We start from the raw sequence: 57,706 nt of genomic DNA, 5'->3' as shown, positions 1-57,706 counted from the left end.
AAACCTGAAAACCACTGCATGTAAAAGTATACAAACTTTTTCCCATGGTGATTGATCTAACCTTTCCAAAAAAATACACCTGAACCAAATATCCAGCTCGTTTACATCTTTTTGTATCACATGTATCAAGGCCCAGGAGAAGAAAATGGCCCAAGACATGACATGTGTGACTGTAGGTCTGATATTCTTTTTTCCAAGAGTACCATATTGCAGTAGCAGGGGGCCACTATTTTTATAAAAACTGTAAAAACAGCACCTATGACTCGGTTTGAGTTTCTCATCCACCAGTGTTAGACCGGTTGGGCCGGTATGACTTAAGGAGGGCTGGCCCTCGCACGCTGAAATAAGGATATAATCCCACCGGGCAAAAGGTATGGTTTATGGTATGGTTGGTTTAAGAATTAAGTCCACAGACTTTCCTCCAAAATTTCTGGAGTAGCCATTTATTTATTTATTTTGCATTTGATGGAACTTTATTAGCAGAAAGGCAGACGATCAAGTCAATTACTGTCAAAAAGATTGAAATAATGGTAGATATTAACTTCTCAAAAGGTCCAGTCAGCAAAACATCAAGGCGTGTTTTGGTAAATGTGAGATAGATAATTTGTGGTCTGTTTGATAAGAACCCAGTGCCTCTTTCCTGACACAATTTAGGCCTGTTGTATTAACAGTTGATTCATCATAAAGTGAAGAGGACCCCCTTGGTCTTGTAATGATCTCGGCACTGATGCTCACTCACTCCATAAACCTGCTCGGCTCCAACCTTTCCGCAATCAGTGCTCACTAGCTTCACCTGTTCCCCCAACTATATAACCACCATCAGACCAGTCATCAAGGACATATTATCTCATACCAACCCAGTAACACTAATCCTACCTCATCTTGTGTGCCCACCTGTCTGTTACCTGGTTCTGCCTTCTATTACCGAGCCTGCCTGGTTCCGTTCTGACTCTGTCCACCTCTGGACCTCCGAATCTGTCTGGCCAGACTGCCTACATTCCTCCCTCTGGATCACGAACTGGCAAAGCTCCACACAACCTGTCTGCCTATTTTCCAGCAGCCTGCCTGCTCCTCTCAAACCCTACCGATCCCTGGACCTCTGAGCTCCAGCCTGCCCACCAAACAGGTTTTTAATTAAACTGCATTTAAATGTCACTTATCTGTCTCAGTTGTATTATTACTCTTTGTTAGTTCTGTTGGGGCTGAACGCCTCCACAGCAACATCTCCGTTTTATGTTTATATAACAAGGGATCGGGAAAATCCTTGAACTGCTGCGTTGATAAGATATTATCACCAAAGACTGTTTGTCTACTGACAAAGTCATGGTAATGTGTTTCGCCTTCAGTAAACACGACCCGGACAATAAAAAGAGTTTTTAAATGTTGTTTAACTCGTTCGGTTGTAAAAGTTTGATCTAAAGTATAAGCTGAAATGGAGTCTGGGTTCCTTCACACCTTGGAATTGAGCCAAATTGGCTTTAATCTTTTTAACATGTGACTTTCTGCCTGTTTTTGTCCTTATTTTTTTCTATATGCTTTACAGAAGCATTTATTTAAATGAGACCTAGAGCTGACTGGTCACAGTTCAAAGTGACTCAAAATCAATTTCTCTAGAATAACTGCAACACTAGACAGATTTTTAAGTCTTAGAACCACGGTATGGCTGAAAGTAGTAGATCATGCAAGTATCTTTATGTTCATGTTTTTTAAGGTTCTCAGCAACTTTTTTTAAATACTTCTTTGTTATTTTCCTCCAAACTATCAACTAACATCTGATCTCTAGTCTCGCTTCAACAAATTTCAGTCTTTGCTTTGAGGTTAGTTGAGACTTTTTTGTTGTAATTCTTTCTCTCAGGAAGAAAAAGCGACAGCGAATCAGCTTTGCGTTGTTCCACTAAATAAGGATTTCAGGTACACAGAGACAGATGGGTGTACGGGTATTGTTGTAGCTGTCACTCATCCCTCCAGATTCATTAACTTCCTGTTTCTAAACTGTGCTCCTCATCTTCTTGACCGTGTCTGATTAAATAAGCTGTCAGTCACGCGGATCTGCCCCAAGAGCTGCAATTACTCCAACATTATTACCTTAGTGCACGACACGGAGGCTTACAGACAGCTACAGTGCTGTCGGTGTTCTTTAATTGGAGCACAAATTAAAAAAAGGAAAAACTTTAATATCTGCGACGGATGATACTCCAGAATATTAATTTTTTTCTTTAACTTTGCAACTCAAAGTAAAGTGAAAGGTTGTGGCTTGACAAACGTAGCTCAGGTCCGCTTCTTATTTATGGAATGGAATTCAACTTTATTGTCATTCCACTGTGACAAGTACAGAGCAACGAAATTAATTCTCTGCATTTAACCCATCACCTTTACTGTTCATTTACTGTTCTTTGTTAACCAAGAAATTAATTATTAATTTCTGTCACCTGATTTGTATGAGATGTACCCACCTGGACACATTTAGGAGATCTTGCTGAAAGCAAATCCGCCCTTACTGCCATCTTATTAAAGGGGTCATAGAATGATTCTATAGGGTACTTGGTGCTGGTTCTTAAGGTCTCTGAATAGGGTGTGTAACATTGGCTGGGCTGAAAATGGCATATTAGCTGTTCTATGAGCCCTAATGCAAGCCTGGTTAAAAACCCCACAAATGAAATGACAGGTTTTCTTCCTTTTATGGAATGCTCATGAATATTTAGATGAGCTGTGCTCTGATTGGTTGGTTTACAACAAGCGAAGCTGCTGAGCAAAGACGCATCATAGTAACAAGCACTCAATCACTGAAACATTGAAATTGTTGATATGGTAGGGTGACCAGACGTCCTCTTTTTCCCAGACATGTCCTACTTTCATACCTAAAAAAATGTCCGGAGGGAATTTCAAAATGGTCTGGGATTTTGGTCGACTACAGCGCAGCACGTAGTCGAAACACATCGGGCAATTGAACTGAGCCGTCAGTTCTGGTCTGGGAACCCTGGCGGAGGGGGGCAGGGAGCCAGCGGGGAATGAAGCGACCAAACCCGAACCTGACGGTAGCCTGGACACAGGCGACCCAGAGCTTTCACCCCACCTGCCGCCCTCCCTCCGGCTGAGGACGGACGGCTCAAGGCTCTCTGCTGAAGCATTCCCCTCCCCCACACAGACACTTAGGCCAGTGAACCAGTGGGCTGGTAAAGTACAGGCCAGAACCAAATAAGGTAACATCCCCAAGTTTACGTCATTTTGAGGCTTTCAGGGCATTTGGATTTGCCTGTGTTATGTTGGAAGTTTAGATTTGTGAGATTTGAGGGGAAAGGAGGCGTTGATGGGGTTTGAACTTCTCTTCCATTTCACCAACGGAACTGTCGTTATTCATTTATGACAATGTAAACTCTTTTTTGCGTTCTATGACCCCTTTAAGATCAGTTAAAGCTCTTTAAGAACCTTCTGATAATGATTCTCCCTGAGGTTCTCTAGTGTCACAAAGGCATGGGTATGTTTCTTGTCCTATCTGTGTACCTCCTTTCTTTATAATGAGACATTATTGGTTTAGGCTTTATTGGTTTTACCAAACTTTGTGTTCCCAAACAGGTCCTATTCATCTGCAGTTCTATCTTGGTGTTATTGAGATGCTTTGTCGAAAATTTCAATTACACCCCCCTACCCCACCCCCACTTGTTTCCTGATCTACTGGTGGGTGTTGATAAACTGTCCCCTTAATCCAAAGAATTATCATCCAGAAATATCCCGTTTTTACTCGGGTTAAAAAAAATATTGATCTCAAACATTCTAGTGAGATAAAATTCAAAATGTGTGAAAAATACTTTTGCATAGCCCTAAAGCTTTTCAGCCAATGCACTATTTTGTTTTTCCAGGACATTTAGAACCTCAATAACTGTCATAAAGCATCGTCACTGGTTGTTTCTCCAACATGATGAGCATCAATCAATCTCCTACTGTAAGTGACCAATAAAATATCCACTGTATTCTACCACTACATTTACACCATCTTGTGTAAGAACTTGCTGGGACTTGGCTCCCTTTTTGAATCTTCAAATAATAAAGATTTCCACATACTTTTTTAAAATCTCCTTTAATCTCCTTAGCAACATCAAATTTGGGGTTTAGATCAAATTAAACTTTGTTATTAAAAATTATCAGCTGTATGAAAACAAACTGTTTTGTTATTAAATACTAAACTACCGGTAGTCATTTAAATCTAGAGCTCGGTGTCTTTGCAACATATAAACTATAACCTGCTCTTTTTCTGCAGTGTGGTAATTCAGCCAGCAGATGTCGCCACAGCCTTTTAAACTGAAGGCTATTTCAGGTTTCTGCTGTCATTTTTATCTACATAAACTTAGCTAGATATAGTGTCAAAGTACTGCAGTCAAAAATAAAACTAGCTTAAATTAATTTTACTCACAAAACAACAAAAGGTATCCATCCCAAGAAATTACTAAACTAAGAGTGAAGAAGGATTCTTTAAAAGACTCAAGTACTTGAAACCATAACATCTGATTTGTCATTTCAAAGGTTATAAATTTATGATCGGATTCTGATGTTTTAAAGATTGAAATAAAGCAATTATACCAATGAAAGTAATGTGGACAACTACAATTGAGGAGGAAAAAATCTTTCTAAATAAAAAAAAAAGTCTACGTAAAACTAATAGTAAAATAATTAAATAACATTAACTACCCCAGGTGACAATATATTCTTTTTATGTAATAAGTTGAACTTTATTGTTCTCACATTGGAGAAATTTAGCTCTGCATTTAACCCATCCCCTTGTGGAGCAGTGGACTGCCATCCTGGGGCGCCCAGGGAGCAATGCGGGTTTAAGGTTCTTGGTCAGAGACCCAGAGTGGCAGTCTGTGGGAGTGGGGCCTCAGGATTCCAAGCTCTATGCCCTAACCACTGGGCCACCATCTCCACTGTTTATTTGCTACCACATTTCATAGAAGGCTATGCAGAGAGAAGTCACATTAAAGGTGCCTTCTCACATACTGTGACTGTTAAATAAACATATCATCAACATATAAAATAATATACACCTACGGAAGAGGAAGTCAGAATTCTTGGATCAAACTCAGATTTCTGAGATTAAGGTCGGAATTCTGAGATTAAAGTCAGAATACTGACTTTTTTCCCCCCATATTAAAGTGAAATGAAATTTAAAACTTTAAAATGACCTTTTTTTTATTTTCAGTGGCCTTAATCCTCTTTCGTATACAGCAAACTTCACTGCATGAAAAGTGGGATTTTCGTCAATATGCGGCACTGTAGATTGTCGTGGAACTTCAGGTTAGCGGCAGTTTACGGCAATTTGCAGGCTTCGTCGAAAACTCCCGTAAATTGTCAGAAATTGACGTGGAATTTCTTAGGCAGTGTTCCCCCCATGCCTCCCCCCATGGAATTCTAGGGGAGGCTTTAACATGTAAATGAACATGCTGTGAGCTATACAAATGCAAACCAGGGTTGCAGGGGGGGTTTTACCCCAAGTGACATCTTTCTGAGGAAGAAAATCTCTGATACAAAGAGATCAGGCTTAGTATAGCCTCTCACATTTTAGCTTGAATTGATTTATTTAATTAAAGTATAGAGACCAAAACAGATCTTTAGCTGACAGAGCAATACATTTAGAGCAGTAATTATTTTTTAAAAAATTTGCATTTAAGATAAAAAATAAAATATTGTCTGTCAATATGCTCAATTCACAATTACTTAAGTGGAAAAGTTTCAAGAAATGAGTCTGAGATGATTCACTTTATAACATGGCGCATTATCCTGTTGGAAGTAGCCATCAGAAGATTGGTACACTGTGGTCATACGGTCCGGCCAGGTCAAGATCCGCAATTGCAATCGCACCAAACAGGAAAAAGAACATCGACAAATTCCGGTTCGTCAAATTAAAATATAGCAGCAACAGATTGGTGACTAGAAATTATAGCACAATTCTTATAAATATCTAAAAAAAAAAAAAAAAAAAAAACTAACACCGTTTATTTAAATGATTGGATCCAAACTATTGGTTATTCACCAACCAGGAAGCAGATTTCTCATCTCCATTAAAATATTAATTTTATACCGAGGGACTTAAAGTTTAATCAAATCCAGTTAAAAGAAACTTCTTATTACAGGAATGAAAAGAGATGCTAAGTTGTAGAGAACAAGTTCATAAAAAAAAAAAAGCAGTTTTGAATTATCCTTATCTCTGTTACAAAAATCTACAAAAATATATATATATATATTTGGGCAGAAACTGAACATATGCTGGATGATGGTGGGATTTTTTTAATATGTCATATTAAATTAAGCGCTCACAGGGTTCATACAGGAATGAGTGACTCTAATTTAATGCTATTTTAATGCTATTAGAAATGATTTTAATGCCATCAACAAGAACCATGTACACAAGTTATTAGTGTACATGAAATATGAAGGAGCTGTAAGCAGAGTTCCATGACTCCTGTATGTATGTAAACACACACACACACACACACACACACACACACATATATACGTATATATATTCTCTAGCTTTTTCTCCGCCTCGAGCTTCCTTTCCAAACATACGGCTTTATAAACAGTTCCACGCAAATTAATAGCGATATAATATCTGACGAAATTGTTTTTAGAAGCATTTTTATTAAAGAATCATAAATGCAACGATAAACATATTTAATTAATTTTAGTGCCAATTGAGGCCTTGATTAAAAAAAGAATTATGAATTGTAATTATTTTTAATGATCCGCGGAAACCCTGGTTCATCTGGCGCATGCCCTCTACGATCTCCAAGGAACTCAGAGAGGAGGGGACGGAGCCACAGCGGCGGCTGTAGGCTTTGCTTTGTGCAGCCGGTCTGGAGCGCAGCGGGGCGGAGCGGAGCGGAGCGCAGACGGAGTATGTGGGATTTCGGGGTAAAACTCTTCTTGGACGCGATGGCGAATCTGCATCGAACAAGACGAACTCAAAGAAGAGATGCTAGCGGTAAATATATGTTCGATTACTGCCTGCTAAGCTAAAAGCGGCCTAGCCTGAGCTATGGCTAATAGCAGCCTAGCTACTAGCCTATCTAGCCTAGCCTTGCAAGAACAAGCTTTATTAAAGTGCATTTTTTGTGATCTACAGGAAGCAGTACGCCGTCTTAACAACTCGGAGACTAATTGCAGGCGCTATGAACCGGAGCAAGGGTAAGATTTAAAGAATATGCTTTCATTCTGCGGTAAAAGGTAATGGATACCGATCATAGCTTTACATTTTGTTTTCACAGACCTGCTATTTGCTCGGAGCCATAATCAGCAAGTCCAGATTTGCACGATGATGATAAAGACGACATTGTGTGTAAGTGACTTGTTTTCATGTTTTCTCCTTCCTTGTTACTGGGACTTGCGTTTGATTTTTTATTTATACCACTCTCATTTAATTGTTTTCCAGCTGCCTGTAAGACGTATTTTCAGACGGTACGCAGGAGCTTCAGATATACGCTGCCAGCCAACACGCTGCGTGCGGAGGCTATCTGCTCGGAGTCGGGCCAGAAGAAAGAGGGTAAGACTTTATTTGGTGACTATTTTTCAGGTGCATTAATAGATGTGTTGTGTCCATACGCAGTGCGCTGATTCATTGTTTTTTTTTTTCAGCTGCTGAAAGCGAGGCAGAGTGTCTTAGCAGATGAGGAAGTGGAACTCTGGAAGTCCGCCGTCGTCAGCGGTGTCTCTGGATGGATTGTACGGTCGCCACCATTTCGTAGGCCGGATCCCTCTGAACTCTGGTTTAAGCTGCAGTCCCGGTTAGAAGCGATGCCGAAGTACAGAGCCACGCACAGTAGGCGTCTGCACATCGGACCTGCCTCGGAGAGAATGCTGCCCGTTACCTCCAACCCCGAGGAAGCAAACGGACCGTTCACGGATTTTTTATTTTTAGAAACGCATGTGTTTGGATACGCGTTGTATATAGTTGTGTGTGTTTTAATAAAGCTCTTTCTTTGCATAAACAGCTTCCTGGCAAATGTTCATTTCCTGTATAAATTCATTCATGTCCTTGATGGTAGCATAATAATTGTGTAGTAGTGTAGGATAACATAAATACACACCATATGAATGAATAAATATATGAATGAATAAATAAATATATATATATATATATATATGAATAAATATATATATGTAAATATATATATATGCCAACCAATCACGAGCGACTTTACTTGTTTAAAAAGAAGCGGTTCCGTCCAATACTCAGTAAGAAAATTAAAGCCTGGCGTGGCCACGTGTGGTTTTGCTGCCAATCACGAGCGATTTCACTTGTTTGAGAATAGTGGTTTCAGCCAATACTGAGAAGGTTATTCAAGCCAGACCTGGCCAGCCGCGCGGGTTTGCTGCATTCATATGCTAATTAGGGCCATTAGTACAGCTGATCGCTCTCCACATACGTCACGGTACGTTTCCGACAGTTTGTGGCACGACAAACGCGGACAAGCACGGGTTGCAAATTGTCGGAAACTGACGAAAATCAGGCAGATCTGCGGGAGTTTACGGGGGTTTACGGGGACGAAAATCTCACTTTTCATGCAGTGCTTTGTTCTGATGCTGTTTTTTAAATCTGAAAAAAAATTTCCACCAGGTGCTATCAACAGATATAAACATTGTTGTATGCTGTTTCCATCTGTAGACAGATTAATACCAAATAAAAACTTGATGGTAAATATGTTATGATCTGCCATTTTTGGTTTTTTGGTTCTGTTTAGGTTTTACTTTGGGTTTTTAGTTAGGCTTGAATTGATGTTATGTTTTTACTGTTAAGAGTTATATCTTTTATGAAATATTTCTCAGTCTTACTCTTTCTATTTATTTATTTTTTTATCCTATTCAGCAGTCCTTAGTCTCCTTTTTGTCATTCATCGTTTACAGTTATCTTTAGGTTATATTTTCCAGTTACTCTCCACTGCCCCCTAGTGTTGCCTTCCTTCTTCCGTAGTTTTTTCTCTGCTCACTTGTTCCCATTCAGATCATCATTCCACTCTTTGTCCTGTTAGTCTCCTCCTCAGTGTATATATATGTTTCCTCTGCTGTTTGTCTTTGCTGAATAATCTCTCTTCTGGTTCCCATGTTCCTTGGATGTTTAATTTTGGACTTATACTTTGGCTGCAATAAATCTGCATGAAATCATTTCAGCCTCTACATTTTGGGTCCAGCAACAAACTTCTCTATTTACTGACAAAATATCTGAGTCATTATACACAATATAAACTATTCTAACTTTATAAATAAGACCTCAAATGGTAAGTGTAATTAAGCCCCAACTCTGTACATTGTTAATCTTGAAGTCTTTAAACTGCACCAAGAGGTTTACTAAAATATTCCTTTTAAATGATTTTAACTTGATTTATTGGGATCTATTTTCATTTAGCAAGCAGTAACTAATTTAGCCCTACATACATGAGGAGATATAAAAACATTGTCTGAGAATTCTGCTCAAGTAAAAAAAAAGATATTCAGTCATAAATAAGCAGCTGATTAGAGCTGCAATATTTCTCTGCTGAAGTAGATAGTTTCTCATAGATTTTACAGCCTTTGCTACTGAAGGTCAAAGGAAAAATAGGACAGTTTGTGTAGCCTAAAAGGCCTTTTAGATAGTAACATTTTAGGCCTAGAAAGAAATATTATTTTAATTAAGATTATACCACCTTCAGATCAATTAATCAAAATAACAAACTGTCCTCGCAGCTACATCATTTGTTTATAAATTCAAAGGTTTATAGAGGCTGCTCAAACATACATTAAGTTTTACTCCTTATGCTTGTGATGAAGATGCTGATTTTATTAAGATGATAACGGACTGGAAACGCAGTGATCAATAATTCAGCTCTGACCCAACTCCACCTTCAACACGATTATGACTCAAAGGTCTAACCGTCACCTTTAGCCAGAGGTGCAGCATCAGCCTCTCGTCCTGCAGCTGCACCAAGTGGTGAGCTGAGGAGGATAAACATCAGCAGGGCTGCAGGCCCAGACTTAAGGTCCAGTGGGTGTTTCTGGACATCTTCATTCTGTTCCTCCAGCTTTTCTTCCTTTTTACCTTTTTTCCATGTCCCACCGAGCAGAGTAGATCTCAGAATTACTTCAAGGCATTATTTTGGGATTACTTCAATGAGATGAAAAAAAAAGACAGCAAAGTGAGCAAAAATGTTTAAAGGGAGAGGAGGAGATAATATGTTAAAGAAAAAAGACTTGCTGCAACATTTACTGGGAGAGAAAGGTAGCAAAACAAGCACAAAAAAAAGTGCAAACAATCAGCACATCACTCAGAAACACACAATATTTCATACTTCCTTTTTCTGAGGGATATTAAACAGACTGGACTCTTCTTGTTTACTCACAAATGTCCACAGGGTTTATGATTGATAGGGTGCTGTGTCTCAGCATGATGGTGTGATACTGGGGCTGCATGGCACAGGATAGCAATAAATTAGATTAGCAGACTCTTCCTCAAGAATCTCAGATTGCTCTATAAATGGGTTAAAATACACAGTCTTACCTATTAATTGTAGTTTCCAAAAGGCCTCCAAAATAGCATTCAGTTAGGGAATATAAAATGTTTGGGTATTAACATATTTTTGAAACTTGTGGATTTTATAAAATCAAATCCACATCCCTCTATTTAAGAAGTGGAAGATGATCTTGTTGGATGGAAATCCCTATCATTGATTACCTAGGGTTGCTTCAATAAAAATGATGGTCTTGCCAAAAATAAATGACCTATTTTTTTATGATTCCTGGGAAAACATCTCCAGACCTGTTCAAATCTTTGGAGTCTTCCCTTACCGAGTTTTTCTTAAAAGGATTAGATCTGCTCAACTTCCATCATTACTTCCTATAGCCAACAGGCTACAACATCTGTAAATGGCTGAAAACGATTTCTGTTCAGTTTATTTATATAGCGCCAATGCCCAACACATAAAGGCACTTTATAATCAGATTATACAGTCAAATTGATTCAAAGTTTATTCAAATTTTCTCTGTTTTTAGTTCCTCTCATCTCATACAAATATGGAAGCAGGCTGTATATAGTATCTATCTATTCCCAGAGCTTTATTGGAAAAACAGGACCAAAAAAACAAAACAAAAGCAGAAGAATCAGCGCTAGTTTCATTCATAAACCTGTTGAACGGCTAAGCTCCGCCCCTCTGGACGGAGTCAGGGAGGCGCCGGTGAGGAAGCAGCGTGTCAGTGTGTGAGCGCAGCGGGGTGACGGCTGGAGGCAGACAGGTAAGATCTGCACAGGTTCATCTCTCAGCAGCTCTAACTAGAACTATTTGAAGCGGTTCTATACAAACACAGTCTAATATCCGGAGTCTATAGAAAACATGGAAGCTCCGCTCACCAGCCGCTCAGTGTTTCTCTAATAACCTTTAATATTTCCGTGGTCTCTTTATTAATTCCAGTTTTTATTCTACAAAGGTTTTCTTTATTTGACAATTTAAAGTCGACATTATATGGAAACCCGAATATTTAAGCTTTAAGTTTGCGACAGGACATAGTTGTATTTATTTATTTATACACTATTTTGTTCCATATTTGGGGGAGACGCAAAACATATAAATGTGTATTATTTTTAGCAAATGGAAATAATAATAGATTTTTTTTATTACTGTAAAAAAACGCGGTATTTATTAATTTATTATTTATATTTTTTATTTTTATTTTGGTTAATTTGTTGCTAATTTAACAGCTACAGGAACTCAATCAGGATGTTTTTGGTTTTATTATTTTTAATTAAATAAACTTTTTGATACACCTGAATCATTCCTAAATGCAACACATGTTTATTGTTTTTCCTTTTATTAATAACGTGTATGTTTGCAGTGAAATCTTTTGCATTCATCTTAATTTCCCTCTGGGTTCTAATCCTAATCCTAATTTAACGGCCTAACACATGATTTCAAAATGGAATATTCCTGTTTTTAGTCATATTACATGATATTAGGATTTTACGCCTATTAAAATCTGTTTCATTTCATATGTATCTATATATTCCAGCTCTTCTGTGAAGGTTGTGTTGTTTTCTCAGATATATAAGCCCACTAAATTATTCTCTATCAAGTAAAAGCAGCAAAACTGAAGTATCTTTAATGAACATTTCCTTCATATTCAGATAATTATTTAGCTATATAAAATGGGTGGTTTGGTTTTTACAGCATTGATGGTCTGTTGGCAGTTTCCTCCTCTGCAGGATATTCAGGAATAATAAAAAATGAAGTCAGTCACAAATGAGTGTCTGTTAGATTTGAAGGCTGAGACAGTAACCTCTTTGTAAAGCATGTCAGCATTCCTGAGGGGTTCCTCAGACAGGTGTGATTATAGTTTGACTCCTTAGTGAAAATTTTTCAACAGCAGAAGAGATATTTACAGAAACGGAGCCTTTGAGCCAATCAGGAGACAGAGACTGAGAACAGATTGAGATGTGATGAGCAGAGTCCAGTTAAAGCAAAACCAACAGGTTGAACTTTGACCTGATGTTTCTGTGTAGAATGTTCAGGTTCTAACAGATTTCCAGATTTTTGCATGTTTTAGACGACCCAGTTGACAAAGTTCCTGTCACTAAAACTGTACCACAGATCTTTTCCTGTCATGTAAAGGAGAAATAATTATAATTAAATGTAGGAATCAACCGATTTGCTGCCAAACAGCTTAAAAAGTCCCCCTGAGGCATAAAAAAGAGCAAAAACTGAGGAACACTGGCCATCTTCTAAGAAATGACTCAAAATTACTGATTGTTTTATTCCAGACAAAAGTTAATTAAGAGCACAATTATTTGACCCCTGGAGGAGCAATCAAGGTAAATCTTTAATCACAGTTGATAAACTTGTCTTCATTACAGTTTTTTTTGTTTCAGTTCACAATAAAGAGTTTTATCCTTAAAAATACTCACAGATTTAATCTAAAATCCTGTTAAATACTGACCAATTTAATATGATAAAGAGCCAGATTCACACCGTCCAATTTAATTTATGCATTTATTTATTACATCAACTTTTATTCATTGTAACTTATTAAAGAATTGGATATTTTAACCCCTTCAGCTCAGTTTGATGCAATTGAATTAGTCTTTTGCTAATAAATCAAATTTGAATCAATTAATCAATCAATCAATTGAATCAATTAGAATTTTAATAGCATAAACTACACTTGACAAACTGTGATTAGGCAGATTGTCTGAATTTGTTCAAACTGATTTAAAGCCTGGTAATTGAAACTGCAATTTCATCATATTTGAAGCTTTTAACATACAACAGACTATTTATCTCACCGCAGGACAGCTAGAGTCAATTTATGCAAATTCATGCAATCAGATCAAAATCAGTTTGTTCAAAAACTCAATTACCTCCAGAATCAAGTGAATTTAACTATATATTGTGCGACCATAATGCAGTGTTATATATTCCCATTTTGTGTACCTAGTACCACTAACCACATCATAACATACACCTACAAACACAATACCGCATCTTCTTATACTAACACTTTCATTCCACTAACTAACTCTTTTACTCCACATGAATACAGGTTATTCCATGTTTAAAGCTATTTTAAAAAAGCACTTCACAGATTGAAGCCTCGAAGAAGCAACAAGAGTAAATTCTTGATTGAAATCAAGTTTAAGGGGAAAACATTTTGTCCACCAAAGGTGGTGTTTAGCTGATGGTTGGTTTTATGGTTCTGCTTCTTACAGTTCAGGGGTCCATCGATTGTCACCATAAGTAAATAAGTGTGAAATCAACTCAGCCCTGTTTTTATCCTTCCAGGTGACTCTGCAGGGATGTCCTTATCCCCCTCCTCCTGCTCCTCCTCCTCCTGGCTCGTCCCTTCTTTGATGCTTTGAGTTGCGTTACCACACAACAGCGAAGATCGAGCAGTACCTCCTCCAGGCAGCGCCGCCAACCCGACTCACTCCACCTGTACAAGCATCGGCAAGTCGGTCAAAGGTACGACAGGCAGATGTGTTTATGATGGATTTTTGCATGGCGTTTAGAATCCCCTAAAGCTGCGGTTGTCCAAGTTCAGCCTGCAGCTGCCAGGACTGCAGAAAAGAACGAAACAAAACTTAAAGTAAAAAACAGAAATATTTGGAGTCCAAAAAATCATAATTCATTATGGTCAATAAAAAGGCCATCATTTGTAAAATCGCGGAAACGGTGCCTTGGAGAGTATCTGTGAACACCTATTTTCAAGCCTGCCAGGAATTCTCCATTGCTGAAGTTTGACTAGCAGCTCTTACAATAAACTATTGCAGCGTCTACCTTATTTAAAAATAAATCCATAAATAATTAAATGGTCATTAAATAAGTAAGCATAAAATTAATAAAAAAAATAGAATTAAAAAAATAAAAGTTGAGATTATAACAGCTAAAATAAATAAATTAAGGTAATTAATACAAAGGCGAAAGTAAATACATAAAGCTAATTAAAAGAGCAATATATCCATTTTATGCTCTGTTAGGGGTGGGTTGAGGTCTTTGGCAAAGAGCTTACGATTCGCTTCGAATACGATTCACATGCCGATGCAATTCTATCACGATGATTCTTGAAATATCGCGATGATCACGATGCCATTGCGATATTTTCACTGAACCACTGTAAGAAAAAGGACACAGCCCTTACCAGTTCCTGACTGGCTGTGTATGATTGATCGTCGTCTTCAAATGTTACATACACTGAAAGCACACCTGAATTCATTACATTAGTGTATTTATGAAAATGTTGGAGGTGTTGCCCATGAAAACAAATACTGGACAGAAATATTACTATTACTGCGTGGACACACTGACAAAAAGATCTTAGGATTATAAAAGACTTAAAATAAGAAAATAAGGTTAACCTCAGATGCCGTTACATGGCCTCAGTGGTCTTTAAACCAATTGAAACGAAAAACATTTAAATGTATATTTCACCTTTTGCAAATTACGTGCGTCATATCAATTTCATTTTTACCTTCTTTGTTTTTAAAGCCAAAATGCATCCAAGCATCTGACTTGAAATGTGGTGGAACCACGGGGCGAATTTTAATAGTGTCCTCCAGGTTTATTTTCATATGACTCGTCGCAGTTTATCCCACGGCCGGACATCCTTGTGGACACAAGGCAGCGGGGGGTCAACACATCCACAGCGACATCTGCTGGACTGGAGTTGTATTCACTTGTTTGGCGATGTGCGCCAACCATTAATGTATTTTATTTGTTCATCTTTTTTTGGTTTTGTTTAATAAATCAATTCTTGCTTTCAAGAATCGATGCAGTAGATCACATAAATTAGAATCGCGATGCATCGTCATGACGATTATTTTGCACACCCTTAGTCTCTGTATAATTTAATTTATATCTACATTTATTTGTTTATTGTATTTTTGGGGGCAATTAATTGTATGCTTATTTATTTATTAAGCATTTATTTATTTTTGTATTTATTTTTAAATATGGTAGAGCTGGTCTTCCATAATAAAGTTGGATCCAAACTATTCACCTTTATTTATAGCCAAAGTTTTGAGTTTTAGCCATTTAGCTCCTTCCCATCAACCCCTACCAGCTTAGCTTCCCCTTCCGAAGAACTGCATCCCCACAGCATGACCCTGCCACCAACACGGTACAGCCTATAGGGATTTCTTTACCCCACTTTTATTCTTCTTGTGAGGGAATTTGTGCCACAGCCAATACATCATTAGGAATGTTGGTTCCTGGGTAAGACCCTTAACCCCACAATGCTCCCCACGTGCTGCAAGCGGGTCACCCCCCTATCTGCATGAACAAAAACATAAATAGTTTGGGTTTATTATTTTTTAAAGATTTCTAAAATTGGACATTGTACAATTAAACTGGGTTTTAAAGAGCTTTGTAAAAGCAGTCATAGTCCTAGAACCTGAGTTTAGGTTATTAAATGTCCTTTATTTTGAACCAAATTTTGAACTGCAATATTTTCACTGGGAAGGAAAATGTTTCATTTTTCTTTCTTCTTCTAAATCCAGCCATAAGTTGTAAGAATCAGATTTTGGCTGCAGGTCTTTCTAGTCCATTCCTGCCAGCATGGAAAGGATAGTTCAGTTTTTACTGCTGTAAGTTAGGTTCTAAAGTGCTTTGAACCTGCATCTAAAGTCAGTTATGTCCACAAGTACAACCTGAGAAAGGTTTCTTTCCATAAACTGACATGGGATGACATTTTAACGGTTAGGTATCAGGTGTCTGTCACCGTAGCAACTTAAACTCCGGCCGGGTGTCAGTCGCTGCGATCAGATGACAGAGGTGAGGACGGCTGCTTATTTAATCTGGGGCACTTTAATCGGGCTAATCACACTCAGACATACAGACTGACACACACAGCTAATCTGAGCTAATCCAGGACACCAACTGGCCTCTTTCCAGATCAGTTTGTGTTTTGTTCTGTTCTCGCCTCATCGGTCCTGGTTGAACCGCCCTATCTGCCAGGCTGCCGCAGTGACTCCTACACACTTTGCTATGAATCACGTTTCGATGTGAGTGTGAGGCGTGTTGAGGCTTGCATGGCTTCATTCACCCAGTTCAGAGCAGCTTTCAACATGGTAGCAGCTGATGTGTTTGTGTGGAAAATTCTAGATCACCAAGAGTTTACTCACATTTTAACTTAAAGAATTCTGGAAGATTCTGTAAGATAAAAATGGCTGGAAAAACGTGGAAGAACATGGAATATAATTAAACTTTAACAGGGCTACATAAGTACATTTCATCCATCCATCCATCCATCCATCCATCCATCCATACCATCCATCCATCCATCCATCCATCCATCCATCCATCCATCCATCCATCCATCCATCCATCCATCCATCCATCCATCCATCCATCCATCCATCCATCCATCCATCCATCCATCCATCCATTATTAGCCTTTCACCATCTAAAAGGAAACAAAGTATCAGATCAAACCTTGACAAATATCTTCTCACTCTGTGTCCTCAGGGCAGCAGTTATGGGTGTTGGCTCTGGGTGTCAGCCCTCGTCGCCACACCATTGGAATCCCAGAGTTCAAATATGTTGCGAATATGCATGGAAATGAGGTGAGAGGACACACCCACACACACAACTGCAACATAACCATCCCTGTTGCGCAGGAAGTGGGTCTGAACGGTTACTAAAGAGATCCACAAAAGCCTTTCAGAATCCGACACAGTCCACCAACTCTTTTGTGTTTAGACAACAGACTGCAGGGTGGCCTGTATTATTGTCAGATGAAAACGGACAGCAGGCTGAGTCAATATTAAAACAGTATGACAGAGATGTTGGTAAATTCAAAGGAAGCAACAAAACTGGAACACAGACAGGGAGGATTCAACAGAAGAAAAGACATTTATTTGCACAGTTCCTTATTTATTCAGATCTAATCAACAATGAAAAAGGATGACGCATAAACTGACAGGGCAGGGAGAGCAGCCAGGAAGGCTGGATTAGCTGCAGGGATCTGATCTCTGCAAAGAAGTCAGTCACAGATGATCTCTGCAAACCAGATATAGCATCACCTCAGGTGTGGTGGTAAAACCTGATAGTGACAGATATTAGCCCAGCCATTAACCATGGAGATGGCTGGAGGCTAGGCATGATGTTGGAATGCTTCTCTATAGCAGGTAAAGGGAAGGCGATTCAAGCTGATTGAGGACAAATGGAGGTTATACTCCTGGAGGAAAAAGGAGCAGATTAATCTACTACAGTGGTCTAGTCAAAGTCTAGATCCAAATCCAGCAGAGGAAAATTTTAAAAGTTTTCCATCCAATGGCAAATAGTTGGACTTATTTAGCAAAGAAGAAAAAGGGAAATATTTCACGTATAAATCACACTTTAACAACAATGACACATTTACGAATAATGGCTGCTTGATATCAGCATGAGATTAGTCGTTGCCATGACAGCAGTGAAAGAAAACTTCAGTTTAATTGGATCAGTGTGCTACGCAACAGTGTTTCTGAATCATTTCCTGTGAAACAGTAAAGAAATGACCCTTTAATGGAAACTTCTAGAGACTGCTGATTAGCATCTGGTAACCATGGATACAGAGGACTGGGTATCGGTGCTGCTCATGTGTGCGGGTCAGTAGGAAGGTCCTTAAAGAGACGAGTCACGCCTGGACACACTGCGGCCTCTCACACACAGAGTCAGTAAACAGAACCAGTGGAGTGTGTCAGTTCAGAGGAAAACGTCCGGAAAAAGACCTTTCTTCCCACTCTGTCTGCACACACAGAGACACATCCCAGGATGAGCGTCTCATGTTGCCTTTTGCTGCCTGCTGAGCAGTTCCCAGCATATGACTTCAAGTATAGCTGAAGTTTGATTCCTCGAAGGTTGACCTGCTGACTTAACCGCATTTATTTTGAGAAGGTGAATATTTGGTTTCAGTTCAAACAGATGATGTATTTCATCCCACTGAGTACACAGCTTCCACCTTCCTTCTGCCTTTGCTGCAGGTTTATTCATTAAAGCTGTTAAAGAAAAACAAAGGCTTCCATTCCGCCTGGAGTTGACAGATAAAGTATCCGATTCTGCTGACTAGATTTATTACTTTATGATTGCTGGTAAGGAAGCAAAAGATTAACAAATATGTAGTCCAACCATTCATCTTTCTTTGTTAAACATTCCACCTAAAAACTTTTCAACTCTGTCCAACTCTGAATCTTCTGCTTTTTAGTTCAACATTGTCTGAAACCGTTGCTTGAATATTTAGGTTTTTCTACAGCTTTGATTTAATTTTCCTATTTTGACTTGTTGCAGCCACAAACTCTAGTGTATTTTGTTGGCTTTGTTGGATATATTGTCTTTCTTGTGTTTTGACTCCAGAACCTTTGAAATACCATATATTCCCCCCAATGTTTGCAAAATAGCTTGGCTTTTACTAGGCCCTTCTAAGACGGGGATCTGGACTATTTGTTTGTAGCTCTGGCTGTAAGTCTTGTCAACCTTGCTGTACTGCAAAGTGCTGCGCTGGAAAACCCAGTTCCTGATTAGCCTCTTCAGTTACTGATTTTTTTGGAAACATGAAACCACAAACAAACTTCTGTCACGTAATTTATTGGAAAAGCAAGTATAAACAACTGGACTACAGTAAAGGAGGCGGGATGGCGACAAGATAAAATTCTTTTAATGATTCAAAGGATAAACATAGCCATTTTGGAAAATTCTAATTTAGCCACATAAGAGCAGCTGGATCCTTTCTAACCCATCAATAGTGCATTAGCTGAGCATCTGTGAGCTGCAACCAAATGACAAAGCAAAAGAAGAATGTGCCAAAAAGAAACAAATCCAACTTTGTAAGGCAACAACTAATCTGTATGTGATATTTGTTATTTCTATAAAGCTGCTTTAAAATGTTTCCTTTAGGGCGGGGGCGGGACCAGAGAATGAGGTAGCTCTCATGTGGTTTTCCACTAAATCTAGCAATCTTCCCACAGCCCCGGTCTGTCTCTACCATCCATATTTTTAAACAAGTCACTGCATGAAAAGTGGGATTTTCGTCAATATGCGGCACTGTAGATTGTCGTGGAACTTCAGGTTAGCGGCAGTTTACGGCAATTTGCAGGCTTCGCCGAAAACTCCCGTAAATTGTCAGAAATTGACGTGGAATTTCTTAGGCAGTGTTCCCCCCATGCCTCCCCCCCATGGAATTCTAGGGGAGGCTTTAACATGTAAATGAACATGCTGTGAGCTATACAAATGCAAACCAGGGTTGCAGGGGGGGTTTTACCCCAAGTGACATCTTTCTGGGTAAGAAAATCTCTGATACAAAGAGATCAGGTATAGCCTCTTACATTTTAGCTTGAATTGATTTATTTAATTAAAGTATAGAGACCAAAACAGATCTTTAGCTGACAGAGCAATACATTTAGAGCAGTAATTATTTTTTTTTTAATTTGCATTTAAGATAAAAAATAAAATGTTGTCTGCCAATATGCTCAATTCACAATTACTTAAGTGGAAAAGTTTCAAGAAATGATTCTGAGATGATTCACTTTATAACATGGCGCATTATCCTGTTGGAAGTAGCCATCAGAAGATTGGTACACTGTGGTCATAAGGACATAGGTCAGCATGCTAAATTGGTATTAAGTGGCCCAAAGTATGGCAATAAATATCCCCCAAATAGATGGTAGAAATAGATCAGGCTCAGTATAGCCTAATTATAGACTCTTACATTTTAGCTTGAATTGATTTATTTAATTAAAGTACGCTAGATTACTGTGTATGCAAATGTTATGTAAAAAAAATACACAAAATAATTTACTTCAAAAATTAGTTTTACTCAGAATCAGTTGGCTGTAATGGTTAATTTTTTTTTTTTAGATTTCCACTTATTTTTTTATTTTTTTTTGTTATTGAATATATAAGAAAACAATAACAATCTCAAATAACAAGTCAATAACAAATATTTCAATACAAGAAGAAATATCACAACTCCTGCTTTTGAAAAATAAAATTAAATGCACAGGCTGGAACAAAGTATAAAATAAAATAAAATAAATAAAAATAAATAAAATAATAATAGTAGTTAAAGTAAATTAATCAGTGGGGACTACCAACTGAAATTCTTCAATTAACTCAAACAATTTAATTGCATTTAAATTCTGCATCTTTCTCAGACATCTTTTGAAAAGGGAAAGTTCATTTTTGAGAGCAGAGATTGAGAGGGAGCATTTTGCATAGCGACATTTATGGATATAATACTTTGTTACAATTATTAGAATATTGATTAAAAATTCAAGTTTTTTTTCTTTAATGGATAAACCGAATTGAATGTTTTGCCAGGAAATAAAATCTAAATTTATTGTTTTAGAAGACAGAAAGGTTCGAAGTTGATCCCATAAGTTTAATACTTCTTTACATTCATAAAAAAGATGTTTAGTTGTTTCCAATTGAGTTGTACAAAAGCCACAATTCTCAACATTAAACTTAAATCTCTCTCTTAAAAACTCATTTGAAGGATATATGTTATTTATTATTTTAAATTGTAATTCTTTATATTTAGGAGGAATTGGGAATTTCAAATAATTTGTCCTAATTTTGACTATCATAGATTTCTTAAAATTTTGTAAGAGAGCTGTGCTTTTTGTTCTTCCTGGGTACATATTATTTATAGAATATTGATTCTAAAACTTGTTGTTGCATTTATTATCTCTAATGTCCACCTGCTCAAATTCAATCTTATGGAGACAAACAATTGCAATTGCAAACAATTTATAGGTGCATTACCGCCACCTTCCAGAATGGAGCGACGCGAGCTCTTCTCGCGAGTCCTTCCGTATAACAATGACGTCGTATGTGATTGGAGGAGCCTGATGAGCCTCCGGCCCCCATCGTCCAATCACGTGTGAGCTTTTGTGCACTTCGACTACTCGCGAGACCAGCATATTAGAAGACATGTTTGTGTTACTATACTCAGAAGAACTTCATCTCCAGTTACCGTGTTTGTATTTTGTTGTTACGTGAACAATGGCTGCACGACGTCTCGCGTTCAACTCGCCTCCAACTGCTCTTAGTCCACAACTTTCGGCCAGCCCGCAGACTGACGAGAAGAAACTGCTGATTGCTATCAGCGGACTGTCTCGTCAGCTTGCCCAACATACTGCCGACATGAATGAGCGCCTCACTCTGCTGGAGAATTCGATGCACTCCAGGTTGTAGTCCATAGAGGACAAGATGGTGGCTCTGCAGTCGAGCAACTTTGCGGGATATACGAACTCGAGGAAGAGAAGACGGGTGCACAACGCCATGCTAGCGGTAAATATATGTTCGATTACTGGTAGCTATGCTAAAAGCAGCCTAGCTTAGCTAGGCAAGCTAAAGACAACCTAGCCTAGCTAGGTAAGCTAAAAGCAGCCTAGCCTAAAGCTTTATTAAAGTGTATTTTTTGTGATTCACAGGAAGCAGTATGCCGTCTTCACAACTCGGAGACTAATTGCAGGCGCTATGAACCGGAGCAGGGGTAAGGTTTAAAGAATATGCTTTCATTCTGCGGTAAAAGGACATGGATACGGATAAATACCGACCATAGCTGTACTTTTTTTTTTTTCACAGACTACAGTCGCCTCACAATGAGGCGGTGACCTCCTATTTGCCGTCTCGGCAAGTCCAGATTTGCACGATGTTGATAAAGACGACATTGTGTGTAAGTGACTTGTTTTAATGTTTTCTCCTTCCTTGTTACTGTGACTTGCGTTTGATTTTTTTTTTTATTCATACCACTCTCATTTAATTGTTTTCCAGCTGCCTGTAAGACGTATTATGAGACGGTATGCAGGAGCTTCAGATATACGCTGCTAGCCAACACGCTGCGTGCGGAGGCTGCCAGGCTATCTGCTCGGAGTCGGGCCGGAGTCGGGCCAGAGTCGGTGCATTGATAGATGTGTTGTGTCCATATGCAGTGCGCTGATTCATTGTTTTTTTTTTCAGCTGCTGAAGGCGAGGCAGAGTGTGCTGGCAGATGAGGAAGTGGAACTCTGTAAGTCCGCCACCGTCGACCTCATGTCCGACGAAGAAGATGGCGTCGGCGGCGGTGTCTCTGGATGGATTGTACGGTCGCTGCCATTTCGTAGGCCGGATCTCACTGAACTCTGTGTTAAGCTGCAGTCCCGGTTAGAAGCGATGCCGAAGTACAGGGCCGCGCACAGTAGGCGTCTGCACATCGGACCTGCCTCGGAGGGAATGCTGCCAGTTACCTCCAACCCCGAGGAAGCAAACGGACCGTTCACGGACTTTTAATTTTTAGAAACGCATGTGTTTGGATACGCGTTGTATATAGTTGTGTGTGTGTGTTTTAATAAAGCTCTTTCTATGCATAAACAGCTTCCTGGCAAATCTTCATTTCCCTGTATAAATTCATTCATGTCCTTGATGGTAGCATAATAATTGTGTAGTAGTGTAGGATAACATAAATACACAGCATATGAATGAATAAATATATGAATGAATAAATATATGAATATATATATGAATGAATAAATATATGAATATATATATGAATGAATAAATATATATATATGAATAAATATATATATGTAAATATATATATGCCAACCAATCACGAGCGACTTTACTTGTTTAAAAAGAAGTGGTTCCGTCCAATACTCAGTAAGAAAATTAAAGCCTGGCGTGGCCACGTGTGGTTTTGCTGCCAATCACGAGCGATTTCATTTGTTTGAGAATAGTGGTTTCAGCCAATACTGAGAAAGTTATTCAAGCCAGACCTGGCCAGCCGCGCGGGTTTGCTGCATTCATATGCTAATTAGGGCCATTAGTACAGCTGATCGCTCTCCACATACGTCATGGTACGTTTCCGACAATTTGTGGCACGACAAACGCGGACAAGCACGGGTTGCAAATTGTCGGAAACTGACGAAAATCAGGCAGATCTGCGGGGGTTTACGGGGACGAAAATCTCACTTTTCATGCAGTGAGTCCCACTTTCACCTTTCTACAAAGCCAAGCCTTAGCCCTCATCTGCTAATGCACAGCAAGATAAACAAAACTATTCTTATCTAAACAGAACAAAGCTATCTGATGTTTGAGGCGGAGAGGTGCCCCAAACTCTTAACAATGCTGCCATTAAAGCTCTACAGTAAGATACCTACAGCTCAGATGATCTCTGAGGCTCATCTGTAATGCTTTCTAGGCTTCTCTGGAATCTGGGTTTTAATCCCTCCATTAAAGTGTTTTCAACTCCTTTGCTGAATGACTAGACTGAAGTTGGGTCTTTCTCTAAATGGTTCTTATTGTAGATCAGACTTTTCTATAGCGATGTGTGTGGTAACCAGTTCCATGTAAAGTCTACAGAAAAGTGAAATTGTAGTTTAGCAAACGTTCTGGATAAAAGCTTTTGTCTTTAATTGAGGACTCTTTTTCTCTCAAGAAAAAGCTACTTTGTAAATTAAACCATTTAAACACTGCACTTGTCAAAAAAGGGACTGTTTGTAGGAGAGCCAAACTTAACTACCTCCTTTTTCTGCTTGTCAACAGCTTGGTCAAATACTATTTTTGGAAATAATACTGTTTATTTTGAAGAACTGACACAAAAGACAAACCCAAACTGATCTCTTAAGGACTAGAGACAGGCCTTTCCTTCCTCTCCACTTCAAGGGTTAGGGTTAAATTCTGGAGGAAGTCTCCAATAAACCCTGCACTGTGGAGGCAAGCATAAACATCTTGGATAGATGTTTAGTGACCACTGGTCAGTGAATCTCATCCTAGCAAGTCTTTGCATTTGCATTTTGTCAATCGATTGATGGCTTTTTTTCAGTTGCGGGAGATGCCACCCCCCACATTCATTCCAGGGTCAACAAAAGCTGTTTGGCATTGGAAGTGGTGTATGTGGCTGTTTTTTTTTATGGAAGTAGGTAACATATTTATGAAGGTACAGTTTCCTGCTTGTGCACTCACATTCAGAGTATATGGCCACGAGGGCCATTGTTACTAAAATAACACTGACCGATATACTGATGTGTATTGTGTGTATGTTTACAGCAGAGCAACATCCTGTTCTAAATTAGTTAGGTGTGTTACCCTTACTTTCGGACTGATGGCTTTGACCTTCTGGGGCATTCCAGTTACAATTTCCTACTCAGATGTTGGAAATGGAACTTACCAACAGCTCTGTTGTTCAACCCAAAACTGCATTGTCATTAGAAATGTGACTGTAGTTATTAATATTTTCAATTGGTTAAAGGTTTATTCCCAAGATACATCAATTTGAGAAGAAAAAAAATATATAAAGGTGTGAAATAACAATTATTCTTGTATAGCTATTTCACTATACCAGCTATGCCGTTCCTCCAGTCTGGTTATTTGGGCACTCCACCTTGAAATATCTTACTTGAAACATGCTGGTGAAAATTGTCAGTCATTCAGTTCATAGTAATTCCATCTTACTTGAAACCTTCTTCTGGAGCTTTCTGAGTCATCAAATGAGGCACCTCTGGACATGTTGTATCTGTTGTTGTCCAAGTAAGACCTTAGCCATAGTATTTTTGACCCACCCATGGATTTCTAAGCAACCATCCACACCTTCATGCCTGAGCATGTTGTCCCTGTGGCCTGTTCAGAGGGTTTGATGGTGGTTCAGGGGTTGAATGTGGTTTCCCAGCTTATTGGAGGCAGCTGCACCAATCAGATGGTAGGACCAGAATTAGCTGGAGTGTAGATTGCGTCTCATGATTTACCAAGAATGGTGGGTCACACACGCCTCTCGCCCGTTGACAGCTAGAGATAGGCACCAGCACCCCTTGCGACCCTGCTTGGGATTAAGCGTGAAAGAAAATGGATGGATGGATGGTGGGTCACACAGGTGGCAGATGTGGAGGCATCAGGTCATCTCTATACCAAGTATTTGATTTGTCCAGCCACTGAACAAGGTGAGTCCAATCTGCACACTTTAATTCACCATTTAATTAATCTGGTTCAGTGGCTGGATGGAACAAATTCATGCCATGGAAATGACTTGACTCCACATCTCATACCTGGAACCAGCAAGACGTTCCTAATAAAGTGGTAAATTTCTTCAACTTTAGCTGGAGGAAATGTTCCACTAAGCAGTTTTTTGAAAGTAAATATTGTTTGAGGATATTGCATGTTTTCTTATTCAAGCTTTGGTTTTGCATTTGCCCATTTGGATAGTTAAATAATTGTATTTTTTAGTGGAAGATAATGAGAAATTCCCACGTTTCTTTACTAGATTGTTCTACAATTTTTTTAACTCCTTACCCACCACAGCCACACTGGTTCTAATATAAACTTAAAAAGTAAACATGTTCTTGGATGGACAATCGATGTAACAAATTGGAGTTGGATTAATCCTGTTTGTGTGTTTAAGTCTTACAGTGAGACAACATTTACATTAGATAAAGGAACCTGGCAGGAAAGATGTGTGTTTTGAAAACAATGGACCTTTGGGACAATAAAGATCAAGATCTCAGACACACAACACCAAACAGAAATGTTTCTTTGCTGGCTACTTTATGATCCATCCGACTGTATATTTAACCTAGGCGTTTGTGTTAGAGTGTGACAGCAGCAGAAAGGAAGTTTGGGTGGGTGTTAAAGGAGAGAAGAACGATGGCTGGAGGCAAAGCTTGTCCTGACTTGTGTTTTGAAATGTTCCTTCATTATACACCTTCTCACCTCTCCCACCCTTCTCTGTTTCTTATTCCCAGAGCTCACATTTATTCACAAAGTTTCTCTTGTCTCCCGATCCCCACCATCCAATGAGCCCCTTTGTTCAAATATAAACCGCCTCCTTGGATTGGATTTCCATTCCTGCCTCACATCAATTCAACATAAAGATTATGTTTATTTTTCCTGGTTTATTTAAGTCTTTTTGTAACTAAGGGTTAACTGAACATTGAAGCACGTGTGTCACTATTCTACTTTTTTTTCATCATTTTCTCCAGGATTCAAAAAGATAAAGTAGAAATATTTAAATAAGTAACTCAGTCAGAGAAAAGAAGGTCCTGTTGGTGACTACTACCAGTTTTTTTACACTTAACAGTTTTAAAATTATTTACATTTGCTTTTCCTTTGTATAACAAGGACTGGCACCATCCCCATTAAATTATATTTATTTAAATGAAATTTACTGGCAGAACTACTTGGTCTTTGTGGAAGAGAAAATTGTAAAGGCAGTGAACAATTAGTCCGAATAATTGTGATCATTCGATTAATGAAATATTCAACTAATTCAATAATCAATCATTAATTGGAATATAGAGACTGTAAAACATGCCTTTAGCTGACAAAGTGCACCGCTTACAACAGCAGTTATACCTAGATTTAAAAAATATGTACACATTTTGCATTTTAGATACCAACCCATGCTAACCCCAAAAAATGTTTTCATCTGTCAATATACTCTATCCCGATTTCCACAAGTTTCACCTGGTTTCTTTTCGTAAAAAGTTCTCTGTAAGGAATAAACGTCCATCCGATAATTAATCGATTCATAGAAGTAATCATTAACTCATGACTTAGTTCTCTTAGTAAATGGCTGTAACATTTGAATTGATTTTCCACTTACAGTAAGACAATGTGCAACTTTTAATACTTTTTAGGTTTCAACTAAAAATGTCTCAAATTAAGCCACCAAGGTCTGCATTTACATATTTTAACACTAACTTTATAGTCCACTGCGTTTTCTGCTGCTCTAGGACTTGTGTTTATATGTCAATTGGGCCCAGAGTCCAGAGCTCACCACCCCAAACTCTACTTCACTCCCATTACATTTCAGCTCTAAATGTTTTTTTTTTCAAAACTGGAAATAACTGTGTTGAACCTGCATAAAACATGTAAGTGCATTTGTGTTTCTTAACACTGATGAGTCAAAAAGTGGTTTCAATCCAGTTTGATGCCTTCTCTGTACCTTATGTGGATCTCCCATATGCTCCCCTAAAAGGGGAGGAATCGCCATAGAAACAAGAGTCATTTCCAGATTTGTTGTAAATGTTGCAGTGTTAAAGAAAAGGGCTGGTTATACCTTCAGCAGTGTGTCGCAGTGAGCTTGTCACAGGTATGACACAGAGAGCAGACTGCAGCGTGTCATCCGGTCTGCAGAGAAGGTGATTGGCTGCAACCTCCCATCTCTCCAGGAGCTGCACGCCTCCAGGACTCTGAGGCGTGCAGGGAAGATTGTGGCTGATCCCTCGCACCCCAGTCACAGACTATTTTAGCCACTACCCTCTGGCAGGAGGCTGCGGTCCATCAGGACCAGAACCTCCCGTCACAAAAACAGTTTTTTCCCATCTGCTATCGGCCTTATCAACAAGGCCAAGACCCGCCCGTGACACTGAACAATGTTTCTCTCCCCCATTCAGGATTTCTGCGTTACATTAACGCACAGTCTACTGTTTGTATATAGCTTCTGTGTGTATATATATTTTATATATATTCTATCTTATTTTGCTATTTTGTTTTGTTTTTTGTCTGCACCAACAACACCAAGTCAAATTCCTTGTAAGTGCAAACCTACTTGGCAATAAACTTGATTCTGATTCTGATATTTTTGATATATGCCAAATTTTGAAGCGTAGTCTTAGTCCACGCCCCAATGCAAGAGGGACAATCAGGAACTAGCTGTGGGTCTAGAAACGGCCGAGGAGGCGAGGATGTTGGGGCAAGTTTGTGTGATAACGGAGGGACATGAGGGCGAAAAAAAGCGGGGATCCAGGTGGAAAAACGGTCCGAGCGTTCTCGCGCACATCGCTCCTCTAGCTGGTCCATCTTCACGAGTCGTTTTCCACAATGGCGGTCATACAAACAAAACAAGCAGGTAAGGTACCAAACAGGAAATACGCATAGTCTAGAGCAGATGTAGATTTGACCAATCAGAGGCCTCCTGTCTGCGGTCACCTACAATTTGGGAGAGGTGCAGCAGAATGTCTGTGGAAGGGGTAGGAGAACATCTGTGTTAACTGCAACACACACGCAGACAGGCTGAGTTTTCTGAGTATTTTTTTCTTAAAATAAGTATTTTTTTCTTAAGTGCTTTTTGTCTTGAATTGAAGAGGTAAGTGACACACTTTGCCAATGGAACAAGAAAATTTACACTGAAAATAAGAAAAAACAATCATATTGTATTATTTCAAGTGCATAATATTTAAGAGTAATTGATACTCATTCCATTGGGAAATCATCTTATTTACCTGCATAAATTAAGGGTTAATACACTTAATTTAAGAATGTTTTACTTATTTCTAGATCCTTTTCGCAGTGAGCGTAAACTCTTAAAGTGTTACTCCAACACTAGGAAATTTACTTAGTATAAATATTTGTCTTCTAGTCTCCTTTTTAACACACATGAAACTCATGCTTGTGATGTAGGTCCTGGGCCGAGTGCTTCTGCTCCAGTTGATTGAAGAGCTGGTGCGAGGTTACCGTGACAAGGAAACATTGGTGCTGCAGCTGCTGAACAGCACTCGGATCCACATCCTGCCGACGATGAACCCAGATGGTTTCGATGAAGCTGATACACACTGCCTGTTCAGCCAGGGAAGGTAAACAAATGAATGGATTTAAAGTAACTTCGGAAAATATTCACACCCTGTTCTACATTTTCTCGAAAAAAGCCGAATATGATTGTATTATAACTTAGTGCGCTGTTGTGCTTATTAAAGTAGGAGAGAAAGAAAATGTGCCTTTTGGTTTTTTATTAGTAGAAATCTTAAAATGGTACGAATACTTTTAGCCTTTTTTAATTCACTGTAAAAGGATTTTTTGCACACACAAAAAAGTAACTAAAAGGAAAAGTAAAATTCTTCTTTTAATCAGATATTTAATTATTTGGGATGTACCCACCAACCACCCCCCACCCCCTGCTTAGTTTACTGTTTTGCACTCTAATGAGCTTCCTGTGGGAGCCTCCCTAATGTTCTCTCAAACATCTTTAAGGATAATAAGAGAAGAAGAAAAAAAAACACTGAATGTTCAAATTAGGCCCAAAAAAGCTAAATTAGTAGAACGAAACTCGGCCACATGTGTAAAGCTTACAAAACATTTTATGGCAACATACTGTATTAATAACTAAAAGGTTCCTACGTTTGAAATCTTTTCTGCTATTGTGTACCATTTAATACAAGGTGTGCAAAATCATTTTTTAAATAATTCTTTTTATTTTATTTCCTATTTCTTAAAGCCCAATAAAATAAAATAAATGATAGAAGCATCTTTTTTTCAAACTGCACTGGATACATCAGCTCCATCTGTTTTCCCTCTCTCTTTTTTAAAGAAAATTGGATTTCTTTTTTCTCAAAGGACAGCTGATCTGTAACAAAGAGTCTAAATAGCTAGTTTTACTTTGGTATGAGATCATGTTTGTTGTACAAAAATTAAACAGAGAACGCTCCAACGCCCAAACTATCCAGATATGCAGGAAGCCAAACACTGATCTCATTCAGGCTGCAGACACGGTTAAAGCCTTAAAACCCCTAATTATTTATGTTTTGACTTCGTCTTCTGTCATGTTTTTAGGACTTGTCCCTGTTTGTGTGTCTTTTTGTCTAACACAAAGAGACGGTGAAAATCCATTTGTGCGGCCTCATTAATGGGACTCACCTCAGGAAGTGGGGTTTAGATTTGTTTGGGGGGTAAACCGAGTGTGTGGTCTGCACTCATTTCGTGTTTTTAATGCCGTATGCAAACAAACAAAAGTCCTGTTATACAAACAGAAGCTTTTTCCCTGGATTTGGTTCAGATTTTTATTCCACCTGACTTAAGCTGATTCATCTAACAGCAAAAAAATGTTTATTTTCAGCAGCTCAGACATTATGTTTGGTCTTTAAAATGACAAACCTTAGTGCATTTTCCTGGGTCTTTATGTGGTAGGCCAACAGAAGTGCATTAGTGGTGGAGTGGAAGGAAATTGTTGGATGGTTTTTAAAGTTAGGAAAATCGTAGCATCTATTTGTAATCTGACCCTCCTGAGGTGGTACTTTGTTGGAACCTCTTTCTCTGCAGTTAAATGAATTAAGAGCAGCTGTGAGGACCAGTTCTAAAATCTTACACATTAATCAGGTTCAGGTCCGAACTTTGACCATCCTAACTCCTTTATATTTAGGATCGTCCCATCCTGTCATGTCCTTTTTTAAGTACCGGTACCTATTTTCTGTCAACTCTGACCAGTTTCCCTGTTCCCATGATACTGCCAGCACCAGTATTCACCATATTCTTAGGTAAGAAGAAAAAATCCCATTTAGGGATCATTTAAATGTTTGCCCTTGTTTCTCAATCTAATAAATCAAATCCACTATATTTATACAGCACATTTCACAACAAAACATGTTTCCAATGTGCTGTACATAAAAACAAACAAAAGAACCCAAAACACACACACACACAAAAAAAGCATTCAGAATTTAAAATAAATACACAATTATGCGGTGTTAAAAGCCAAAGAGTAAAAGTGGGTCTTAAGAAGAGACTTAAAACACTACAATGTAGAGGCTGATTGTATAAGAAGGGACAAAGCATTCCAAAGTCTGGGACCAAGAACAGATAAGGCTCTTTCCCTTCTGGTTTTAAGTCTCATCTAAGGCACTATTAACTGAAGATGGCCCTCAGACCTTAAAGAACATACCGGTCGGTAATGTATTGACTAGACAGCCCATTCAAAGCTCTAAACACAAACAATAAAATCTTACAATCGATTCTAAAACAAACAAATACCAGTGCAGAGAACAAGAACTGCATTTAGGACTAACTGCAGACAGGAGAGGGCTCATTGGCTAATGCCTGAATAAAGTGCATTGCAGTTGTCCAGACGGCTAGAAATAAAAGAGTGTAAAACCTGCTTAAAAGATAAAAACAGTTCTACTTTCGATAAAATACAGAGATTAATAAAAACACGATTTTAAAACATTTTTCATTTGTTTGTCCAATCTGAAATACACTATATTGCCAAAAGTATTTGCTCACCCATCCAAATTATTGGAATCAGGTGTTCCAATCACTTCCATGGCCACAGGTGTATAAATTCAAGCACCTAGGCATGCAGACTGTTTTTACAAACATTTGTGAAAGAATGGGTCGCTCTCAGGAGCTCAGTGAATTCCAGCGTGGAACTGTGATAGGATGCCACCTGTGCAACAAATCCAGTCGTGAAATTTCCTCGCTCCTAAATATTCCACAGTCAACTGTCAGCTGTATTATAAGAAAATGGAAGTGTTTGGGAACGACAGCAACTCAGCCACGAAGTGGTAGGCCACGTAAACTGACGGAGCGGGGTCAGCGGATGCTGACGCGCATAGTGCGAAGAGGTCGCCAACTTTCTGCAGAGTCAATCACTACAGACCTCCAAACTTCATGTAGCTCAAGAACAGTGCGCAGAGAGCTTCATGGAATGGGTTTCCATGGGCGAGCAGCTGCATCCAAGCCATACATCACCAAGTGCAATGCAAAGCGTCGGATGCGGTGGTGTAAAGCACGCCGCCACTGGACTCTAGAGCAGTGGAGACGCGTTCTCTGGAGTGACGAATCGCGCTTCTCCATCTGGCAATCTGATGGACGGGTCTGGGTTTGGCGGTTGCCAGGAGAACGGTACTTGTCTGACTGCATTGTGCCAAGTGTAAAGTTTGGTGGAGGGGGGATTATGGTGTGGGGTTGTTTTTCAGGAGCTGGGCTTGGCCCCTTAGTTCCAGTGAAAGGAACTCTGAATGCTTCAGCATACCAAGACATTTTGGACAATTCCATGCTCCCAACTTTGTGGGAACAGTTTGGAGCTGGCCCCTTCCTCTTCCAACATGACTGTGCACCAGTGCACAAAGCAAGGTCCATAAAGACATGGATGACAGAGTCTGGTGTGGATGAACTTGACTGGCCTGCACAGAGTCCTGACCTCAACCCGATAGAACACCTTTGGGATGAATTAGAGCGGAGACTGAGAGCCAGGCCTTCTCGTCCAACATCAGTGTGCGACCTCACAAATGCGCTTCTGGAAGAATGGTCAAAAATTCCCATAAACACACTCCTAAACCTTGTGGACAGCCTTCCCAGAAGAGTTGAAGCTGTTCTAGCTGCAAAGGGTGGACCGACGTCATATTGAACCCTATGGATTAGGAACGGGATGTCACTTAAGCTCATATGTGAGTCAAGGCAGGTGAGCAAATACTTTTGGCAATATAGTGTAGCTTTCTATGGTGACATGTACACACACGTACACAATCCTTAAAAGGTGACAAATCAGAGATGGCACTGCCAACACCATCACCTCTGTCTTGCTCTTATTAAGCTTCAGAAATTCTTTTGATTACCAAGCCTTGATGTCACCCAGACAGTCAAGTAGAGGCGTCATAAGGCAGTGGCTGTTTTTAGCATTTGGCAAATAAATTTGACAATCATCTGCATAGAAATGGTACACTATACCATATTTAGTAAAAATCTCTTTGAGAGAGGAGGTATAGTGCAAATAATAAAGGTCCCTGGATAGAACCCAGAGGGACACCGCAATAAAAGGGGGCAGAGGATATTGTGGAGTCCCCCAGCCAGACAGAGAAAGACTTCTCTGACCGGTAGGATCTAAACCTCTGCAGAGTAGTCTCCCTGACACCCACCCAGTCCCTCAGGTGGTCTAAAAGAACTGTGTCAAACAGCACTAAGATCTAAAAGCACTAAAATGGCTGAACTGCCAGAATCAGTTATTAAAAACAAGTCATTAAAAACTTCACTAGTGCTGATTCAGTACTTTGAAATGTTTTGTATCCTGACTGAAAAGGATCTTAAATGCTGTTTGTCTAAAAACGTGTACACTTGTGCAAAGACAGATTACTCCAAAATATTTGACACAAACAGTAATTAGGAAATCGTCAATAGTTACAAAGAGTCATGGGACACAAACTAGCTTGTTTTGTTTTATTAGTCATTAAACAGCTTCATTTTCTAAATGCCTTTTGGCAAGAAATATCACTGCTTATTTTATTGGATGATTAAATTTGTGAAATGCATGAACATTAGCTTTCCTGGTTCTTCAGGGTAGACCATTATTGTAGCGCCCAACCCTGTACACTGTTTAGACATATTCTGAAGCCATTTGGCTGCACTGTATTTTATTTTGAGGTATCAAAGATGTAGGCAGAATAGAACTGCACATTTTGTTTAGATTTTAATTTATTACATTTTAAATCAAATCCACCATTAGTGTGCCACTTTGTGATGGTCTACTGCTTAAAAAGCATGTAAATCTGAACCTTCAATGTGACAAAAAAGCAAAAAACTGAATAGTTTTTTTTTTTTTTTACAAATTGTAATTAAGTTATGTTTTGCAATGTAATGTTTTGCAAATTCATATAACCGAAGCTGATTCATATATTAAAAAAGAAAAGACTGAGTAGGAAAAAAGATAACTTGTTAAGATCCTATACATTTGAGTCTGACTTTGAATTTGGATTATTTTACATGTCTACACCATCATGTCACAGATTCTGCAGCTTTAGCTTCATAGCAAGCAACCGTTAGGATTGTTTGCTTCAACAATGATGCAGATTAGCAATACTTTCAGATATTGGCTCTGAACAGCTGCTGGGTTAAAAGGAATCACTCACTTCCTGTGGACATGGATTGATGGATGGACGGATGGATGGATGTTTTTCTCGTTCAGAAAGGTCCTTCTGTCTTGAGAACAAACATTTGTTCATTCGTTTGCTTTTTAATGCTGACTTGGTATCAGTGTTTCTTTCTGACAGCTCTATGGTTCCAGTCACACCTGTTTGGTTTCCCACCCTTTTAGCTTTCCTTCACAGTCTTAACAGCTACAGTCTTTGCTCTCATATGCATCAGGAATCTGGAGTCTTATCCTTTGAAATCATTAGTCCCTTTTCCAAAGCGTCGCTCTGCGTATTTAAACAGATTAAGTTTAGGAAAGCATTAGAAACGTGCTGTGCTACTTCATTATTTTCTAGGCCAATACTCCTGGGCGATTGATGGCCTAATGGGTTTGAGCAGTGCGCTTGTGCTCTAAGAAGGTTGCAAGTGCCCGGTTTGATCCCCACAGCCTGCACTCTGGGTCCCTAAGCAAGTCTCTTAACCACACACTGCCCCCGGGCGCCGCACAATGGCAGCCCATTGTTCCCTAAGGGGATGGGTTAAATGCAGAGAGTTCACTTTTGCCATCTCTGAATGTAATGACAATGAAGTTGAATTCTATTCTATTTATAATTATTATACCTTTCAGTAAAGTCTGTAAGGTAGCATCAGGTATTACATTTTTACATTATCAATCGATCCGTCTGTGATTTTTAGGTTCAACCATAATGGCGTCGACCTGAACAGGGGATTCCCCGATGCTTTTGCTGGTCTTCGAAAGCAGCGGGAGCTGAAAGAGGAGCAGAGGGAAGCTGAGGTTTGTCTTGTCGAGAAGAAATTAAGGAGGATGTTGGCTTCAAATAAGCATGTACAAGAAAGTTATTGCTTTCCCAGAAGGAGGGCTTGTTTTTTTTCCCAAACCATCTCATTCTTTTATAAGATTTATAAGATTGACATTATAAACATTTTCTAATTGTGTTATGTGTTTGGAAGACTTTGTATGAGATTCACAAAAAAAGAAAAAAAAATTAAAACTTTTCAATGCTGTTATTGCCTTTCCATGCCTCGTAGACTTTTTGTAATCAAAATGCTCTGTTTGTAAACCCTTCCCCTTATGATGTCATCAGGGGAAATAGACTGTCCAGAGCAGTTTGCTACAGCCCATTAGTCAAGCTACAGCCTCCATCGAACGTATTATACCACCTAAGTTATTTTTACGAACTGAGTTATTGTCACGGTTGTGTGGCCCTCAGGAGGATGGGTACGCAGAAAGCCAAAACAGCTTGTTAAGATGAGGGCTGAATATGGAGAGTTATGGTAAAGGCTGTCTGTCTAACCTGAGAGGAATTTTTCTGCACAAAGGGATAAACTGCTGTGGGTGCCTCATTGTTAATATTTTTTATTTCCAAATGTAGCATAATATGGGACCTTTATGATCTTGGTTATGTCTGATGACTGCAATATTCTCTATAAATACAACATGCTGCTGAGGCTCAGAGAGAAGAAAAACTGTGTTGACAAGTTATTTTAAGTGAAGCACATTTCTGTTACGTCTTCATTAGGAAACCCTTCCCTTTTTTTGTGATGTCATCTTACAGTCAGAGTACGAACTGATCAAATTAGTTTCCAGTTGTTAGAAGAGTAGAGTAGAGTAGAGTAGAGATTTTATTTTTTTGCATTGGTTATTATGGCGTATGTTAATAATTTGGCCTGGAAGTTTTGTTAGACCTTTGGGTTTTTTAAATTTGTATAATTTCCAATTTCTGTGAAAATAAAAACCTGGAAATAAGTGCAAAGACACTAAACATCTTTTTCTTCACCAGTCTCTGTAAATGCTGGCAGCACTGTCAATGTGTTGATAGAGCATTTGTCTGAACCTGCCACTAAACAAGGAGAAGGAGGTTGAACTATAAATCTTTCCCCTGGTTTTGGCTTTTTTTTTTTTCGTCCCCTGCAGCTGTAAAACCTTCTGCTGTGAAAAGACAGTAAATCCAAATCCGCTTCACTGAGTGATGTAACTCCGTTATTATGAAAAGACATGAGTATTATGTTCCTAAAACCGTGTGTGGATTGATCCGCAACTGAAAGTAGTTCAAGTTAAATGTGATTTTTAAACTCATATAAACCATCTTTAATGTTATTTTGATGAACTGATGTCTTTATTTTATTCAGGTGAGAGCTGTGATTGGCTGGTTAAAGACGGAAACTTTTGTTTTGTCTGCGAACCTTCATGGAGGAGCGTTGGTAGCCAGTTATCCTTATGACAACAGTGACAGAGGTAAAAAAAAAATATATATATATTCTTTTGGATAGTGATTTTTGTTGTTTTCTGTGCCATCTTTATAGGGACGGTAAAGTCCCATAGAGGAAAAAAAAACAGAATGAGTTTGAGCTAATTGTCCAGTTCCATGTTTGATTTTCCAGGTTCGGATTTCTTTGGCGCGGCCAGCCTTTCCCCAGACGATGATGTGTTTGTTCACCTGGCTAAGGTTTACTCATACAACCATGCCTCCATGCATCGGGGAAACCTGTGTGACGACACTGGACCTTTCCGGGATGGCATAACCAATGGATACCACTGGTACCCTTTGGAAGGTACAGTAAGCTTCCCCCCATTCTGCATTTCTAAAAGATTTCAGGTTTGGGCAAAGCTCCATGTAAGGTTGAAGTCTGTTTGATAAGCATTAAAACTGGGATTTAGGAAAAAAAAAACTAAACTATAGAGGAGGGCTATTAGAATTGACTTGATAAAAGGCAAACCACATTACTATCATGAAAGTATCTCAGACCAAAAGCCACACACTTTTCAAACATAACAAAGAAAATGAAAAGTGGATTTATCTGGAAACATTAAAATCAGAAGAACTTTGTTGTACCACTTTTTCTCTGGGTGCAGATGGCGCAATGAAGCATCAAACATCGGTCAGATTTATTCTTACCACATGAACTTGTTCACATTTTGCCAAGAATTGTCATTTGAGATTACATCTGGATTTTGACTAGGCCATTCTCACACTTCAATCCGGTTCCAGGTCTTCCGCAGCCGCAAACAGGTTTTCCTCCAATAGTGGATTTAGCGCCATGCATTTTCTCACCTCATATATTCTAGAAGTGTCTGTGTTTTAGTTCTTCTGTCAGTAGATTGAGCCACGATGGACCTCTGTAGCTTCAAGAGTCAAATTAATCGAATTTTACTGCTACCGCTCTTAGATTAAAGGTATTGTGGAGGATTTTCGCGATTCTTTTAAAAGACCCACCGCTGTAAAAAAAAATACACATGCACAACCCTGGGGGAACGCCTGTTAAACCTATGCGAGAGCATGAACGAGCCCATTTCTTATCGTACACGCTCTGTTGCGGTTCTCATACCTTACTTTGTCCAAACGTCCTCCCTAACCCCTCATTCACTATATAGAGCGGGTACTATATGGTGGACTTTACAGTGAACTCAGTTAATTGATTTGTGTCCGTTGGTCACGTCACTCCTTCTCTACTGCGCGGTGCTTGCGCCATCTTTGTTATTAGTCGCCTCTGTCAGGTAGCGACAGCCTATGGTGACAGCAGGCCGCTGTGACAGCCGATATATCTGTCTCTTCTGAGGCCTTTTTATTCTTCTCAAACACTTAGTAGCCACTTTTTCTGTTACAACCCTCTGCCATTTTCAAGGAACCGCTGTGAGAAATGCGAGCTTTAATGACTGTCTGAAACCGCAGCTCACCACAGATATATGCCTGAAAGTGCCCATGCACAGAAAAAGATAGCTAATGTGACGATCGCGTAGGACGGCCTTACGTAAACCACAACGATTGAAAATTAGGAGGACCACTTATTTAGTTGATCCATCCGGAAATAAAAGATTACCCTGTACCTTTAATCTACACATAATGGATAATTTAATAGAGTTCTCTGAGATGTTCAGAGCTAGCCTGATAAACCAGACTAAATGTGAGATTAAATGTGTAATTTAGTCTAGCCTCAATGAATTTGATCCGGAAGATTGTTGATGAGAACAACCCTTTTTTTTTCAAACCAATTCTGTGCCTATTGGCCAATGCTCTGACTGTGACGTGGTAAGCATGACAGAAAGCTGGTGGGGGAGTGTAAATAGCCAGCCTGTCGGTAAAACGGCGAATACGTCCTTCTTAAAAGTGAATGAGCTTAGAGCCTCTACCTGCTCACGTTTCAACAAATACCCCAAGTCTAATCCTTCAAAAACTGATTCCAAAACTGAGACAAATGAGCTTGGATGTTTCTCAATTCACTAGAATTCATGAGTACAGACTCGTGTCCTCGCCAAGTATGTTCTTGAGAAGAATACTGGAAAGTATGGACTTGGTGAGAACGGGAGCACGCTGCATAATTTTAATTACGCATGAAACCGATAAATGGACCATATACTGACGCTTTAAAGTATAATATTCTCGCCTCAAATGATCTTAAACTTACTTTTATTGAACAACAGAAAAGAGACCTTTTAACTTTCAATGGAGCGCTCCATTGAAAGCTGCAGCTGCCGCAGTGCATGCTACTGTTCAATAGTTGTTGCCATCTTCCTTGTTGTAGTTTCTCCAGCGTCGCTCAGCTTTGTCGTCACACCCTGAAAACCCTGCCCACTTTGCATCCAAAAATTCAAAGCACATCTCTGCGTTGTGATTGGCCCGCCAGTTTTAGGGCCTGGGGGATTGATCGAGGCTAGACCACTCGCAGGCAAAAATGATTTGGCAGCTGGCAGTTGGGCTAGTTTATCAGGCTAGTTCAATGCTATAATAATTTTGAAATTAAGGGAAAAAATATTTTAAACTTAAAATACATTTTTAACACTACTTTTTTTGTTGTTGTTTCATTGGGTGTGGAATAGTGGAAGACAACTTGGGTGTCTGTGGAAAATATTTCCAGGTGTTGCATTCAAGAACTGTGGGAATAGAAATATCCTAAGCATTCCCTTTCAGTTTTGAAATGTTTTCATCAGGTTCAAATCTTTTCTTTTTCAGTTTTAAAGCTATTTTTTTGTTTTATATTTATTTTAGAAGTAAAAGTAATATTTTTCACCAATCTTTATGACCCCACTTTCTTATTAACCTTAACTTCTTCTATGCCTTCTATGATATAGAATACCTCAGAAATTTTAACAAGAGGTTAAACATTCTTATCTAATATGTCTATAATATATCTAACAACATATTTTGATATCATATTTTAGAACAATTCTCTCAGAATCCTTCTGCTGTTTCCCATCACTGTTGGATGTTTTTTTTCCCCAACACTAGATGGTGTTGGTAGAATGTTTTGTTTAAAATAGAAATATAAATGCGTTTCCAGGTGGGATGCAGGACTACAACTATGTATGGGCACAGTGTTTGGAGCTGACACTGGAGCTTTCCTGTTGCAAGTTTCCTCAAGTGAAAGAACTTCCTTCCTTATGGGAAGACAACAAAAAGGCTCTCCTGGCTTATATTCAGCAGGTCCACCTGGGTGAGACCCTATCCACATGCTCATCTTTTGACTTATTTGTTTCCGCTGAAGCCTGTCATCACATTATACCCTTGATTTTGGGCTCACAATGATGAATCTCCATTTGTTTTAGGAGTGAAAGGCCAAGTGTTCGATGGTTCGGGTAAACCGGTGCCAAACGCAGTGGTGGAGGTTGAGGGTCGCAAAAATATGTGTCCATTCAGAACCAACCAACATGGAGAATATTACCGGCTGCTTGTGCCTGGAGTCTACACCTTTAAAGTAAGGCTACAACAAAAACACATGCTATGCTTTTATTAGAAATGATTAAATGATACTGTTCATTTAGAAAAAGACGGAAATTACAAATTTCAAAGAAAGATTCCAGTGGAGGCAGAAAGAAAGACAAGAACCGTTAGGAAAGTGATCGTTAAGATTTGTCAAGATACAAAATCAAATATTAATTGATTTTGCATTTTGATGCCAGATTGTGTAAGTACCCAAAACCTTTCAATTCGTGAAATGACATGAGAAAGTTTGAGCACATAAAAATGTAATTCCTGGAAATTTGTTTTAATATCTTCTAAAATGTTTGTAATACTTTATATCCTTGAATTAATGTTGGGACAGCAAATGAAGACCATATAACCTTAGACGACTGATATATGCAATTATCTCTTACTTAGAAAGAAAAATAACACTATTCACTCTACATTTTCTATTTATCCACATTATATGGATCTCTAAAAATAATGTTTACCTTGTACCGTATCAAAGACACATCATCTGACGTGTCTCTGTAATGCACCAGTAATTGATAAAGCCATTGCTCACTATTTAGAACAACTAAATGATGACCCTGATGCTGTAACAACATCTACCAGTGTTTTGATGGAGAAGGATGATGTGAATTCCATAAAAGTTACATTTATGCTTTTGAAAGAAGTTTTTTAAATATTGTAGATAAATGTTGAAAATGCCAACAATTACCAAAAAAGGTACCCAGAAGGTTGTTCTGTAGTGTCCAGTAAAGCAACCTATTGGTTCTGTAAAGTTACACATCACCTGCTATTACATTCCAACTTTGAAATTACATTATAAGTTCTGGACATATTACCATAAAATTGCTACAGTAATATTTGAAGTAAAACTATTGTACTATTGTGTACATTCCTTTTAATTATCTGATCCTTTCAATGCACAGGTGAGGTACCCGGGTCATGAGGTTCTGACAGAAACCCTCAGAGTCCCGTATGGTCCAGATCAGTACTCTGCCATGAAGCATGACTTCATGTTACGACACATCGCCTCAGCGACTTTCCCCGCTCTACCTGAGCCGAGCCCTTCCTGTAATTACACAGTACACCCTGGAGGAGGTTGTGCCACGGCCGCGTCCATGTGGAGCAGGCTGACATTAGGGTTCAGCTTAGTGATGGTGATGCAATCATTAATAGACTAACGTTATCCTGACGGTAAAAATGGCCTCCAAGGAGGTGGTGGTTAGAATTACAGTGGCAATATGAGATTGTCTCTAACAAACAAAACACTAGAAGACCAGGAAAGGAAACAGGAAAGAGTTGAGAGGTTACCGAAGGCATGTTTGGATACACAGGTTGCTGCCAGTTTAGTGGATAGAAAATGTCCGGCATGAAGTATAAAGCTGCTTACGGCTGAAGGAAAAGGTGCTGCCAAGTGACGGTCGTCAGTATATTTTGTTTTATTACCAATTTATTTATGACCAGAAAAAGCAGCTAGATAAAGATGATGGCTGGATTCCATCTTTCAGGTTTCTGTTCAGAGTTGTAATGCTGAATATACCTGCACAAAAATATTGTTTGCATTTAAATGTAAAACATATTTAACCAGATTTTAAGGTTCTCTGATAGACTGTCAACACTTACAAAAAAGATCATTTTTTTGTTTCTTACAATCTTACAGCTGAATTCTTTGACTTTTCGATCAAGCTGTTAGACCGCTAACAGATCGGATAGCTCGAGAGTTCTACAGACATATGTGACAATTACTTCAGGAAGTCTTTAAAATTTGCCACAAACATTGTACTTTCTAACCAAAAACTGTCTATTTAGGGTAATTAGCTTACTTTTTGTTATTTAACATTTCTATAGAAAGAAAGTCTAACATTTTTATTTCAAACTGTTGTGCCTGTTTGAAAAAAAAGCTGTTTTTGAATAAAACATTGTACTTCACAATATTTAAATTAATACTTTAGGTGAGCCCTAAACCTCATAAGAAGGCTCAGTACATAAACAGCTTTAGTAAGCAATTATCCATTACATAAACAGAACGGAATAGGCTTTTTTTTTTTTTTTTAGAGCAGAATTGCGTGTCTGTGGTTTAAGAATCACGATCTTGAAGGTAATGTAATAATCATTTATTTGGTTAGTTAAAAACTGTTTAAATCAGAGAATAAGCTTACTGCTGCAGCAGCTTGGTTGCATTTGCTATTGTAGCAAGTTGATTGCAACTAATGCTAAAAAAGAAAACTGTTTGGCTGGGATCTTTTTCATAATTTTTCACCATTGAGTTTATAAATATTTAATACTTTATTTCTGTTTTTATTAACTATATTAAGATAGAAAACTAACACAATGTTTTACTTTTGTTTTTTGTTTTGATAAATGGGTAGATGCAAAATGCAAAACTCATATTTTTTCATAAGTCAGAAAAAATTACTAATATTTAGTATGTATATTAGTAACATTAATGATAATCTCCCTGTGCATTCGTGGGTTCATTCCGGGTACTCTGGCTTCCTCCTACAGTACAAAACACGACTGTGAGGTTAATTGGCTTCTCTCAATTATCCTTAGCTGTGAGTGTGCATGGTTGTGTTTCTATATATTGCTCTGCGACAGACTGGCGTCCTGTCCAGGGTATACCCCTAATTTCGCCCGCATTTCGACCACTGCGATACTGACAAGGACTAAGCAGGAGAAAATGGCTGAATGGATGGATATATACAGTATATATCCACCCATGAAGCCATTTTCTGAATAAAAAACTATTCATGTTTGTGAAGGATTTTAGATGGACTAAATCCAACAACCATACTAAAGCTAAACAGTCAAGATCCTCTGGCAAAATTTCTTAGGCATAGCCTAAATGTCCATTTGAAGTTTGAAGATTATATCAGTATAGCTCACACTAAAGTTCTTTAAGGAGTGGATCATTTTCTGAATCTTTAACAGAGATTTAGTCTTATGAGATCACATTTCATTTAAGTTTAAACATAAACTATTAAATTGAATCATATCTGTATGGCTAAAGCTAACTTAGCTTTTGATCAACACTTACTTTTCCACCAGAATTGATATCGTATAAAATTATCTAGAGAGAATCTACAAGTAAAATATAAAATATTAGAATTTTTTTTTTTTGCTGCTGATTTAGAAAGTGAACTTCATATATATATTTTTTACACATATGTTGAACTTTTTTAAGCCTTAATGTCTTCAAATTTTTTTAAGATTTTGGCTAAAAGATTTCAAAAACCTCTTATTTTAGGACTTAAGCGTTAAAGATATTGTTAAAATGTTATTGGAAACTCATTGTATGAAACCAGCTCAACCTAAAACATCTGCAATACCCTAAATATCTAAATGTTCTCTCTGTCTGGGTCAGAAGACTTTTTAGAAAAGACACCTGATGCAAACGATGCAGATAACATAAATGCTGCAATCAAAGCAACACCTCAGCAGAAACACTGGCTGACAGGCACTGTGTCAAGCCGCATTGCTGCATTAATTCATACTAAAAAGCCAAAAATAGGCATTGAGAGCTAGAAAAGAAAAGAAAAAATACTAAGTTTAATGTAAAAAAAATTATTTTCTAAGACACTGCATTTATTTTTCATTTAATTCGCTTTAAGCCAGCATGTTTAAATAGTAAATATACATTTATTATTCTGATTTTAAAATGTACCTGTACTCATTCACAAATTAACATTTAGTACTTTTTAGTTTAATTTCACATAAAGTGATTACTAAGCTAGCAGCTAATGGAGGCTGCCTACTGTAATAGCAGCAGACTTAAGCTATAAAGTTGAAGCAGATATTACACTGATACGTTTTTGACTGATATTTTAACAGATTATCCAGTTTTTTATTTTAAAATTCTTGTTGCATAAATGTTAGCATCCTAATCCCTGCTGGGAAAGGGAAGTAACCATCTTCTAAGGGGAAAAATTAGTGCTGTGTCTAAATAAGGCCTTAAATTTGAATTTAAGACACTGGGACGCCGTAAACTGCCAACATTTAAAAAACCTGACAACAAAACAATTACCCAAACACCTCAGAAAACTATATATTTTAAGCTTAAATGCAAACTGGAACTCAAAGACTAACATTTCACTCTACACCTTACATTTCTCCTCCTCTTACAGAAATAAAAAGAATATTTTTTTTACATCATTTTATTTTTTTCTCCAGAAGATTCCAGGGAAGAAAAGGATCCTCTGTGTGAGGAACGCGATATTCCAGCCTGAGGCTGATTAATTACAGTTTGTTGGGATTGTAATTTTATCTGGATGGAGGAGCACTTTAAAATTAGCACTGGAAAGGAGAGACGGCTGCTTTTAGAAAGGGTCAAATTAAAACCACAGAATATGGGATGGCATCTTAAAGTGTGGAGAGCACAGAAAGGTAGAACCTGCAAAACAAATCACTTTAGGTGAAGCAACAAGATTTACATTACTGCTGAAAAAAGCATAAGTGTTCATCAGGTTCTACTTTGCTGTTTTACAAGGTTTTTATTTTAATTTATTTGGTTCTCAAACCAAATAAATTATTTTTTTTTATTATAAGCTCATCTTTTATGTTTTCTGGCAGGGAATCCTTAAATCAATTCACGGGTAGAAAGGACCCGAAGGTCTGCAGTTTCTCCAGAACACCAGAGAAATTATGTTCTGCCTTCCGGCGTCTAAGAACAAAAGTGCTTCATTCTCTTCTCACATTCTTGCAGCGTTTCCTTTGCACATAATCCGAGGAGAACTTTTAGTCTTGGGTATAAAAAAAAATAAAAACATTTCACATACTGTTACAGTTAGAAAGCTATAAATCATACAATCCTATAAATCTGTCACTAAGAAAAAGGTTTTTGACCCATCCCTGGTTTCAGCTGTTTTTACTTTATTTTGTTTGTCAGATTTATCTTTTTTAGATTTAGTACCAGAGCAAGATAAAGTAGGTATAAAAATCAGGGATTGTTTAATAGAATGATTACATGCATTAAAGGAAAAGAAATAAGATGGACATATTTGAAAACACAGCTTCCCTAAAACTAACTGGTTTTGCCAAAATAGTTTTTAATAAACATTTTTTTCACCATTCAGAGGTGAACGTGCTCCAATGCATTTTATCAATATTCAAATGAAAGTCCCAAAAGGAGACTAAAAATTCTCCTTCACAGGATTTTGACTTGGTGAGAAAGCAGAATGCATGGATCCATTATTTACAGAGTGTCCTCCACATCCTGAAAAAGTAAAGAAAGTTAAAATCGTCACACCAGAGTTTTCCGTGTGTTTAATCAATTTCATTCAATTCAGTTTATTTATATAGCACCAATTAACAATACATGTCATCTCAAGGCACTTTACAGTTCAACCAGATCATCCAGTCAAATTGATTCAAAGTTTTCTATCTAAGCAAAACCAGTTTATTGCATCGAATGATTGACTCAAAGGCAATCCCTCACACTAAGCATGCTTGTAGCGACAGCCCACAGTACAGGGGCGTTGCTAGGCACAAAGCTTTACTGGGGCACTGGCCCCCTAGTGCATATGCCCCTCCTTCCATACATAAATACAGACAAGCACACTGCCCAACCCTGATACATTCCTACCAAAATTACCAGTTGAGATATTAATGAGTGTAAGAGCATATTTGTTTTAACAAACATGAACATTTTCAACATTGCAGCTATAAAAAATAAGACATCACCGACTTTAAAAATAAAAAGTTTCCTTATACACATTCTGAAGTAATCATTAATTCCTAGGTTACAGAGTTTTAGTTCAGGGGAAAGTTTAACTCAACATTAACTAAGTTTTTATTTTATTTATTGAGCATTAAAGTGTTCCTTCTATTTATCATTTTTGCAAAGTGGTCAATCACTTGTGACTCAGCTTAGAAAGTTCTTCCTTTTCAACTGATAAAATAGCAAGATGATGGAGCCTGTCTTGTCCCATTGTGCACCTCAGCCAAGTGTGGAGCCTTCTCAACACACTGAATGACCTTTCACAACTACAGCTGTTGACTGGGATTGTGAGGGAGATCTGGATGACCTGCGTTAGTGTGGAGAACATGATGTTATCAAGCAAGTTGAAAACACACTGCATATCCTTGATGACAAGGCTTTCTTTTTTAACCAGGAAAAGCTCAAACCATTTTGAATTAAATTAACGTTTTTTTACTCCAAATTTGTCCTGGGGATAGTGGGACAACTTCACTTGTTTAGGACCATCATGCTTTCCCCCTAAGTCACTAATGTCCCCTTCTTGTTTGTGGAAGCTGGTTGTTGCTCCCTCATCACCTTCATGGTCTCTCCTGTCTCTCACCTGTCTCTTGCCCGTCAGTCTCTCCTCCTCCTCCCTTTCCTACTCCAGCACCTTCATTCTCATTCTCTACAGCAAACATTTAAAAACATAAATCCATAATTATGTAAATATCTATCATATTGCTTATAACGTCCCTAATGTAACTGCTTAGCTTAAATCACTAATTCATCACGGGACCTTACCTCCCTCTCATCTTGTTTTACTGCTTCCCTGTCTCTGCTTCGTGTGAGGAATTTCCTGATATCCATCTACAAACCAATGCAGTAATTTTCAGTTAGTAGCCTATAAATCATGTGGTTTCACTGGGAAAATAATAAAATTGACGGGTAAGAAACGTTACCAGAACTAAAAATGCGTCGCGGCCGCACAGTGTCCCATCCAACTCAGTTGAGAGCAGCGCGTTAATTTGCCTGCAGTTCATGTAGTGACATGCGCTGACGTGGGGGCGCTAATTCATCCTCATTTTGGAGTTACCAACACACTTGCTGCGCATTTGAGTAGAAATATACGTCTCCTCCCGTTGGAATTATCTAAATTGATGCATTAAACAAATGTATCACTGTTGCAAATATTCATGAGGTTTATGCTGGGGCACAGCTTATTTATACTGGGGCACGTGCCCCAGTAAATGGGGTCTGGCGACGTTGATGCACGGTATATTGTCCCTGAAGACTAATAAGCATCTATAACTTGTTACTCATCTGTTTTTAAGTCCTTAGATTGCAGCGTCAGACAGGTTCTATTAAAGCAATTTCTTAAATCGGCAGCTGATGGGATTTAGTGGGAAATCATGCTTTAACAAGGAAGGTGGATACTTCTTTAAATAACTTACAGCCTTTCTTCTCTTAAATCAGATAAATAATCCTCTTGAAATAGATGTTTAATAACTCTAAGGCTTATAATTCTCTTGTGCTTTACAATCTAAAACTTGATAATACTTTCTGATCTTGCTCCATGAGCTGTAACATTAAAGCGTAATTTAAGAAAAGAGAACAAACCTGTTAAGGTGAAAAACATTTTTTACAGCTTTAAAAAAAAAGAAAAAAAAAATTATGATATAATAATTATTAGAACAAGACAGTATAAAATGACTGAATATAAGCAAAAAAAAAAAATCACTTGTTAATGCATTTCTGCATAAACATGAAAAGTACTGGCAAGAAAATACACTAAGAAACACCACCTGGTGGTTAACTTTGGTATATTATCAGTAACAATCAAATAATTTTCTTCTGAAAACATGATTAGAGGCTGGAAGGTGGCGCAGCTTCTAGCACTTAATCAAGGGGGGTTCTGGTTCGATTCCCAGCCCATGGTCTTTCTGCATGCAGTCTGCATGTTCTCCCTGTGCATGCGTGCATTCTCTCCTGGTACTCAGGCTTCCTCCCACAGTCCGATGACTGTTCAGTCAATTGGTTTCTCTAAACTGTCCGTAGCTGTGAGTGTGTGTGTGAATGGTCATGTGTCTCTCAGTTGCCCTGCGACAGACTGGCGGCCTGTCCAGGGTGTACCTCGCCTCTCACCTATAGACAGTTGGAGATAGGCACCTGCCCCACCGCCGCCTCTGGCAGAATAAGCGGAAAAAGATGGATGGATTGACAAACATGATTAAAAAACGTTAACTATGTATGTAGAGGGAAATTTAAGTCTGATAATTAAATATACCTGAAAACTACATGCAAATTTTATATATCTTGACCTTTCTCGATGAAAAACTTCTGACTGGGGAAAAAAAAACTTTGGAGTTATAATCTAATGAGAACATGATAACTTTGTAAGTATTTACTGTTGCTGTTACGTCTCCCTGTGTGTAAACCAATAGAGCCTTCTAACAGCAGGATGTCTATGTTTGCTGCTTCAACCTAAATCCAAGTAAATCTACTCTTCGTTTCAGGGATTGAAATGGAGTTTAGATGCATCAAGCATGGATTAGAGCTCTTGTTTGTGTCCCTGGAGTTCCTAAATTATGGGAACCTAAGCTAAAAACCTTAGGACACGATCATCTCCATAATTGCATTAGGATACAAATAATAATCATGAAAGTCACACAGCATGTTTGTTCTTTAGTGATCCAATCATGTGTTTCTTGTTCATCTGGGTTCAGAAGATGTATAATTACACTGGGAAAGCAAATGTGCATTAATGCCTGCTCAGTCGTCTTTGTCAGCCTTAGTCTGTGCAGCTCTGACTTGTTCTCATATCTTCAGGGCAAAAGTTGTGAAATCTTCAATGAATCACCTTTTTATTGCCACATTTCATTTTTTTTTTCTGCTTTTGTTTTTTGATACAAAATATGGCCTCATGAAGCTATCTGTGCCACTTTGGATTAGGTGTGAGTGCAGGCTTCAGTCGCACCTCAAACATCAGACCTCAGTACAGAAGTTGCCTTTCTTCTGTTTATTTTTATGCTTTCTCTATGAAAAGAAAAAAAAAACGAAATGTCTTGATTCTGTTTGTGGAAGGAAATGTCATTACATGAATAAAGTAATAAAGTGAGTAAAGTTCTGAGTGTCCATATCATTATTTCCTGCTTTGGATACTGGTTGATGGTAAAGTGATATTAAATGCAAGAAAAGTCTGAAAAATAAAGCAGAAAAAAAAACTTTTAACTGAGAGACAAAGGCTTCTTTCGAAATGACTGCAGAGAAAATCACTATACATTTTAGTCTATTTCATATCAGCAGACAGGGTCTTCATTCTACAAAAAAAGTAGATTACTCACAGTTAAGCTATAATTTATCAACATGAGGACAACTTTCATGAAGTGAGGTTGGATAGTCAGTTCCCTGCAACCCTCATTGTTTTTTTCAATCTATTTATTTTTAAACCCATTTGAAAATACATGAAATAAAACCTTTCGGGAAAAGAGGTCCTGTGTTTTGATTTATGGAATTAATACATGGAAAACCTCTTTGAGCGGATTCTGTAAAAGATATTCAGCCAGATAGAAATGATTATCAAAGATGCAAAACAAAACACAAAATATTGAAAATAGTTGATAATGGCTTTTCATACTTGTTACGCACTTGCCCAACTCTGTGTGAACCTACTTAGAGTTGATTGAACTAAGTCATAGCAGCCTTTGGGAAACGAAAACGGAGAGTTTACGACCTTAGGCAAGATCAATTTAGAGTTGCAGATTTGAATCCATGTTAAACTTTCGCCTTGAAAGGCACCCCAGAACAAAAACTGCTGTTTTTTGTTGTTTTTTTTAAATCATAGGTTAGCTTCAGAGGCCTATCACCAAATCTGACATGTCTTTTGTTGGATTTTAAAGTCAGGTGACAAACCACATAAGAGACGCACTACTGTCATCTAGTGGTGCAAAGTGAGAACTGAAGGCAACAGTTAGCCCTTCCCCACCTTATCAGTGGAACCCTGATTTGAGGAATCACCACGACAACGACAGGCAACAGGAAGTGCCTATTTCAACCCACTGGAACTAGAGATTTTAATGCAGAAAATAAATAAATAAATAAAGAATGTCTTTAAAAGACAGAGCAACAGCGCTACAGCTGCAGAGGAGATGAAAATGGCAAAGGACAAGATTGTTGCTTGAGTTAATGCGTAGTGTTATACTGTATGGAGTGCGAAAGTGCTGGCTGCTTTAACATGCATTAAATCAGATTCAGAAAATTTTATTGGTACCAAAGGGGAATGAATTTGTGGCAAACCTCATACCAAAGCATTGCAAAAACAAACAGTCACTTACTGCGTCATTCCCAACAGTTAAGACCGGAGTAGATGCTCAAAGAGAGCAATGGCTCATAATAAGAAATTATTTCAGATTTCAAAAACATATAAGTTACTTATCAAACACACTCCTGTCAGAATTCAACAGTTAAATCACCAACCTCTCTGTTGTTCCATTTGTAGATCACTACACTAAGATTATTCCTGGTCAAAATCACACTCCTAGACTGAACTGTAATAATATATTTTTTTATATTACATTTTTGCAGAAGAAATTGAATTTCAGAAAGTAAATAAAAAAAAAATTATACTAGTAAGAATATGTTTTATATATGTATTATATATCTTTACACATTTTAAGTGGTTTTTTGACATTTATCAGCTTGACTGATTATGCATGTATGATATCTGAAAAGCATTTCTTTGTACGCAAAATGATACAAATGCTGACCAGTAAGAATAGGAAAATGGAGATCTGAAATTCATTTCTAGGTATCCAGAATGTGTAGTATGAAGCTTAACCCTTTAAAGCCCGATCCAAGAATAAAACAAAACAGAAAATTACTTTTTTTTTGGTTTGAATTCCTTATTTGCCCTTTTAACAAAATATGTAAAAATAAAAAACAGAAATACATTTTTGATATTAATAATTTCTTACTATGCGATAAGTCAAGATTATTTTTTGTGTAGTCTTCTGCCCTCTGTTATCAGGTATATCTGATTGTGTACAATAGGATTTTGAGCAAAGTTTTTACCATTAAATTATGCAAAAGGTGTCAGACGCAAAACATTTCAGAAACCGTATGTATCAAATACGATACATTTGGCATCATAGGGTTAAGAATGTAATTTTGTTTGAAATGGTCATTTTGACTAAATGTAACTTTTTTAAGATATCAGATATACATATATGTTGTGAAACTAACACATATCAAAACACCCTGCCATAGCCTGTTGTAACCATGATAACATTACAGTGAAAACTATTTTACTGCTATAATTGTAGTGGATCAATGTATTTTATTTAGGTGCAACCACCTGGCAGCAGGTGAAGTTGAAGCATAAAAACATTTTTCTAACAGGTAGGACCTGTGCATCATCTCATGGGTTCCTCATTTTGATTCCGTCTTATATCACACAGTAAATACTAAGTGGCTGTTTGCAGCTGCTTCAGATTTTATCATCCCTATGAATGGTCGTTATTAGCAGTTACCTCTACCTACTTCTTAATGAATGGCTTCAGATCTTCCCTTCTACCTCCCACTAAGCTCAGTGGGTTGGTATCACTGAATGAATCCTAACCCTAAAGTAATTCCAGAATAAATGTATCTATTTATGTGTAATCTGAAAATAATTTCAGTAGTTCTTCATGTACTATTAAAAAAAGAAAAAAAATGGACCCATATGTCACAAACCAAAAGCAATTTATATCCTGTCAGCTGAGTTGTTTTTAATCAGCACATAAAATCAGCTTGAAATGCATAATTCGTTCGAAAAAAAACTTCAAAATGTAGTTCTTTTTTTGAATAGGTACATTTTTTTTTTAAAGTAGACAAAAAATATGAAGTAGCTCAATAAAACGTATGCCTTTAGACGTGGCATGAAGCAGGTTAGTGCAGCTCTCTTCCAAACAGGTGAGTGGAATTTTCCTTCAAAATCATTATTATTATTTATTTTTTTTTTTATAAAGTTTATTTACTGCGTTTTATTGGGATGAAAACACTTAAGAAGCACGTTCAGAAAATTTTGGAAGAGAGAGACACTGGAAATATGAAAGGTGGAGAACATTGTTCCTTTGTTATTTTACTGTTAGATTTATACATCATAGTAGAAGTTTATGACACAGGAATAAATATTTTAACCTTTATTACTGCTAAGTTTTTGCAGAGACACATTTTAAAGTCTCTGCAGTGGATTTAATCTGCTGGTTCTGGTCCACTGGCTCGACCACAGGTGAAAAAAAGAGCTCACAACTGTAATAAAGTGGATAGGGTATTCACACTTTTCAGAACTCTTATATGTCTTTATAAAATATGCTTATTTTATGAATAGGATATTGGGGGTTCGTCATTTGTAGGCATAAATGATGAAAATTTCAAGAAAAAAATATATATAATCTGAATGTCTTTCAAAAGTGTGTCGTAATTTTAAGATGCATCTGTTCAGGTTTTCCCAGATTTGATGGTTGTTGGTTTGCAGCTCGGAGGACATGAGTTAGCTTCAGCTTTACCTCAGAGAAAAACAGTGGCAGACAGGAGGCACTAATGCTGATGAAGGGTGACGGGAGCTGACAAAGTCAACATATCCAAGATTTACCATTGATATTTAATCTTAAATTTTATCATTTAAAAAATAACTTTACATTTTAGCATTTTGATGTGTTTATATATAAAGTGAATTACAAATAGTATTTTTTTTTTCTTTTATAAATAATAAAACACTCAAAATCCTAATTTAATAATGTACAGTAGTGGTTCAAATGACTTATGCACCTGTTAAAGGTTGAACAAAAAATCATAGATGTCATCTGAAGCCAGGGGCGCAGATAGGTTTTTGAAACTGTGGGGGACAGTTACTATAGGGTTTGGTCATCGTGACGTAAACACTTTGCGTCGCCGCCATGTTGAATGCGTCTTTTACCGCAGCTCAGACTACTGCCTATGACTACCGCGTACTGTACTCCCTCTCAGCCGTGTTTTAATTTTATTAATTTCACCTTAACTTGATTTCAACCATGGTAAACCGTTGCTGTATTGTGGGCTGTAACAGCTCAACACATGATTGCCATGGAAACATAGAAAATGGGTTAACTTTCCACCGCTTTCCTGACTGGAGGCATAACCATGGAGACCAAGTGTCAGAGATAAAGAGTCGTCGGCTAGCTTGGATCGCGGCTGTAAGACGACCGAACATAACTTTCCACAGTATCCCAATGTCAATGAGAGTGTGTTCCCTGCATTTTCATTCTGCTAAGTTAAAGATGCACGGTTTTATTTTATAGCCTACATTGTTTCTTTCCTTCAAAGTTGGGATCTTTTACGGGAAAATAATAAAAACGGCAGCGGGAAAATGCTCAAATATGCGAGAAACCCGGAGGGTTGGCAGTTAACGTTACTAACTACACCTTCGAAACACATAGCAGCTAGTTAAAAGTACATTACATGCGTGAGTGGTTGTTAGCATTAGCGGTTAGCAGTTGCTAAACTAGCAGGTTCCAGAGCCCGTCTGATCACAGCTTACCTTCGTACGGATTACTGTGTTCCCACTGTTTGCTGGCTTTATGATCTGCAGCTCCTGAACCCATCCATTCATGAACTGCACATGAGACTCCAAGGACTTGTAGCTTGGGAACTGTTTTGAAGTATAGGCGCTCACTCATTGGTGCTCCACTCATTGTTTGGAACTTTATATGGATCCAAATGATTAACAATGCTGATTTTGTCACCATACCGGTCCCTGGCTTCTCTATTTAATGTGTCCTGGTAAATTCCAGATCCTTTTAGGGATTTTAACATATTTTTTCTCTCTACTTCTGTCTCTTCTTTCAACAACAACGTTGTGTCAGAGCTATGCTTACGTTTGCGTAGCAGTCAGTATGGCTGCGACGTCCCACAATGCAACGTGGATCCCGAGCCCTATTACTGGCTATTACTCAGCTATGACAACCCATCAATCTTAATTGCCCATCATTGCAAGAAAATAACATGTATTGGTACCAAGTACTCACCAAACATGCCACATGACGTGTGAAAAAAAAAAGGTTTTATTTAAACATGGACTGACTTTAAGTGCAGGCTGTAAACACACAGAAACACGAACAGCAAAGCCTACATATATACAAAAACAAATTTGTAAATAAGTACTTTACATGGCTTTTCAATAAATGGCCTCAAATGAAGAAAGTTGTGTGTCTACTTTGTCAAGGACTCTGTAGAACTCCACTCTGTGGTACTCCACAGCAGATTCTGGCCTGTGTGCAGGTGCTGGCCCAGAATATCTCTTTGGGGGCCTATGTGTTCGAGATAGAGCAATGGGCTCTAGAGACAGCTTCTCAGCCATATCCACTGCTTCCTTAAAGACTGCCTCAAAGTGGGCTGGCTTTCTTTTGTCCCGTAATCTCTCTTGGACAACTGAGACTGCAGAGACCATGCCCTCCAATGTCTGGGTGCTTTTTTGGAGCGATGTATTCAGCACTTCCAGTTCGCTCATTACATCTAAGGCCAGTGAGCCCCAGTAGCCCCAATTTCAGTAAAATCTCAGGCTTTTAAATGTTGTAAAATCACCCATAAGTTTTAGGTGTTTTAGTCCTTTATAATTAAATTTATACATTCAAAAAACATAAGGAAGTTATTATCAACGTCTCACTCTACTTTACAGCTTTGTATTAACATTGCTTTAATGTGTGTTATTGTGTACAGCTGGGGATGTTAAGGGCCATGTTAATTATAGATTAAATAATTTACTGTTCTGTAGTTTAAGCAATTGTCATATTTGTAACATCACTACTCTTTCCTGTGACATGCACCTTTTATTTATTTATATATACACACACACACATTATATATATATATATATATATATATATATATATATATATATATATATATATATATATATATATATATATATATATATATATATATATATATATATATATATATATGAGAGAGAGATTCTTTCCTCCGAGTTACAGTGACATACACAAACTTGAAGATACATGACATCCTCAAATTTCTATTCTATTAAAATTTCTGTATCTGCACTGTAAGCAATTGCTGTAAATTTACAGCAAATTTTCAACACTAAAATACTGTTTTCATGTTTAACAGTTCAGTACTGTAATAAGCAATGCATTGTGGGCTTCTTAACTTGGAGCAACAGGACAGAGGCCGTAAACGGTATGCGGCTGTTTTAAATAACGGGATACTACAGTATTTTCTGAAAAATTTCCAGAAGACGACTGCAGAACACACAACGTGCTACCATCTGTCTTCATCACAACGATTCCAGCCTTGCATCTAAAAAAATGTAACGGTACGTAAATCAAAATCTTTTTTTCTTTGCCTCTGTGTTTTCTATTTTATTTATATTGCCAAGAATGTTTGATATAGGCTAACGCTCAGGAGTTTGTCTAGCTAGGCTATATCAGTGATGCTTAGATTTGAATAGGGTAGTCAATATTCTACTATATTCTACTCTACTTCTCTACTATTTTGTTGTTGTTGTTGTTGTTAAATCTTGGTTAACTATAATATATAGTAGCCGGACGACAGCTTACACACACGCATGCACACCCCCACACACACACACGCACACACACAGGGTATTGGACCTCATTAGAATCCCATTTGCTGTCACTTTACTCCACTCTGATCTTAGACTATTTTGACGATTTTAGGCGCTTCATTGGTATAAATCCAGAGAGAAGGACAAAGGCCAAAAGGGGGAAGGTTGTCTCCAAGAAGAAAAGTGTGATCGTCCAGAAGAAGTCTTCCACAGTCAACACACACGTCTACATGCTCCTGAAGAAACTCCTTGACTTTGAATGGGACTTCACATAGATCAGTGAGTACTCCTTAATCTTGCTGTCTGTCCATGTGTTGTTTTGACAATCTGGCATTGCCACATTAAGCCACAGCAATTTATTAGTTTTAAAAGCATTAGCTTGGAGAGTATATTGTACATTCCTGATTGTATAATATTTGTTTGTTATTGTTTGACAGTGGCTCCACTAGAATAATACTGCAGAGGAACAGTGGCTAACAAACTGAACATCTCTCCTGGATCCACAAGATTTGAATCAGGGTGGTTCACACCCACCCAGATTCCCGGGAATACTACTACTACTACCTCACAGGACTACTTTAAGAAGTAAAGTACAGTTTCTTCCCTAAATGTTCTCTTTTATCCATATTACTGTAATGATGTATAAATCCACATGTTCTAACTGTACTGTAATAGATTTGAAATGGCCTTGATGCACTTTTTCAAAATGTTCTTACGTTTGTTTTCCACATGTTGTCAATTCTGCATACAATATTCTGCATTTTCACAGACATCAGAAAATACATTGCAGATTACATAATATACATGTTTTAAGTGGAGTTTAGAGGAAAATTGTAATCTATCTCACAGGACTATTTTAAGAGGAAAAACACTGGTTTGCTGAATGTTTTTACTCATAATCAAAAAGGTCTTAATGTTCCTACTTTGAAGTAGTCTTAATAATGTTTAAACTCTTATTTCCTCTGTATTTGTTGTGTTGGTGTGTAAAAGACAATGTTAAATTATATTGACATTGGCTCAAAGTCAGCTAGTCACCTGTCTCTGTTTGCTACTCGAAATATCTTCTCAGCATCACCCAACACGGTTTATTTTCTGGGGGGGTTTTTCTAAATTTTTTGAAAGTAATAATATTCAATATTATATTGCCTTTTGAAATAAATTATTTTGATTCTTTTTGATTTGATTGCTTATTTTGCACAATATTCATAATAATGCTTTAACAACTGTCTGTAGAATAATGAAGCTCTTATATTGATTGCATGTATTCAAGGTTGATATTTTAGGAAACTGCTAAACTGAATTATTGTATTGTGTATCTACTGTGCCTCTCTACAGTAAACTTAAACAGAATATTATTGTAATTTCCAAATAATAGAAATATGATGCATTTATTTTTTTATGTATTAGACAGTGAAATGATTAAACAGTGAGAAAACAGACTACTACTGTAAAGTCAATTTACGGTATGAAAACCCTAAAATTACAGTATATCACTGGTGTCCTAGCTGCCAGCTCTTTACTGTAACTCATAGAAATACAGAAATATACCGTAATTCTGGTTTACGGTCTACTACTGTAAAATCAATTTACGGATGAATACCGTAAAAATAACGGTATATTGCTGGCGTCTATGCTGCCAGCTCTTTACTGTTATTTTACAGGACAATTACTTACAGTGTGTATAATGGGTCTGTTCTATATGTTGTCTTCTCAATTCAGAAGGCCCCATGCCTGTCTTTGCCTAGGGCCCCAAATTTCCTAAATCCGCCCCTGTGTAGTGGAATTTGTCTAGCTTTGAAGTTCGTTTTTCTCATGATTCAACCTGTAACAACCTAAACCATTTGGCTTGGCATAAATACGGATTCAAGTAGCCTACTGTAGCCTACACATTTCTGAAAGACCCCCAACAACTCCAGAAAAAGTCGGAACAGTCGATTTAATTATAAATAAATAAATGCCAGTCGATTCCCCCTGCCTCCCGCCTTATAACATTGGCACCTCTCTTCACGCTATTCTCACTGACCGTCTCTACTCTTTTTTCCACGGCGACATCGAACAGACAACCAAAAAAATGCAGGGTGATATGATACCGCAATGAACAGTTTACTTACAGTTGGTGCTTTTCGAAAAAAGGATGCAATTGTTTTCTGTTTTTTCGGTTTGGCTGGCCTCATGTTGATGTCCGGACTCCGGAATTGGGAACTGTCCCGCCACTACTGTCTGTCTGAGTAACCATGGAAACCAGGCTCGAGACGTAAACGCCAGAGACAGGATAACTTTTAGATTAGAATCTCTACGACGCAGGCAGCCTGCAGTTAAACAAAACGATTGCCCGTCTATGATCTGACTGTTTTATGTTGTTGTTGCAAAGCAGTAAATTAGAAAAAGCTTTTTGATTTTCTGTGAGTTTCGCCATATGTTTTTTTGTTTTTTTTTTAATAAAAGTGGGGGGGACGGATTGAGGGTCCTTCGAATCTGTGTACGTCAGAACACCCCTGACGTACACGCTATCTGCGCCCTTGTCTGAAGCCTCTTCTATGTATTTTTCTACTACAACATACAGTAAAACTTATTTGAAGTTTTCTATCCAAGGAAAACCAGGTGATTGCATCGACTCCTTGATTCAAAGGAAGTACTCACACTAAGCATGCTTGTAGTG

The 57,706-nt window shown here is 38.0% G+C and overlaps 1 protein-coding gene across 1 annotated transcript; it reads left to right on the top strand.

Annotated features, from left to right (window-relative positions):
- Positions 1–13,840: 13,840 nt before the first annotated feature.
- Positions 13,841–41,245, top strand: cpm (carboxypeptidase M; the record flags this gene model as incomplete). Its single annotated transcript, XM_038296213.1, is given in 11 exon segments — positions 13,841–13,864; positions 13,866–13,911; positions 13,914–13,970; positions 16,971–17,068; positions 28,854–29,026; positions 34,761–34,860; positions 36,216–36,321; positions 36,468–36,638; positions 39,363–39,515; positions 39,628–39,776; positions 40,699–41,245. Coding segments are annotated over 11 exon segments (1,332 nt in total), but the record flags the coding sequence as incomplete, so codon positions are not given.
- Positions 41,246–57,706: the final 16,461 nt, after the last annotated feature.

This window comes from Cyprinodon tularosa, unplaced genomic scaffold, assembly GCF_016077235.1.
Source record: "Cyprinodon tularosa strain WSP-4 unplaced genomic scaffold, ASM1607723v1 ctg369, whole genome shotgun sequence".
Classification (NCBI taxonomy): Eukaryota; Metazoa; Chordata; class Actinopteri; order Cyprinodontiformes; family Cyprinodontidae; genus Cyprinodon; species Cyprinodon tularosa.
Note: the sequence above shows the minus strand (reverse complement) of the source record. Positions and strands in the feature narration are given on the sequence as shown.